Source organism: Cervus elaphus, chromosome 9, assembly GCF_910594005.1.
Source record: "Cervus elaphus chromosome 9, mCerEla1.1, whole genome shotgun sequence".
NCBI classification, from domain to species: Eukaryota; Metazoa; Chordata; class Mammalia; order Artiodactyla; family Cervidae; genus Cervus; species Cervus elaphus.
In genome coordinates this window covers 107,258,304-107,330,392 of record NC_057823.1, presented here as the reverse complement: position 1 = coordinate 107,330,392, position 72,089 = coordinate 107,258,304, and the positions used below count along the sequence as shown (strand labels likewise).

Sequence of the window (72,089 nt, the reverse complement as noted above, 5' to 3'; positions counted from 1 at the left end):
GAGTTTGGAAGTTTACCTTCTTCTGCAATTTTCTGGAAGAGTTTGAGTAAGGTAGGTGTTAGCTCTTCTCTAAATTTTTGGTAGAATTCAGCTGTGAAGCCATCTGGTCCTGGGCTTTTGTTTGCTGGAAGATTTTTGATTACAGTTTCGATTTCCTTGCCTGTGATGGGTCTGTTAAGATCTTCTATTTCTTCCTGGTTCAGTTTTGGAAAGTTATACTTTTCTAAGAATTTGTCCATTTCATCCAAGTTGTCCATTTTATTGGCATAGAGCTGCTGGTAGTAGTCTCTTATGATCCTTTGTATTTCAGTGTTGTCTGTTGTGATCTCTCCATTTTCATTTCTAATTTTGTTAATTTGGTTCTTCTCTCTTTGTTTCTTAATGAGTCTTGCTAATGGTTTGTCAATTTTGTTTATTTTTTCAAAAAACCAGCTTTTAGCTTTGTTGATTTTTGCTATGGTCTCTTTAGTTTCTATTGCATTTATTTCTGCCTTAATTTTTAAGATTTCTTTCCTTCTGCTAACCCTGGGGTTCTTCATTTCTTCCTTCTCTAATTGCTTTAGGTGTAGAGTTAGGTTATTTATTTGGCTTTTTTCTTGTTTCTTGATGTAAGCCTGTAATGCTATGAACCTTCCCCTTAGCACTGCTTTTACAGTGTCCCATAGGTTTTGGGTTGTTGTGTTTTCATTTTCATTCATTTCTATACATATTTTGATTTCTTTTTTGATTTCTTCTATGATTTGTTGGTTATTCAGAAGCGTGTTATTTAGCCTCCATATATTTGAATTTTTAACAATTTTTTTCCTGTAATTGAGATCTAATCTTACTGCACTGTGGTCAGAAAAGATGACTGGAATGATTTCAATTTTTTTGAATTTTCCAAGACTAGATTTATGGCCCAGGATGTGATCTATTCTGGAGAAGGTTCCGTGTGCACTTGAGAAAAAGGTGAAGTTGATTGTTTTGGGGTGAAATGTCCTATAGATATCAATCAGGTCTAGCTGGTCCATTGTGTCATTTAAAGTTTGTGTTTCCTTGTTAATTTTCTGTTTAGTTGATCTATCCATAGTTGTGAGTGGGGTATTAAAGTCTCCCACTATTATTGTGTTACTATGAATTTCCTCTTTCATACTCGTTAGTGTTTGCCGTACATATTGCGGTGCTCCTATGTTGGGTGCATATATATTTATAATTGTTATATCTTCTTCTTGGATTGATCCTTTGATCATTATGTAGTGTCCTTCTTTGTCTCTTTTCACAGCTTTTATTTGAAAGTATATTTTATCTGATATGAGTATTGCGACTCCTGCTTTCTTTTGGTCTCCATTTGCATGAAATATTTTTTTCCAGCCCTTCACTTTTAGTCTGTATGTATCTCTTGTTTTGAGGTGGGTCTCTTGTAGACAGCATATATAGGGGTCTTGTTTTTGTATCCATTCAGCCAATCTTTGTCTTTTGGTTGGGGCATTCAACCCATTTACATTTAAGGTAATTATTGATAGGTGTGGTCCCGTTGCCATTTACTTTGTTGTTTTGGGTTCACGTTTATACAACCTTTCTGCATTTCCTGTCTAGAGAAGATCCTTTAGCATTTGTTGAAGAGCTGGTTTGGTGGTGCTGAATTCTCTCAGCTTTTGCTTATCTGTAAAGCTTTTGAGTTCTCCTTCATATCTGAATGAGATCCTTGCTGGATACAGTAATCTAGGTTGTAGGTTATTCTCTTTCATTACTTTCAGGACGTCCTGCCATTCCCTTCTGGCCTGGAGGGTTTCTATTGATAGGTCAGCTGTTATCCTTATGGGAATCCCTTTGTGTGTTATTTGTTGTTTTTCCCTTGCTGCTTTTAATATTTGTTCTTTGTGTTTGATCTTTGTTAGTTTGATTAATATGTGTCTTGGGGTGTTTCACCTTGGGTTTATCCTGTTTGGGACTCTCTGGGTTTCTTGGACTTGAGTGGCTATTTCCTTCCCCATTTTAGGGAAGTTTTCAGCTATTATCTCCTCGAGTATTTTCTCATGGCCTTTCTTTTTGTCTTCTTCTTCTGGAACTCCTACGATTCGAATGTTGGGGCGTTTCACATTGTCCCAGAGGTCCCTGAGGTTGTCCTCATTTCTTTTGATCCTTTTTTTTTTCCTCTCTGCTTCATTTATTTCCACCATTTTATCTTCTACCTCACTTATCCTATCTTCTGCCTCCGTTATTCTACTCTTGGTTCCCTCCAAAGTGTTTTTGATCTCATTCATTGCATTATTCATTTTTAATTGACTCTTTTTTATTTCTTCTAGGTCTTTATTAAACAATTCTTGTATCTTTTCAATCTTTGTCTCCAGGCTATTTATCTGTAACTCCATTTTGTTTTCAAGATTTTGGATCATTTTTATTATCATTATTCTAAATTCTTTTTCAGGTAGATTCCCTATCTCCTCCTCTTTTGTTTGACTTGGTGGGCATTTTTCATGTTCCTTTACCTGTTGGGTATTTCTTTGCCTTTTCATTTTGTTTAGATTTCTGTGTCTGGAGTGGACTTTCTGTATTCTGGAGGTCTGTGGTTCCTTTTTATTGTGGAGGATTTACCCAGTGGGTGGGGTTAGACGATTGGCTTGTCAAGGTTTCCCGGTTAGGGAAGCTTGCGTCAGTGTACTGGTGCGTGGAACTTGATTTCTTCTTTTTCGAGAGCAATGGAGTGCCCAGTAATGAGTTTTGAGATGGGTCTATGTGTTAGGTGTCACCTTGGGCAGCCTGTATGTTGACATTCGGGGCTATGTTCCTGTGTTGCTGGAGAATTTGCGTGGTATGTCTTGCTCTAAAACTTACTGGCTCTTGGGTGGTGGTTGGTTTCAGTGTAGGTATGGAGGCTTTTGGACGGTCACTTATTGCTTAAAGTTCCATGTAGTCAGGAGTTTTCTGGTGTTCTCAGGTTTTGGGCTTAAGTTTCCTGCCTCTGGATTTCAGTTTTATTCTTCCTGTAGTCTCAGGACTTCTCCAACTATACAGCACCGATAATAAAACTTCTAGGTTAATGGCGAAAAGATTCTCCCCCGTTAGGGACACCCAGAGAGGTTCACAGAGTTACATGAACAGGAGAAAAGGGAGGAGGGAGATAGAGATGAGCAGGAGGAGAAAAAGGGGGACTCACGAGGAGAGAGACAGATCTACGCAGCTGTCTGTTCCCAGAGTGTTCTCCGTATCTCAGACACCTACAAGGATTCACAGAATTGGATTGGGAAGAGAAGGGGAAAGGAGGAAATAGAGGTGTTCTGAGGTAGAAAACAGAGAGTCAAGATTGGGAGAGAATAATCTTCAGTTTAAAGATAGGGCTTCTCTTTTTTTTTTTTTTTTGGTAAGGTTATAGTGTAGTGAAAATGAAAATGAAGAGTAGCAGAGGAGTACTAGAGGACTTTAAAAGAAATAAGAGAAAAAGAAAAATAGAAAATAAAAGAGAAAACGGAAAGGAAAAAAAAGAAGAAAAAAGAAAAAAAAAGAAAAAGAAAAAAAAAACAAAAAAAAACAAAAAAAAAGAAAGAAAAAAAAATTTTTTTTTCCCCTAATTAAAAAAATCGTAAAAATCTATGAAAATGAAAGTTAAGGAGTAATGGGGGAGTAATAGGGAATTTTAAAGGAAAATAAAAGAGAAAAAATAAAAAAGAAAAAATATAATAAGAAAAAAAAAATTTTTTTTTTTTCCTTACTTAGAAAAAAAAAAGTAAAAATATATCTAGGAGTTTCTCTGGAGCTGTTGCGGTCAGTGTGGGTTCGGCTCAGTTTCAGATAGCTCCTCGTTCCAGCTTACACTTCTCGATATCTACAGGGCCCTTCCGGTGAAGTCCGTGTTTTCTACAGGGATTTTAATCTGTTGCACCAGTCCCTTCTGAAGCGGTTCCCTTTGTTTATTTGGCTTCTGTTTGCCGGTCTCTTCAGAGCCTCATTTCCGCCCTGACACAGGCGGGCGGAGGTGGACTCATTCAGGTAGCTAGTTCCGTTGCGCTGCTGGGAGGGGCTGACGCTGCGGGGAGGGGCTGACGCTGCGGGGAGGGGCTGGCGCTGCGGGGCGGGGCTGACGCTGCGGGGAGGGGCTGGCCCTGCGGGGGCGGGGCTGACGCTGCGGGGAGGGGCTGACGCTGTGGGGACGGGCTGGCGCTGCCGGGAGGGGCTGGCCCTGCGGGGGCGGGCTGGCGCTGCCGGGAGGGGCTGACGCTGCTTTCTCCGTCTGCGCTGCTCAGGCTCCCGGCTGTTCTATATGGAGCGCGCCCCGCGCTGCGCTAGGTTCCAGCCCTCGGGTGTTACACAAAAGCGCGGAGCGAAAAGCTGCGCCTGCCCTCTGTGCCTTCCCCGTCAGAGCGGTCCAGGCAGCGAGGGGCTTGATGGGCGCACTATCCCCAGGTGTGGCGCACTCACTCCCTTCCGCGGACCCAGTCTCAGTTTCCGCTGGCGCCAGTCGGGTGCGCGCGCCTTCCGCCCTCCGCGTCCCCAGCCCCAGTCCCCGCCCGCGCCGGTCGGGTGCCTGCGCCCTGTGTCTCGCCGCGACCTTCCCCTCCCCCCTGCCTCCTGCCTCCGGCGGGGCTGGGCCGGTCCGCAGCCTGCGACCTCTTCTTGGGACTTTCTCCGTCCCTTTGTTCTGCGAACGGCCGGCAGTGTGTTCGGGCCGGTTAATTTTCTCTCTCTCTTTTGATCTCCCACAGTTCAAGTTGGCACCTCACAGAAGCTCCCCCCGATTGTCCTCAGGGCACTCAGGCCCGGACCCTACCCCAAGCAAGGCCGCCCAAGACTCCCTTCCCGGGACGGGTCTCCATCCTTAGTTCTTTTGTCTCACTTTTTATCTTTTATATTTTGTCCTACCTCCTTTCGAAGACAATGGTCTGCTTTTCTGGGCGCCTGATGACCTCAGCTAGCGATCAGAAGTTGTTTTGTGAGGTTTGCTCTGCATTCAGTTATTCTTTTGATGAATTTGTAGGAGAGAAAGTGGTCTCCCCGTCCTACTCCTCCGCCATCTTGGCTCCTCCCCCTCTTATTATACTTTTAAAGGGACTAGTTTTTATATTTGTTTATTCTCATTGTTGGATTTAATGCTATTTCATTGTTTTTTTGAACTTTTATATATTAATTTTTCCTTCTACTTTTGGTGACTGTACTGATGTTTTCTTTTCTTTACCTTTTGAGACAAATACATAGATAATTGATTTTGTCATTCCGTCTTTGAAGCATATGCACTAAAAGCTATAAATTTCCCTTTTAACATAAGTTGCATTCTACAAGATTTGATATATTCTATTTGATATATTTAGAATATATCTAGAATATATCTATATATTTAGAATATGTTTGATATATTCTATTTATACACTTCAGCCCAAAATATTTTATAACTTTTATTGATCTCTCCTCTTTAAACAACAGATTTTATACAAATAAACTCCAAATTTGGGGGCATTTGGTGACTTCCTACTTTTTAGATATATCTTTAGCTTTATTTCACTCTAGTCAGAGAATATGCTATTATGTCATTTGAAATTTGTAGAGACATGTCTTATGGTCCAGTGTAGCTCAATTTGTAAATAATTCAAAAGCACTAGAACATTATTTATATTCTGAAGTTTTGGGTACAGTTTCCTAGATATACCAGTAAGTTCCATTTGTAAACCATGTTGTTAAATTATCTATATTCTAGCTAAAGTTTGCATGCCTCTTCAGTCTGTTACTGAGAGGCATAATTGAAATCACCCTCTGTGATTGTCTCTAGTTTGAGGTTACAAATAAAGTTACTGTGAACATTCATATACAGGTTTTGTGTGAACGTAAATTTTTATTTGTCTTGGGAAAATAAATAGGAGTAGGATTGTTAGGTCTTATTTTAAGTGGATGTTTAATCTTATAAGAAATAGAAACCCTTTAATTTCCCAAATTGACTGTGCCACTTTCCAGTCCCACCAGAAACGTATGAATACCAGTGGCTTTTAGTACCTCTTTGCAAGCATTTGGTTTTGTCTCTTTTTTTTCTTTTTGTCTTTATAACTAGAATGTGTAGCATCTCATTGTGATTTTAACTTAGAGTTTAACATCCTCAATAACTAAGGATGTTAAGCATTTATTGTCATGTATATATTGTTTTTGGTGAAGTCTCCTTTCAACTCTTTTGTTCATTTTTAATTGAATGATTTGTGCTCTTATTATTGGGTGTTGTGAGAGATCTTTACATACTCTGGATTCAAGTCCTTTATCAAAAATGTAATTTACAATGTTTCCCATCATTCTATAGCTTCTCTTTTTGTTCTCCTGAGAGTGTCTTTCAAAGAGTAGGAGGTTTCAGTTTTGACAAAGTCTAATATATCAATTTATTCCTTGATAGATTAAGCTTTTGCTACCACAGCTAAGGAATTTGTGCCTAACCTAAGTTCACAAAGACTCTCTTCTATTTTTTCCCTGGTAATTTTAAAATTAAATTCCAGACCTTGTTTTTCAAAGATTGTAGAGATAATTTGAGGCTTCTGGGTGATGTCATCTTCCTCCTCAAGAGACTATACTTCAGCTTCTATTAGGCAATTAGGCTAGAGGCAGACTATTTTAATCTAATTGGGGTTTGAGATAACGCAAATCTTGGTTTCAGTTTTTGCGAGGGCAGGTATGTTCCCTATTCCCCTCAAGTTTAAGCTTTCATGGGTTTCCCTGATAGCTCAGTTGGTAAAGAATCCATCTGCAATGCAGGAGACCCCAGTTCAATTCCTGGGTCGGGAAGATCCCCTGGAGAAGGGATAGGCTACCCTCTCCAGTATTCTTGGGCTTCCCTTGTGGCTCAGCTGGTAAAGAGTCTGCCCACAATGGGAGGACCTGGGTTCTATCCCTAGGTTGAGAAGATCCCCTGGAGAAGGGAAAGACTACCCACTCCAGTATTCTGGCCTGGAGAATTCCATGGACTGTATAGTTCTTGGGGTCTCAAAGAGTCGGACACGACTGAGTGACTTTCACTTTCACTTTAAGCCTTCATAGGGGCTCATTCAAAGTATGGAGTTTTTATCAGCCCTCTTCTCTGATAGGGCTTAAACTCAAATTTTTGTATCATCAGCCTTGTGAGCCTGCCAGAAATTCTGCTTAGTTTTTATTTGTTTCATCCATTGTTGACAATCAGCAAATGGCTCAGGAGAAATGGTCAACTAAACGTCAGGCTCTCCCTGGCTTCGCTTCTCTTTGGCATCACAGCTCCTCAAGCACAGAGAGAAGGTTATTGGAAGCCCTCGGGTGGCTTCAGGCACTTTCCTTATGCAGCTTTCATGATTTTAGTCAATGAGAGGTTTGGTGTGATATATAAGCTAGTCTGACGTAATCAGAAGCAGAATTCCTCACCATCAGGTTTTCACACTGACAATTCTAGATGCATCGTATTAACTCAGTCTCAGACATTAAGTTTCCTTTCTAGCAATTAGCCTGTACTGGAAGCTAAGACATTATAAGCATATAGGTTCGCATAGATGTGGGAAATGACTTTCTTTCCCTATAGAAGCAGAAATGAAGAAGAGGGATTCTCTCTCCAGTGTTTTATCAACTTAGACTGAGAGAAGCTGATAACTTAACCACCTGTGCAAACTTGATATAACAACTTTCTTTGCCTAACTAGCATCAAAACTTTAATTCCTCCTTTATTCGTTTTATATTTATTGCCCCACCCCCTGTGCCCTCTAATGGGTTATGACTAGCAAACGCATGTGTCAAGTAAAATTTAGCATTCTATCCAGGACTTAATAGTGTGGTTCCCTAGGATGACCCAGGATGAAGGAGTTTATCTTCAAAGTGTCAGATGAGAGAGATAAAGTTAACATAGTCAACATTAAATCTTTGATAGCAGCTCAAAAATAACTGAAATATAAGTAATGTCAGATAAAAATGCATATGTGCCGACTTTCAAAATTGAAAGTAAAATCCTTCTGAGGATCCTAAATGGAAATGCTTTAGAGCTTTTCAAGGGCTGCACCAACGGTTAGACCAAGTTGAGTGAGATTATAGGTAAAGCAAACGAAGGTAAGCTTTATACAAAATGTGTATGTTTGTGCTCAGTCACCCAGTTCTGTCTGACTCTTTGTGACCCCCACAGACTGTTGCCTGCCAGGCTCCTCTGTCCATAGAATTTCCCAGGCAGGAATACTGGAGTGGCTTGCCATTTCCTACTCCAGGGGATCTTCCCGACCCAGGGACTGAACCCGAATCTCCTGCATCACAGGCAGATTCTTTACCACTGTGCCTCCTGGGAAGCCCTTTTATACAAAATACAGAAACAGAAAAAGAAAAAGGAGAAAATGGGGGACTCTTAAAAGAAATGTTTAGGTCATAAGGATAAACGAAAGGTTTAGCTTTATAAAAAGCAACTGGACTAAGATAAACAGCTAAAATGAAGATTCATAACGTTAGGATGTTCTGAGCTTTCTAAACTGGACATCTTTAAAAGATAGGTAGCAGATGTCATCTGTGTCCCTTTGCTCCACAAACAGAGGACAGAGTCTGTGGGATTAATCCACAAAGGAAAGGTTAGATTCCCAGCTCTGCTGTTGATTCACGGAGTGGCCTTGGGAAGATCACTTTCCCTAGGCTTCTGCAAAATGGCAGATTTTGAATGAATCATCTTTTAGGATTTTAAAGGCCTGTATGAGTATAATCCAACATTAATTATTGATGTAAGGAAGTATTGGACTTATATTTTCCCTATCATTTCATTCAGTAAAATTTACTGTGGTGGTATTCAGGCTGCTTTTTAAAAAATCATAGAAATATGGATTGTATAACATTTTTTTCCTTTTAATCATCAGTCATTTAATATATACAGATCAAACTGTAAATACGAGTACATACAATTTGTGGAGAACCTGGATTCATAAGCCTAATTGCCCATGGAAGTCATTACTTCAGACTCACACTGAGCTAAGTTTTGTGGATAATTTTACCCCCTGTGTAGTCACTTTTGAATAAGTAGATATTTACCTCACTCAAGGAGAAAAGAGACTTTATCACCAAACAGTTATGCTGAAACTAAAATTTCCTATCAGTTGTTTTAAAAGATACAATGCTAACTCCATCCTTTACCTGGTATCACCTTCACTCTTTTTTTATTATTATATTTCTAGTTTGAAACAAAAATCTAAATAATGAAGCTATTTTTTTATTTTTTAATTGGGGTATAATTGCTTTACACTGTCGTGTTAGTTTCTGCCACACAGCAACATGAATCAGCTATAAGAATACATATGTCCCTTCCCTCTAAACCTCCCTCCCAAGCCCCATCCTGCCCTCTCGGCCGTCACAAGGCGCTGAGTTGGGCTCCCTGTCTATACGGTAGCTCCCCACTAGCTATCTTAAATAGTGACGTTATAACCACTCAAAAGCAACCTATGAAACTGGCCCTAGAAACTTTCATGCTTCTTTCACAGATGTTTTAGTAATTTATCTTAGTTTTAAATTCCAACCCCCTCACTTAAAAGGCAGCTAACACTAGGGTACCCGCCTGCAGTCATCTTAACATTTCACAGACGCAATTTAGTGACATTTAGAGGAGGCAGGAGCCTTTGAAGACAACGCAGGCCAACCCTAACATCACACAGTTAAGGGGTCAGAAACTCCAGACACTTATCCAAGAAAATACAGCCTCATTTCTAACAGAGTCCTACTCTCCCATCTCTCTGCTAATGGCTCCTTGAGTCTAAGTTTATCAAATGTCCATGGAAGTGAAAACCATTTTACCAGTTGTTTAGACAGAGTTACAAAACAAGAAAAACTCAATTCTTACTCTCAAAATTGGAAGTTCCAGGACAACCTATCCCATGTGTTTCTTGTTCATCCGTGTCTCTCAGGACCTGGTGAGTGCTCAAACAGGGTATAGGAAAAGGAGACAAGATAAACTAAACAGGAGCAGGCTCCCCCATTCCAGAGATGAAGGCAGGCAGCGCGGCAGAAGGGAGCTGAGCGGAGCGCTTTGGGGGACACAATGTGACAAAATACACTCTTCAAGGGGAGGCGGAAGCACAGGTCTGAGCATGCATAACCTTTACCAATAAAAGCCATCCAGCTTGCCCCAAGGCTAAGTGGCATTTTTACTCTAGAGAGTTTTTTTTTCCTTCAAATTTTATATACAAAGAGCTAGCATTATTTCTTTAGTCAAGTAGAAGCCTTGGATAATCCATTCGAGTCAGATCACTTCATCTAATTTCACGAAGCCCATATCCTTCACTCTCTGATGGAAGAAAGGGTGGCTCTCACGAGGCTGTGTTTCTAGATTTTTGAACAAACGTGGCAACAGCAACAACCCGCAGAAGTTTCATGGGTGGCTTCACTAGAGCTCCCCGGGTGTGACTGAGGCAAAAGGGAAGAGCTCGTACATGCATGCACCCTGCAGGGTTTAGGAGCAGGTTCAACACCTGGCATTTTAAATGTGCCGTATTTTAAAAACACTCGGATAGGGTTTACTGTGTCCCAAGCCTTGTGCTAAGCAGTTCCCCGAACTGAACTCAGTGACCCCTGAAACAACCCTATCGGGTGGGTGCTGCCCTTGCCTTGTGGTTGCGGAAACCAAGGTGAGAGATTAAGGGACTCCCTCTAGGTCATCAGCTAGTGAACGGCAGAATCAAGACTTGAACCCAGGCAGTCTGGCCCTAGGACTCCTGGAGGCCTTCAAACACAACGTCACGCTTGCTCCTGGGTGTGAGGAATAGGACAGAGACCCAACAGAAATAAGGAACCTCTTCTCTCCGCTTGACCTTCTCCGGGATTCTCTCGGGGAGTAATGGGGCTTGGCCTAAGCTCAGCCCTTCACTCCTATACTCAGCATCTCTTTATCTGAAGCATGACTGTGCTCAGGTGAGGCATGAATTGTCTGTGGGAACCCCATGTTTCACAGGCACGGCATCACCTGTTGAGGGAAATTGTCCCCTTCCTTGCCTGGGAGTGGGCAAGGGACCTGGGGCTCTCCATGGAGGGCCTGGAGAAGACAGGCTGCCAAATGTGGGGAGTGAACATTCAAGAGCTAGGCTGGCAAACGGTCAGCCACACGTGCGGAGGCTGGCTCACTGAGGTGAGGGTCTGAGAAAGAAGAAAGTGCTAGCTCTCCCCTGCTTAGCACAGTTATGTGCTGAGCACTTCACCTGCTTCACCTCATTTCATCCTCCTAACAAAGGAGGTTAAAAACTATTTTCTGCCTTGAAGTAGAAGTCTTAGAGTCTGGGAGTGTTGACTGTTTTGTCCAAGACCTCACAGCTTCTAACAGAGAAGGGGAGTCAGAACGCTCATCTGAGGCCCAGGGCGAGCCTGTCCTAGCCCGCCTTCCCTTGCCCCGCGTTAGGACCGCTGACGGGGCTGGGCTAAGGGCAGACGTGCTGTGGTCTCTGGTGCGATGGTATGGAACTCAGTTTAGGCTCCTTGCCAGGGCTAGCCAGAACCGGAAAGGAAGCAGGAAGCAAGCTGATATGGCTCATAAGCTGTGGCTGAGCGCACAGGAGTCCAGGGGCCAGGGTTTAGGAGTGTGACCAAGGCTACAGTCCATGGCTAGGAATTCCGCTTCCAAGACCAGCTGAACAGGCTTCTTGGAGACCAAAGTTTATTTATTTTAATGCATTTGAGCTCTTCTTGGGCAGACCCTTCAAGGATTCCCTGGTGGCTTAGAGGTTAAAGAGTCTGCCTGGAATGAGGGAGACCTGGTTTCAATCCCTGGGCTGGGAAGATCCCCTGGAGAAGGACATGGCAATCCGCTCCAGTATTCTTGCCTGGAAAAATCCCATGGATGGAGGCGCCTGGCAGGCTACAGTCCATGGGGTCGCAAAGAGTCGGACATGACTGAGCGACTTCACTTCACTTCACTTGGGCAGACCCTGGTGGACCCCAGCAGGGCAGGCACACCGTGCTGGGAAACCTGTTAACGGCACTGAACGTGAAGGGCCCCATACGTAATCAGACACACCACCGCCGCCTGCAGTAGCTTTTACCACTTGGACCATGTGCAACAGAAGGGGCAAGTAGGGATGTAGTGATTTGGTGCTTCAGGTTTGTGGAATAACATTGTTTGTTCATTTCAGGCATCTGCATGGATTTTCTACACCAGGTAATTGCTGTATAATTTGAGGATAGGCATTGGGTCTTGTTCAGGCCCTCACTTCAGGGCTTTTTCTTATGGTAAGAGTGAAAATAAGTGTCAGCTGAACAAATAAATCCTACTATGTTTTGCACACATTGGACTTAAATTATGTAACCAGTAGCAAATCAAACCGGGGCTCCATCACATCAGCTGTTCCGGTCCCTGCGTTTTCTTGCATGTTTTCAGAGAGGGGAAGCTCCGAGCTCACCTTTAACGTCTGCTCCGTGGATGCAGGGGGTCCTCGCTGAGCTGTGTTTCTGCTGCTCGCTGGTAACGGTGAACCCCACGAGAGCACCCTGCGGAGCCGTGCCTGCCTGCGGCACTGCGCGCAGGCTCGGATGCACAGGAAACAGGCCTCTTCTCCCGATTTCTTGAAACCAAACTGAATTTGAGATGCCAAGACTTACTAAAGCAGTTACTTTTGTTAACTATCTGATAAGCCAGAGGCCTTGTTCTTAGACAAAAGTTCTCCAAAAAAATTTTTTTGTCCCCAGGTCAACTTAATTTATGACAAGCTGCTATATATGAGATGGCTTCTCTATGCTATCAGCTGCTTTAGAGGCAAAATTCCTCCTGGAATAACAGCACGCACACCCCAGCAGCTCTCATAGCCCCTCTGTAACTTACCAAGAAAATCCACCCTCCAGCTGCATCAGCTCTTGCCCTGAATAAAACTGGATTTACTTCTAAGAGTTATAGAAATTGAGCAAAGTTAACAAGTATCTGCCATTAAAACTGAATGCTGGAGAAAATGAATGCCCATATGAATGTCCAATTTGTTGCTACAATCTTTTCTAATTCTGGTCTTAAGTAGCCTAGTTCTCAGATTCACATACTAGGGGTAGAGCTCAGTAAATACAGCAGGGAAGAAGGTTTTGCTCTGAGAGATTGTAGCAACTACTTCCTTAATAAATTAACTGAATCTGTTTTCACAGATGTCTCAACTAACAAATTATTCACGAACTTCCTTCTAGCAAGTTAATGAAAAACTAAATGTTATAAATGTTTGCAAGATTTCCTAAACCTAATATAAATTCTTGATACAATGATTAATGAAGCCTCAGTCTAGCTTTATAAATACAACCTATGATTGCCAAAGGTTGTTCTAAATTTTCCAACAGATTAAAAGCAAAGAAAATGTAACACATAAAGACAATATGTTTTCCTTAATGTGACTGCACAAGAACTATTATCAAAGTACTCATAGGATGCCCCCCAAAGATTTCATGGTTTGTTACTGAACTATGTTCAAGCAACTTTATATTTTACCTTTTTTCACATGAACTTCTATGAAAAAAAATAGAGGGGTGAGATGGGGAGGGAGGTGGAAGGGAGGCTCAGGAGAGAGGGGACATATGTGTGTCTACAGCGGATTCATGTTGATGTCGGGCAGAAACCAACACAATACTATAAAATGATTATCCTTCAATTAAAAGTAAATAAATTAAAAAAAACAAAAAGCATATGTCTTTGTGCAGCACTGATCCATGATGTAAAAAAAGCCAGACTAAAACTAAGAAAACCTTATTCAATTCAGTTCAGTTCAGTCGCTCAGTCGTGTCCGACTCTTTGCGACCCCATGAATTGCAGCACGCCAGGCCTCCCTGTCCATCACGAACCCCTGGAGTTGACTCAAACTCATGTCCATCGAGTCAGTGATGCCATCCAGCCATCTCATCCTCTGTCGCCCCCTTCTCCTCCTGCCCCCAATCCCCCCCAGCATCAGGGTCTTTTCCAATGAGTCTACTCTTCGCCTGAGGTGGCCAAAGTACTGGAGTTTCAGCTTCAGCATCAGTCCTTCCAATGAACACCCAGGACTGATCTCCTTTAGGATGGACTGGCTGGATCTCCTTCCAGTCCAAGGGACTCTCAGGAGTCTTCTCCAACACCACAGTTCAGAAGCATCAATTTTTCAGCGCTCAGCTTTCTTCACAGTCCAACTCTCAAATCCATACATGACCACTGGAAAAACCGTAGCCTTGACCAGACAGACCTTTTTTGGCAAAGTAACGTCTCTTCTTTTTAATATGCTGTCTAGGTTGGTCATAACTTTCCTTCCAAGGAGTAAGCATCAAACACATAAAATGTAGCTTTCACTTTGGACAATTGAGTAACTAGGATTAGCAGTTTTAGAGACCCATAAACCAACATAATGAATCAAGAGTTTGGGATTAACATATACACACTACTATATATAAGATAGATAATCAACAAGGACCCACTATACAGCCCAGGGAACTCTACTCGATATTCTGTAATAACCTGTATGGGGAAAGAATCTGAAAAAGAATGGATATATGTATATGTATGACTGAATCACTCTCCTGTTCATCTGCAACTTATAAATCAGCTATACTCCAATCTAAAATAAAAATTGAGTTAAAAAACACGGTATGGCCTAATTTTTTGCCACTGAAAACGTGGTTCTTGGGAGCAATCCGTGTGAGTGACTCATCTTGAGGCAATAACACAGCTGTCTTCCCTAGAGCTGAAGCTGCTCTCATCTCTAAACCCCTTATTTAACAAATGTGCATTTCAGTACCAAGCCCTGGTGGGCCGGAGGTACCTGAACAGGAGGGCGTGGCCCGCACTCACTCCTGGGAGCTCCGCCTTCGGGACGCAGTAACGCAGGCTGACCGCCCCCAGACCTGCAGGGCTGCTGTAGGGCCTGGCGGTGATTGCAGCATCCGCCCTGCGTAGGTCCCACAGGAGCAGTTTCATCTGTGTTACAGACGGGAGGCCCACAGGCACACTTGCCAAGTCACGCTGTTGGCTGTGATGGGAGACGTATCCATTTGGGCCTTGGCTGGAATCTGGTACAGTTACCCCTCTGGGATCATCCATCACATTGGGAGGAGTGCGTGAGATGATCCAAAGCTTTGGGTTTAGACTCCAGAATGGAGACAAGGCTGCCTGAAATATGGTAGTCCAGGAGAGGCTCTGAGATTCGGTGAGATGGAGATACAGGTCACAGAGCTGGGAAGCGATCCTGAACCTTGCGAGTGTAAAGAGCAGATGACAACAGGACGCTGCAGCGCTGCCTGCCAGGAATAGAAACAGCGTTTACCGTGGGCCTGGCCATGCTGTTAGTCCTCTGTATGCACTAATTCCTCAGAACAAAAACCTGTGTGATCGCTTTAATCTCCACTTTGCAGATGAAGAAAGTAAGGCGCAGAGGAGGTAAGAAGCTTTCTCAACTTGGCACACCTAGTAAATGACCATGATGGGATTTGGAACTGGGCGATTTGACCCCCCGAAATTCATGACCTTAACCATTATGCTGCATGACCTCTCTTAAGAGTCAAAAGCTCTAGAAAGACACCTGTCTGCCACTCAGCGCTCTCTCTCTCCTTCACTGATTGTGATGTACACAATGACGGCCGCCATTGATTTCCGTTGCTCTGCACTCTTGCGGGCTTTTATAGATGAATAAGCTTTCTTCTCTTCTTTCTCCTAGGAAAAGCTCACTGCCCTTATCTGGAGGGGGGAAGAAAAGGTTGTTCCTACATTCCACTCACTCACTATTAGCTCTGCCCTAACTGCATATTTCTTGGTATTCTTTTCTAACAATTAGCCTTTTTGACCTTCAAAATCAATACTGTCTTATCCTGAGCAGAGCTTAGAAAATCAAAACAGTAGGCAAGTATGGGGCTGTCATTGTCAATGACAGATGTCCTGACCTTAGCGGCACCGTGGCCACACAAACGGAATTTGCCTGTGCAGAAAGCAAAGGACTTTGCTCTGAGATAAGAGGGCTAGAATTCTTTTGGCTTTTAAGACGTGGAATTGTAATATCACCAATAGGTTCAATGGCAGATGAGTTCCAGGTAACCTGAGGTAAGCATCTCTGTGTTTGAATTTGCTGGTTAGCCAGGTACGGGTCCATCCTGACAGCAGCCATCTAAATCTCCTAGGCTGAGAGTCGTGAAAGAATGGCTCCTAGAAGAATATTAAGGTGCTGTTAAAAAATAAAAATAAGAGTAGAGGTGGGAAGGTACAGACCAACAGCAGGCCAGTATGGGAGCCCAGTCTCCATCCTTCAGCTCGAAAAACAGGCAAGCTTCCTCAGCAGGACAGCTTTATGGAGTGTTCTGGATTTAGCCCATGATTTTCTAGGAAGAAGCTAGACAATATAGAGGAGGGATGAGAAATGACATTTTTGAGCTCTCTAGTACCAAGAACAAGAGATAGGGCTTTGTTTACTCACCTCTCCAGCACTACTTGTGGCTTTACCACGATTTCCTTTGAAAGTTATCACATGAGACTGTATTGTCATTCAGCCTGAATTACTATACTGATACTCTGAGACCCTTAATTATGTTCAGGAAAAGTCAACAGTCATACGGGTTTTTAAAAATGAATATTTTATCAATTCAACAATAAATGTGGATATGGGAAAGCAATTATATTTTTAATTTCATATTGGTCCCATTTCACATTACCAGAAATTGTATCTAGTTGGAAATTAATTCCTGAGATTTGGTGACTCAGAAGTCCCATATTTTTACGTCCTCCCAAGACTTCATGTTAACACTTGTGTCTACATGTTTTAACTGTCCCAGTTGTTATGAGTCTGACTTGATCAGTTACAAAATTTGAGTGTTAACATTGGAAGCAGACTTGGAGAATTTACTGGTTAGAGACCAGAGACCCTGAAAGCTAGGGATAAAATTCAGGTCAGTCATATCAGGGGAAAAATTTGATGTAAACAAACAAGTTTGAGTATCTAGTCATTGTCTAAGATTAGGTCTATCATACTGGTCAAGTGTGAGACCATCCTTTTTCTCATATAGTTTCTGGGTCCTTTTTCTTTGAGAAATGTAGGTTTTCTTATCAAACCCTAGGCTGTTGTTGACTTGTAACTTTACACTGAATAAAGGGAGAACTGATGGACCCCCAGCTGATGGGCCGCGTGCACACTCGTGCAGGCTCTGTGGTTAGAAGTCAGTGAACAGAACACACCCCTATGGTCCATGCCCATCCTTGCGGCCTCTGGACTGTGGGCTGGGACAGCCCGAGGCAGCCTGTCTCCTGTGAGGAATACCTGGGCCTGGTGCATGTCCTTCACATTTGAATCCAGTTGGCCTACCCACTCAGGCTAACCCTCCACAAAGGAAGCATGTTCACAAAGCCTTCTGTATTCTTGGAACACAGTGACAGCTGCTTGCGTACAGCATGTGAGCAGTCAGCGCCGCACTGCCTGAAGGCCCTCTTAGGCCCTGTCCAGGTTTTGCAGAATTATGCAATAGAACAATCATACAACTCTACTTTCTCACCTCTATGAAATTTCTTTTGCTACCATTATTCTTTATCCTGCCATTGGTCTTGAAATAAGAACTGGGACTCTTAAATAGAACTCCTAAAAGAAACTAGCCTTCAAAACTTCATTCCTATATTCTTGCTGTTTTGACTAATGACACAGCTGCTAATAAGATTAGTGACTTCCCTTCTGTTCATTTTCTAGCAGAATTAGTTGCTGCTTTTATACCCTCTGCTGCTAATTTTGCCGGCAAATCTCTGGAGGATTCTAGCCTAATTTTCTGCTACTAGAAGCAGAACTGCCATTCTAGGAGGTCACCTAACATTATTTAATTCCTTTAGGGGATCTCAAAGAATAAAACCTATAGCAGTAATTCAGACACAAGCATCAAATACAAATTAGGACCAATTTTTCAGACAGGCAAATTGATTGTCTTGAACCAGATAATGACAATTTCCCATAATCCTTGTGCCATAGGGTTGTTGTAAGAAGTAAATTATGTGTGTATGTTTATATATTATTAATAATATCATATATAATTTATGTTACTTGGCAATATATTACATTATACTATATTATGTTGTATATTCAAATATAACCTAGCACTGTGCCTGACATACTGAAATGTAATAAATTTTAAGGTTTTAAAAACAAGTCGGAGCAATTTAAGGTTTATAAATATGTCTCTAAGCCATCCTTTGTTTATTTGGAACTTGAAACATGTAGTCTATGGATTATACAAGCAATTTCCAACTTCTCTGCTGTTGATTCCCTTTTCTTCATTTCTCATACTTTGGAAACACTGTCAGAAGAAATTCTGGAAAAGATAGAGGTGAAGCATTTCGCATTTCTCCAGACCAGCACTGCCAACGGAATGAGTGATGTCTTGACATGTATGTCTCCCATCAAGGATAATGAACACTGGGAACAGGCAAGGTCCAGAACATCCCAGGACAGTAGCAGGGAGGTTAGACTTGATCTCCATTTCATCCGAAACCCAAGGAGAGTCCTGAGGAAGGAGGGGCTCAGAGTGAGATACCAAGAACCATTCCAGTAAGAAGGAGAAATTCAAACTATCGAAGGGGATGAAAGTCAAAACCAGAAGACACGGGGCTGGATTGAAGAGAATAGGCTGCCTCGTGGACTTCTGTGTTAAATTTAGATAAACGTCTCTCTAGAGGTGAGGGCCAACGGTGATTTTCATACAGTGGGGTTTCCCTCAAGGCATTAAAGGCACTGATCAGTCTCTGGCAATACTCTCAACCTGATAGTTGAGTAAGAGACACTTGGGCTATTAACGAAACAGTAGATTTTTTTCTGAAGAGAAACACGTATACAGATACAAACACAAACACACACATTTTTCTCCATTCATGAGCATGGAGCCAAAGCTAATTTATGTTGAATGATGTAAGCATTGTGGCAGAAAGGATAAAAGTTCAATAAGGTGATGGCACAACTCACAACTCAACGCTACCAGATGCCACGAAATGACCTGTGATCGACAGAATCGGCTGGGATTGAGAGCACTGCGCGTTAACCAGCCTGCGGACGTAACTGTTTGGGAAGCCTTGTAATTGAAGAAAGCAGCAGTCAATGCTGGCTGGTTACAAGGCTCTATTTAAATTTGTAATTATTTAGAATCGATTGCACATTATGTGGAAAGATACAGGAAGCTTAAGTGGACACCACAACAAAGTAATATTAGCAACAGCATAACCTGCTGAACGCAATAGAAAGTAAAGAAATGGAGGCAGACAAAGCAAAGCCCACTCGGGTTTTGGCTGAAAATTAATGTTGATCACAGAGCAAGCGCCAAACCTGCACATTGTGATCAGCATGGTTTTTTGATACTCTTTTGCCTAAACTCTGCTTTAGTCCTAATGTCATGTATTAAAACCCACTGTAGTCTACTATATTTGCTAATAATAATAAATGCCAAACTTTAGAATTGATTCCCCTTTTCTCCTTAATACTGGGCTTTCCTGGTAGCTCAGTTGGTAAAGAATCTGCCTGCAGTGTGGGAGACCTGGGTTCGATCCCTGGGTTGGGAAGATCCCCTGGAGAAGTGAAAGGCTACCCACTCCAGTATTCTGGAGAATTCCGTGGACTGTAGAGTCCATGGAGTCGCAAAGAGTTGACACGACTGAGCGACTTTCACTTCACTTTCTCCTTAATGAACTAGAGAGGATTCAAGATTATCCTGAGCCCAATGCCACTGCCCCTTCCTAAGATCTCACACACACTCTTGGGTGAGAGAGAGAAGGTGCCTAAGAAATGAGGTCCTTTATGTGACATGAAGGTAAAAACCGGGGGTGGGGGGAGACGAGGAAGGGCACCCCTGCTTTGCCTGCTCGCAGCATTTGCCCTCATTTTCTCCTAAATGCTTGCTGCATCTCCTCTAATCCTGTGGTGCACATTTGTCATTTTTTGACCAACCAGTACCTGAACACTTTCCTCTTTGGGGGGACCCCCAGGGATTAAACCAGGGTATAAACTCAACTCCTCCTTGAAGAGGAAGACACCTAAGAGGCATTTTTCCAGTCTCCCCTGTGGTCAGTGCAGACACAAGACGTAAGCCTGTCCAGTCTGACCAGCCTGCGCTGGACACGATTCCAGAGGTAGCGACGAGTCGAATCTGGGGCTGCCAGGACGCAGTCTGGCAAGGCCACGAGCAGGGCGGCCACGGGCGCTGTGGTCTGGTGGTTCACCCCTGCCCCAGCGTCTGCGGCGCTGGGCGGGGGAGAACCACTGGCCGCCTGTGCCCACTGCAGGGGTGTGGCTCCGAGGAATCCTGCTTGGCGTGCAGCTCATCTCCCCGCTTACGTGGCCTCCAAGCCGCATTCCCAAACTCTCCTGGAGGTTTTCTGATCTATCCAATATCCTTTAATTAAGCAACTTCCTGCTCGAACCAGCCAGCGTTATTTCTGTTGTGTGCTATCACAAATCAAACCTTGACTGAAACAAATGACCTTGGGAAACCCTGTTCTGTGTTGCTTTCAAAAGAGTGGTAAAAAATGAGTTCTTACTGATTATAGAAGGAAGATTAAATTTTTTTTAAATAGATGGGTCAATAACCTCAGATACGCAGATGACACCACCCTTATGGCAGAAAGGGAAGGAGAACTAAAGAGCCTCTTGATGAAAGTGAAAGAGGAAAAAAAAAAAAGAAAGTGAAAGAGGAGAGTGAAAAAGTTGGCTTAAAGCTCAACATTCAGAAAACTAAGATCATGGCATCTGGTCCCATCACTTCATGGGAAATAGATGGGGAAACAGAGGAGACAGTGGCTGACTTTATTTTTCTGGGCTCGAAAATCACTGCAGATGGTGATTGCAGCCATGAAATTAAAAGACACTTACTCCTTGGAAGGAAAGTTATGACCAACCTAGACAGCATATTAAAAAGCAGAGACATTATTTTGCCAACAAAGGCCTGTCTAGTCAAGGCTATGGTTTTTCCAGTGGTCATGTATGGATGTGAGAGTTGGACTATAAAGAAAGCTGAGCGCAGAAGAATTGATGCTTTTGAACTGTGGTGTTGGAGAAGACTCTTAAGAGTCCCTTGGACTGCAAGGAGATCCAACCAGTCCATCCTAGAGGAGATCAGTCCTGGGTGTTCATTGGAGAGACTGATGTTGAAGCTGAAACTCCAGTACTTTGGCCATCTGATACAAAGAGCTGACTCATTTGAAAAGACCCTGATGCTGGGAAAGATTGAGGGCAGGAGGAGAAGGGGACGACAGAGAATGAGATGGTTGGATGGCATCACCGACTCAATGGACATGGGTTTGGGTGGACTCTGGGAATTGGTGATGGACAGGGAGGCCTGGTGTGCTGCAGTCCATGGGGTTGCAAAGAGTTGGACTGAGCGACTGAACTGAACTGAAGGTTAACTGAACATTACTAGTAACTGGCACTGTGGTTTAGGTTTCACTACATACAGTTATTATCATTATAGCTTCACAAATAGAAAAACCAATACTCAGAAAGATTTGCCTGATGTCAGTACACAGGAGTCAGAATTCAAATTCAACCCTAATTCTTTATCCTACAGAAAGGAAACAAGGCTAAGTAACATTAGCACCTTAAATTAAAAAGTGCAAATTTAAATAGAGTTATACCAAAATAATCAGGACATATGGTTTATGGTGATCACATGTTCTGGTAGCAAATGTGAGCTATGGTGGGTGAAAGAAAAGGCTTCTGAACTGGCTTAGTAATTGCTTGAGTAACTCCTGCTTCACCCACACATAAAATGAAAATACCAGAGTTCCCAGTCTTCCCCTGATCTTCTCCAGTTATCTCATCCCAAACCGAAGATAATGAAGAGCAGTTAGTGCTGAGAGAGACACAGGAATGTGTTAAGGAGATAATTGACCCCTGTGTAAAGCCAGCCAGTTAAGATTTTGATTGTCCAGAATGGTGAAAATTGCCTAGGGTACCCTGTGGCTGTCAAAAAAAGTCAATGGCTGCTGCATAATTGACAGAAATAAAATTATCTCTCTGCTATTTGATCTTGCTTTTGACCATTGCTCTAAATGGAGTGTTCGTTTAAGGTTAAAAAATCTAAACAAAGAATGATGTGCTGTTTGTACAGAAAGCAATACAGTTAGTGTAAAAAGCACAAACGTAAGGAATGAATATCTCTGCTGGCCTCCTGTGTCCAGTCCTGAAAAAGCCCTGGCCCCTGGCCTCTGCGCTTAACCAGCTGGCAGACCATGGGCTCAAACGTACGCAGTCGCTCAGTCGTGTCCGACTCCTTGCGACCCCATGGACTCAGCCCGCCAGGCTCCTCTGTCCATGGGATTCTCCAGGCAAGATCTTGGAGTGCGTGCCACGCCCCCCTCCAGGGGATCTTCCCGACCCAGGGGTCCCATTCTACAGGTGGGCTCTTTACCACTGAGCCACCAGGGAAGCCCGCAGGTTCAAATAGTGACAGCAACACTGAAGGGACTTAGCGTCACGTTCTTCTCACACTCACTCTTCCTTCCGCATTCCTCTGTTCTGTCCACCCCCTTCCCCCGCTGCACCCCAAGGGAGCCAGTTTCTTTAGCGTTAGGATTATAGTGCTAGTACTAGCACTAGTGAAAGTCGCTCAGTCATGTCGGACTCCCTGCGACACCATGGACTGTACAGTCCATGGAATTCTCCAGGCCAGAACACTGGAGTGGGTAGCCGTTCCTTTCTCCAAGGGATCTTCCCAACCCAGGGATCAAACGCGGGTCTCCCGCATTGCAGGTGGATTCTTTACCAGCTGAGCCACAAGGGAAGCCTCAACCTTAGAATTATACTTCCTTCTTTTTGCACAAATAAGCAGATTTTCTCATACCCCTTCTTTCTTACATGATGAGGAGCTTATTATATATGTGAAGTATACAAAATGGCACCCTACGCCATTATTCTTGCCTGGAAAATCCCAAGAACAGAGGAGCTTTCAGGGCTACAGTCCATGCGGCCACAGAAAGTCAGACATGATTAAGACTGGCACAATGGAGCACAATGTGTATGTGAAATGTATATTGATATATACATCTGTATGTGTATACATGTATTTGTTGTTGTTCATATGTAGCTCAAATGTGTCTGACTCTTTGCAACCCCGTGAACTGCAGCACACCAGGCTTCCCTGTCCATCACATCTCCAGGAGCTTGCTCAGACTCATGGCCACTGAGTCAGTGATGCCATTAAACTGTCTCATCCTGTCATCCTGTTCTCCTCCTGCCTTCAGTCTTGCCCAGCATCAGGGTCATTTACAGTCAGGAGGCTCTTCGCATCAGGTGGCCAAAGTATTGGATCTTGAACTTCAGCATCAGTCCTTCCAATGAATATTCAGGACTTATTTCCTTTGGAATTGACTGGTTGGATCTCCTTGCAGTCCAAGGGACTCGTAAGAGTCTTCTCCAACACCAAAACTCAAAAGCATCAATTCTTTGGTGCTCAGCCTTCTTTATGGTCCAACTCTCACATCCATACATGACTACTGGAAAAACCATAGCTTTGACTCTACAGACCTTTGTTGGCAAAATAATATCTCTGCTTTTTAAAACACTGTGTATGTTTGTCCAATACTAAAATCAGATTGATTATTCTTTTCAGTCGAAGATGGAGAGGCTCTATACAGTCCGCAAAAAACACCAGGAACTGACTGTGGCTCAGACTATGAACTCCTTATTGACAAATTCAGACTTAAATTGAAGAAAGTAGGGAAAACCAGACTTCCCTTGTGGCTCAGCTGGTAAAGAATCCACCTGCAATGTGGGAGACCTGGGTTCGATCCCTGGGTTCAGAAGATCCCTTGGAGAAGGGAAAGTATTCCCTAGTATTCTGGCCTGGAGAATTCCATGGAGCATATAGTCCATGCGGTCACAAAGAGTCAGACACGACTGAAAACCACTAGGCCATTCAGGCATGACCTAAATCCAATCCCTCACAATTATACAGTGGAAGTGACAAATAGATTCAAGGGACTAGATCTGATAGACAGAGTGCCTGATGAACTATGGATGGAGGTTTCTAACATTGTACAGGAGGCAGTGATCAAGACCATCCCCAAGAAAAAGAAATGCAAAAAGGCAAAATGGTTGTCTGAGGAAGGCTTACATATAGCTGAGAAAAGAAGAGAAGTGAAAGGCAAAAGAAAAAAGGAAAGATATATCCATCTGAATGCAAAGTTCCAAAGAAGAGCAAGGAGAGATAAGAAAGCCTTCCTCAGTGATCAATGCAAAGAAATAGAGGAAAGAATAGAATGGGAAAGACTAGAGATCTCTTCAAGAAAATTAAATACCAAGGGAACATTTCATGCAAAGATGGGCTCAATGAAGGACAGAAATGGTATGGACCTAACAGAAGCAGAAGGTATTAAGAAGACGTGGCAACAATACACAGAAGAACTGTATAAAAAAGATCTTAATAACTATGATGGTGTGATCACTCACCTAGAGCCGGACATCCTAGAATGTGAAGTCAAGTGAAGTCAATGTGAAGCATCACTATGAACAAAGCTACTGGAGGTGATGGAATTCCAGCTGAACTATTTCAAATCATAAAAGATGATGCTGTGAAAGTGCTATACTCGATATGCCAGCAGTGGCCAAAAGACTGGAAAAGGTCAGTTTTCATTACAATCCCAAGGAAAGGCAATGCCAAAGAATGCACAAACTACTACACAATTGCACTCATCTCACACACTACCAAAGCAATGTTCAAAATTCCCAAAGCTAGGCTTCAACAGTATGTGAACTGAGAACTTCCAGAAGTTCAAGCTGGATTTCAAAAAGGCAGAGGAATCAGAGATCAAATTGTCAACATCAGATGAATCATAGAAAAACAAGAGAGTTCCAGAAAAACATTTACTTCTGCTTCATTGACTATGCCAAAACCTTGGACTCTGTGGATCACAACAAACTGTGAAAAATTCTTCAAGAGATGAAGACCACCAGACCACCTGACCTGCCTCCTGAGAAATCTGTATGCAGGTCAGGAAGCAACAGTTAGAACCGAACATGGAACAACAGACTGGTTCCAAATAGGATAAGGAGTACGTCAAGGCTGTATATTGTCACCCTGCTTATTTAACTTCTATGCAGAGTACATCATGCAAAATGCCAGGCTGGGTGAAGCACAAGCTGGAATCAAGATTTCCAGGAGAAATATCAATAACCTTAGATATCCAGATGACACCACCCTTATGGCAGAAAGTGAAGAAAAACTAGAGAGCCTGTTGATGGAAGTGAGAGAGGAGAGTAAAAAAGCTGGCTTAAAACTCAGCATTCAAAAAACTAAGATCATGGCATCCAGTCCCATCACTTCATGGCAAATCGATGGGGAAACAGTGGAAACAGTGAGGAGAGGCTTTATTTTCTTGGGCTCCAAAATCACTGCAGATGGTGACTGCAGGCATTAAATTAAAAAAGGCTTGCTCCTTGAAAGAAAAGCTATGACCAACCTAGACAGTATATGAAAAAGCAAAAACATTATTTTGCGACAAATGTCCATCTAGTCAAGGCTATGGTTTTTCCAGTAGTCAAGTATGGATGGGAGACATGGACCATAAAGAAAGCTGAGCACCAAAGAATTGATGCTTTTGAACTGTGGTATTGGAGAGGACTCTTGAGAGTCCTTTGGACAGCAAGGAGATTCAATCAGTGCATCCTAAAGGAAATCAGTCCCAAATATTCATTAAAAGAACTGATGCTGAAGCTGAAGTTCCAATACTTTGGCCACCTGATGGGAAGAACTGACTCATTAGAAAAGACCCTGATGCTGGGAAAGACTGAAGGCAGGAGGAGAAGGGGACGACAGAGGATGAGATGGTTGGATGGCATCACTGACTCAATGGACATGAGTTTGAGTAAGCTTCGAGAGTTGGTGATGGACAGGGAGGCCTGGTGTGCTGCAGTCATGGGGTTGCAAAGAGTCAGACATGACTGAGCGACTGAAGTGAACTGAACTGAACTGAACTGAATTTCAGACTCTTTTTTTGACTATGAGGGCTACTCCATTTCTTCTAAGTGATTCTTACCCGCAGTAGTAGATATAATGGTCATCTGAGTTAAATTCACCCATTCCAGTCCAATTTAGTTCACTGATTCCTAAAATGTCAATGTTCAATCTTGCCATCTCCTGTTTGACCACTTCTAATTTACCTTGATTCAAGGACCTAAAATTCCAGGTTCCTATGCAATATTGCTCTTAATAGCATCGGAGTTTACTTCCATCATCTGCCACATCCACAACTGGGAACTGCTTTTGCTTTGGCTCCGTCTCTTCATTCTTTCTGGAGTTATTTCTCCACTCTTCTCCCTAGCATATTGGGAACCTACTGACCTGAGGAGTTTATGTTTCAGTGTCATATCTTTTTGCCTTTTTACATAGCCAATTATATGCATACATTATATGCATATGCAATAATATGCATCTGCTCATCCCAAACTCTCTACCCCCACCCCATGGCAACCACGAATCTGTTCTCAATGTCTGTGAGAAGTTCGTTTGTCTCATATTTTAGGCCCCACAGATAGGTGATACCATATGGCATTTGTCTTTCTCTTTCCCACAACATTGTCACCTAGTCTGGTCATCTCTAGGTCCAGCCCTGTTGCTGCAGATGGCGTTTTTTCACCCCATTTTTTCTTATGTCTGAGTGGTGTCCTGTTGTATGTCTAACACATCTGCTTCATCCTCTGGTCTGTCACGGGGCACTTCAGTTGTTTCCGTGTTCTGGCTATTGTAAGCACTGCTGCAGTGAACACTGGGGTGCATGTACCTTTTTGAATTTTAGTTTCCTCTGGATATATGCCTAGAAGTAGGATTGAAGGATCATATGGAACTCTAGTTTTTGTGGGATTTCCATACTCTTTTTCCATAGTGGTTGCACCAGTTTATGCTCCCACCAACAGCACGGGAGAGTTCCCTTCCCCCATACTTTCTCCAGCATGTTTGATTTGTAGACTTTTGATGATGGCCATTCTGCCTGCTGTGAGGTGGTACCTCATTGTACGTTTTATTTGCATTTCTCTAATAATTAGCAATATTAAGCATGTTTTTATATGCCTGTTGGCCATCTGTTTGTCTTCTTTTGAGAAATTATTATTTAGGTCTTCAGCTCATTTTTTGATTGGGTTTTTTGTTTTTTGTTATTGAATTATCTAGCTGTTTGTATATTTTATAAATTAACCCCTTGGCAGTCACATCATTTACAAATATTTTCTTCCAGCCCATAGTTTGCCTTTTCATTTTGTTTACGGTTTCCTTCGCTATAAAAATTTTTCTAATTGGATTAGATCCCATTTGTTTATCTCAAAATTCTTATTTTTCAGTGTTTTTATTGTGCATGGGTTTTAATTTTGTCATAGGTCTTTTCAGTATCCATATAGATAATCATGTGATTTTTTTTCTTTAGCACAGTTGAGATAGTATATGATATTCATGTTTTTCCTAATATTTAATAAATCTCGTGTTCCTTGAATAAATTCCACTTGGTTGTGGTATATTTCTTGATGTTGATTCCGCTTGCTAATATTTTTTTAGTATTTTTGCATCAATACCAAGAGGATACAGGTTAGTAGTTTTCTTGTTTGTATTGTTCTTTGCCTTTCTTCTCTTCCACTACTTTTTCTTTAATCATGTTTTTATTTTCTTTTACCTTATTCTCTTATTTATTTTCCTGCCTTTCTTGTATGCCTATTAGATTTTCAGGTCTTTTCTTTCCTTGGGCACCTTATATTCTTGTTATTTATCCTATTTTTTTGTCTTTTTAATCCACTTCTTTCCAGAATTCAATCAACTCTTTGTGTTTCTTTGAGTTTTTATCCTTTTACGTTCCTTTATTATTTTAATTTTTGATTCAAAGGTTGTTTTTTTATACTTTCAAATGCTTGGATGAGTGTTGGAGTGTTGACTTACAAAATTCTTCTGCTTCTGTTTGGAAGTTTGGATTCTGTTTGGAGTGTTGACTTACAAAATTCTTCTGCTTCTCATGGTAGGTAGGTTGTTACTCAGTTGACATACGTAGAAATTTTTTTCCTGATTGTTTTTGAAACAACTTTATATGAATTTGTTGATATTTCTTTTCATTTTTATGGTATTGTAATGTTTTTTAAGATTTCTGACTTAATGGATACATCTTTCAGCAATTTAGCAAGATCCATGTGTTTTTAGGGGTTATTGTGTTCATTTTTTTAGTAGCAGGAGGAAGAAATGTAAGCTATCCAATGTTTTATTTCTCCTTGATCTTATAGGACCCTAAAATTTCTACCTTTTCTTTCATTTCTCTTCACGACCCAATTACAAAGGGTGTTTCTCCTTTCCTTTTCTTTTCTGTCTTCTTAAACAATGTTTTGAACAATGCCCTTTGAATAACTTTCCACAGGGAAAGGACTCCTCTTTCCATGTTATCCTCTGCCTGGATACTGTGATAATATTTTCGTATGGAAGGTGACTTTAGACTTGAAGATGGTAGTTTTAGATGAGCTTTAAGCTTCTCTGCTAGCGTCCCTTTCTTACTTTGCTGAGGCTTTTCTCAGTATGCCTCTGTCTACTACGGAGTCTTGTGGTCATATAGGGGTCAGCAAGTATAAGAGACCCTGCACTGGGATGTGGTGATTTTTCTCTTTTAATTCACAGTCGTTTTTAAAGTCTTGGCATTCTCTGTCTTGAAGTTATGCTGAAGGCATGGTTCTATGCAGATTTGCATATTCTATCTCGTTGCTTTGAATCCTTTGAGGAAGAAATATCAGGAGGCAAGTAGTTAGGCAGCCGTCACTGTCTTCAGCTACCCAGAAGCCCCCAGTAACAGTTGTTTTGAAGTTCTTGCCTGCTAACTTCAATTACATGGATCATCTGTTTACTTCTGTTGATTTTGTTCCTCTTGATTGCTAGTCATATGAACTTGCCTCCTCACATGTCTAGTAATCCTTGAATGCAGATAGGATGTTTTGTACAAAAGACCGATAGAAGTTCCAGTTACTATTTTCCATAAGAAAAAAGTTTTCCCTGTCTTCTTGCTGTGGATGAACTATGTCCTCCCAAAATTCTTATACGGAAGCTCTAACTCCCAATGTGACCATATTTGGACATGGGTCCTTTAAGGAAGTAATTAAGATTAAATGAAATCCCATGAGTGGGACCCTAACCTGTTACGATCAGGGACCTTGTTTACCACCCGCACCCCTCACTGTTCTCACACACTGAGGACAGGCCAGGAGAGGATGCAGCCAAAGGCCCCCATCAGCAAACCGGGAGAAGCTCAACAGACTCAGACTAGCTGAAACCGAGATCTCGGCCTCCCCAAGCCCCAGAGCTGTGACAGATAAAGCTCGGGGCGTATGAACCAACCAGTAGTGTGCTGCAACGGCAGCCCAGGCTGGCTGACGTGTGTGCTAGTAGCTCAGTGGTGTCCGACTCCTTGTGACCCCACGGACTGTAGCCCGCCAGGCTCCTTGGTCCATGGAATTTTCCAACCAAGAATATTGGACTGGGTAGCCATTCCCTTCTCCGGGGGATCTTCCCAACCCCGGGGATCGAACCCGGGTCTCCTGCATTGCCGGCAGATTCTTTACTGTCTGAACAACCAGGAAAGCCCAATATTTATTTATATTTATTTGCGGGATATAGTTCCCTGACCAGAAATTGAACCCTGGTCCCCTGCATTGGGAGCACAGAGTATTAGCCACTGGACTGCCAGGGCAGTCCCCAGGCTGACTAATACACCACTATTAGGCAGAAAAATGTGGGCTAGTCACTTAAATCCAATCAGGAACTGGAGTGGCATAAAATTTTAGTATAATTCAGTTTATTTCTGGCTTAACCACTTTCCTTGTTCATAACTATCCCATAACTATTTTCATTTCAAGCATGGTGATTCTTTGCCTTTTCATCACTGAAAGCCTGCAAAGATACATATCTGCCCTTCAGAAGTTTTAAGCTTACTTTTTTGCTTCCCGTCCCATGCAACTTCAAGATTTCACAAATGTCCAAAATGGGGGACTGGCCGCGTGTTTGAGACTAATCTCTTCTTAATGTGAATTTGTTTCTAGGCTCTGTGAGACCGTGGGAGATTTCAATACAATGGGGAGACTCAGGCATTCATTTGAGGCCATTCAAGTTTCCAGTGCTCCAGAAGATTATAAAAGCTTTGCTGGTTTCTCTTCTTCCAGCAAAGTCCCTCCAGATGGGGTCAAATTCAAGTATCACTGCATCTCTAAGACTAACAAATGCCCCAAGAGAAAAATACTAACAATTTGAGGTCATCTCAGAGTTGTTCCCTCTCTAGAAGGCTGACTCCTTTGGTCTTCCTTGCTTTCACAGCTCTCTAATGATTCGAAAATGGCTTCTGTAATATTTTGTTATTCACGTAAGAGTATTGGCCTATCACATCCTGCTCAGAAGCAGGAGTCCTCCTCCACATATCTCGCACCTTTCCATCTCTGGCCTTCCAAATAAATCTAACAGAAGCGGAAGGAGATGAAGGTGGCACAGTAGAAGGACACAGAGATTACCGCCCTCCACAAGCACATCAAAAAGCATCTACATATGGAGCAACTCTCACCGAGAACAAACTGGAGGCTGGCTGAAAACCTCTTCCAGAACCAAGGCTGCAAAACAAGATCCACACAGAGTCAGGAAGGGAAGGAGGAAATGCGATCAGGTTAGGACCCGCACGTCCAACAGGGGGCACAGGAGAAGAGGGGTTATCACAAACTTACCGATCCTTTCTCAGGGGCGGGGCGGGGGAGGAGTGCCAGCCACGTGTTAGGCGCCCCAGCGCTGGGGTCCAACACCAGAATTGCAAGTCTTCTCACTTGGTTTGAAAACCAATGGAGCGTACCAGAGGGCTAAAAGGAACCGAGACTCAGACGGAAAAGAGAACCCGTGCATGCTTGATTGCTCCTGAAACCAGGTGGAGAAGCAAACTGGAAACAGCCCGGGGCCCTGGCCGGTTCCCTGCGACTGCCCCGGCGTAAAGCCTGGCCGGAACCGGGTGCCAGCTCCGGGTCCTCTTGCTGTGGCTCAACTCTGCACCGGGGTGGAGGCTGGCTGCCGGTGCCAAGGAGCACGCACGCGTGAAGCAGGGCCAGCTCGGAGCATCCCTGAGTCCGAGCAAGAGGAACACGGCAGTCACCGTGAGGCCTGGAGCTGGGGTGGGGCGGGGAACCTGAGGCTCTGGCTGGTCGCGGGACCCCCCAGCGGATCCCCAGCCCCCACTCACCCCTGCGCCAGCCCCTCTCCTGACCCTGCTCTCCACCAGGGTGAAGAGGCCACTGCCTGCCGAGGGGGTTGCATGCAACAGGAAGAAACCAAGTCAGCTGAGCCCCGGCTCTCGGCCTCTGAGCGGAGAAGGGCGGCTGTCACCAGAGAGGGCGCAGAGGCGCTGGGCGGGACGCTGCCCGGGGCCCCCACCGGCTGGCGGGACCATCCCAGCGCACGCCAAGCACACGGTAGACCCGCGCCGGGCACCGGCTGGGACCCTCTGGCCCTGCTGTTGCTCACCATTAGAGCAGAGTGTCCTTGGTGGTGGGGAGGGCACACGCTGGGAGGGAACAGAGCCTGCTCTGACCTGACCCTCAGGCGGTCTGCCCCGGCGCCCTGGCCCTCAGCCCTGCCCGACGGGGTGGCAGTGACCCTGAGCAGGAGGAGCCCCTGCTCACACGGGGCCTGGCTCCGCCCTGCCATCTGCAGCCCTACCGCGCACCAGGGCGACAGCTGCCAGACTCCCTGGGCGAGGAGGCGACCCCTGCTCACCGTGGCTCCAGCTCCCCCAAGCCACTTGGCACAGTGGGGCCGTAGGGACCCTCCCCACCAAGCACCCCTGTGAGACTTGGATCGGTAGCTGCATCACCTAATTTCAGAGAGACAGAGAGCTAAACAAAATGGGAAGACAGAAGACTTTGTTTCAAATGGAAGAACAAGAAGAAAAGCCTAATGAAATAGATAATTTACCAGATAAAGAGCTCTAAATATTACTACCAAAACTGCTAACTGGCCTTGGGGAAAGAACAGATAAACATAAGAATTTTAACAAGGAACTAGAAAATAGTAAAAATGAACTGGCCAGAACTGAAGAATACAAAAAATGAGAAATACACTCAGAGGGAATTGACAACAGACTAGATGACAGAGAGGAATGCACAAGTGATCTAGAAGATAAAATAGTGGAAATTGTGGAATCAGAACAAGAAAAAGAAACACAAACTTAAAGAGATAAGGATGCTTTAGGACTTCCCTGATGCTCCAATAGTTAAGATTTCACCTTCCAACGAAGGAAGTTCAAGTTCAATCCATGTTTGGTTAAACACATGTGGGCTAAGATCCCACACGTCTTGTAGCCATAAAAACAAAACATAAAGCAGAAACAATATTGTAACAAGCTCAATAAAGACTTAAACAAAATTTTTTTTAATTAGTATGTTTTAAGGAACCTCTAGGACAACATCAGGCATACCAACATTCACATTATAGGGGTCTCAGAAGACTAGAGAGAAACGGGCCAAAAAGTATTTGATGAAATTTTGGTTGAAACACTTCCTGAAGCTGAAGAAGGAAACAGATTTTCAGCTCCAGAAAGCACAGAGAGTGTTAAACATGATGAACCCAAAAAACTCCATACCAAGACATATAATAATTAAAATGGCAAAACTTAAAGAGAGAAATTTAAAGCAGTAAGAGAAGAAACAAAGCATCACAAACAAGGGACCCCCCATAAAGTGATCAGCAGACTTTTCTGCAGAAACTTTGTAGGCTGAAAGGGAGTAGAGTGATAATTTACGGTGCGGCTGTATGGAAAACAGTATATAAGTTCCTCAAAAATTAGTAATAAAACTACCATATGATCCAGCAATTCCACTCCTCGGTATATATACAGTGAAAGTGAAGACATTAATTTGAAAAGCTATCTGTACCCCAGTATCATAGCAGTATTACTTAACAATGGCCAAGATATGGGAAACAGCCTTAGTGACCATCAACAGATGGTAGATAAAGAATGTGTGTCCTCTACACACACACTCAGCCACACACAACGGAATATTACTCAGCCATTAAAAAGAAGGACATTTAGCCACTCGCAGCAACTTGGATGAATTTGGAGGATATAATGCTTAGTGAGATAATTCACACAGAGAAAGACAAATACTGTTTGGTATCACTTATATGTAAAATCTAAAAAATATAACCAAACAGAAACAGACTCACAGATATAGCAAACAAACTAGTAGTTACCAGTAGGAAGAGAGTTGGGATAAGAGCAAGATAGAAGTAGGGGATTGAGAGGTAGAAACTACTATGTATAAAACAAATGAACTATGAGACTATATTGGGCAGCACAGGGACTATAGTCAGTATTTCATAATAACCTTAAATGAAGTATAATCTATAAAAATATTGAATCAGTATGTTGTATTGTACACCTGAAACTTATAAAATATATAAATCACCTGGACTTTAATTCTTTTAAAGGAGCTAACAGAATGAAATACATGTTTATTGGGATGGGTGGCTAAGTAAATAAATAAGTAGAGCCAATTTTACCTGCTTCTTGCTCTTCACTGATTCAAGTTTACCACTCTCTTGAGGAAGACAATGTTACTCTGGCAATACAGCAAAAGCACTATGGTCAAGATTCAGGAATATATAGGAATATGTGGCAAGGAAATGTTTCTGAGGCATGAATCAATCAGACCTGGACAGTGTAGACTCCTGCTCTCAGCCTTTGTTTTCGCCAGCTTTTGATTTCAAGTTCTCCTTTATAGCCCCAGCAAGGTATGTAACAGGTGAGACATTTGCTTACTAGATTGCCATCTGTCTTCCCAACTAGACTCTGCAGGGGCAGAGATTTTGTCTTGCCTGCTAGTTCATCCTCGGTATCTAGCACAGTGCCTCACCCACAACAGCTACTCAAATCATTTGCATACATGAATGAGTAAATAAATGATTACCTCGAAGTCTTTCCACAGTCTGGCTTGTTAGCACATTAAGCTGGTTAAATGCATAAAGTAGAAGTAAAACAAGGCTGTGGAAGTTACTGCCATTAACTAACATTCATACACGGTATTACTTTTATGAGCAATCAGTTGTTGTTGTTTACAGGCCGAGTTGTATCTGACTCTTTGTTAACCCATGGACTATAACCCTCCAGGCTCCTCTGTCCCGGGATTTCCCAGGAAGAATACTGGAGTGGGTTGCCATTTCCTTCTCCAGGGAATCATCCCAGACCAGGGATCAAACCTGCATCTCCTGCGGCTTCTGCATTGGCAGGAAGATTCTTTACCACTGAGACACTAGGGAAGCCCAAGCAATCAGTAACTTTGATCTAAAAGAAACAGAATCTCAAGGATATATTCCATTTTACAGTCCAAAATAATAATTATTTATGAGGTTACATTGCCCTAAAACCCTCAAATAAAATAAAATCTTACCCATCAGGTAAGAAGAACTTTGCATAAAATGTACCACAAGCAAAACATCAAAGTGTAGATAACCTTGGAAATACTTTCAACTTCCTGGACTAACTATAATTATTGGCCATTTAGAACTTGGCATAGGAACTTCATCAATAGTTATATTTACACATACCAATGCCAATAAGATTGGCATTACAAATCCAACCAAGGGCAATTTTCAGGAAACTAGAGTTAACCTTGTATATTATTTACTTCATTGTTCTCCTTTGAAGAATATCTTTTCACAAGAGCTTTAGGTTAAATGAATATAATTTTCTTAAAAAGAGCAAGGTTATAGGATACAATCAATTTTTACTAAAAATCTGGGTAAAAATCAATTTTAGGATGTCCTTGGGTGAAAAAGTAATATTAAAAATATTATAATGTGTGAATATACACATTTTATTTATGTGTTGTTGAAAATGTTCAACAGCAGGATAATTGGCCATAGGGGAGGATTCATGTTAGATACTCCAAAAAATCTACTCTGTTACTATTTAATTTTCTAAATCAACACAAATGAAGCGATTGTAGAAGGACCAGAGTAGAGCATGTGGGCTTTGAATTCAAATCTTGCTGTAGTGTTGCCAGTGATGTAACTGACTTTTCTGGGCCTCATCGTCTGAATTTAAGATGGAAGCTATTGAGAGACCTCAGAGCAGTCATCTGCAGTCCAGGAGGATAATAAGGGCTAACTAGTAGATAAAGGTCAGTTTTCATTCCAATCCCAAAGAGGGGCAATGCCAAAGAATGTTCAAACTACCGCACAATAACACTCACTTCACACGCTAGCAAAGTAATGCTAAAAATTCTCCAAGTCAGGCTTCAACACTATGTGAACTGAGAACTGCCAGATATTCAAACTGGCTTTAGAAAAGGCAGAAGAACCAGAGATCAAACTGCCAACATCCGTTGTATCATAGAAAAAGCAAGAGAATTCCAGAAGGACATCTACTTCTGCTTCATTGACTATGCCAAAGCCTTTGACTGTGTGGATCACTACAAACTGTGGAAAATTCTTGAAGAGATGGGAATACCAGACCACCTTACCCATCTCCTAAGAAATCTGTATGCAGGTCAAGAAGCAAAGTTAGAACTGGACGTGGAACAACAGAGTAGTTCCAAATTGGGAAAGGAATACAGCAAGGCTGTATATCGTTACCCTGCTTATTTAACTTCTATGCAGAGTACATCATGAGCAACGCTGGGCTGGATGAAGCACAAGCTGGAATCAACATTGCCGGGAGAAATATCAATAACCTCAGATATGCAGATGACACCACCCTTAAGGTAGAAAGCGAAGAGAAACTAAAGAGCCTCTTGATGAAAGTGAAAGAGGAGAGTGAAAAAGTTGGCTTAAAACCCAGCATTCAAAAGACTAAGATCATGACATCCAGTCCCATCACTTCATGGCAAATAGATGGGGAAACGATGGAAACAGTGGCTGACTTTGTTTACCTTGGGCTCCAAAAGCACTGCAGACGGTGCTTGCAGCCATGGACCTAAAAGACTTTGCTCCTTGAAAGAAAACCTGTGACAAACCTAAACAGCAGAGACATCACTTTTCCCACAAAGGTCCATCTCCTCAAGGCTACAGTTTTTCCAGTGGTCATGTATAGATGTGAGAGTTGGACTGTAAAGAAAGCTGAGCACCAAAGAATTGATGCTTTTGTACTGTGGGTGTTGGAGAAGACTCTTGAGAGTCCCTTGGACTGCAAGGAGATCCAACCTGTTCATCCTAAATGAGATCCGTCCTGGGTGTTCATTGGAAGGACTGATGCTGAGGCTGAAACTCCAATACTTTGGCCACCTGATGAGAAGAGCTGACTCATTTGAAAAGACCCTGACACTGGAAAAGATTGAGGGCAGGAGGAGAAGGGGATGACAGAGGATGAGATGGTTGGATGGCATCACCGACTCAATGGACTTGAGTTTGAGCAAGCTCTGGGAGTTGGTGAAGGACAGGGAACCTGGCGTGCTGCAGTCCATGGGGCTGCAAAGAGTCGGTCACGACTGAGCGACTGAACAGCAAGTAGAAAAAGCAGGAACTGATCTAAGAGAGGACAAGAACTGTGCAGATCCAGCAGAGCATAGGTAGAGGCAATGACACAATGAGGTGAGAAAGAGGCAGAACAATGACAGGATTTTCGTTCCTGTAACCACAGGGTGGGAGATCTAGGGAGCAAAGGACTCTCTGGCCAGGTAGGAAACAAGGTCTCGGTCAAAACTATATACTCTGCCCTACATGAGGTTGCCCTGACGATAGGATCCGTGGTTTAACATGATAACATTACAAAGGAAACAATTCCTTGTAATTGAATGACTGTTCCCTTAAGAATTACCCGGGAGGTAGTTTGAAAGGGGATTAGGTGACAGCCCAAACTTCTTGTTACAACAGAGACTATGATTGTGTAGGAAAGGATCACTCCTGCCTGAGCACGGACAGCATCTGGTGTGGAGGGCCTGCTGCTTCTCGGAGCTGACTTTGGTGAGAGTCAGAGGTGAGACTCAGTCAGGCACTGTGCCGCGAGTCTAATCAGACTGCTGCTGGGAAGGAAACCGCCGAAGTCGGAGCCCTAGGTGGGGAATGGCCTGTGCCCACCCTCGTGGTACCTGCTTGCAGAGGGTTGGTGTACCCAGGCCTCCCCGGAGGGCGCTCCCAGCCTTTCCAAACTTCTCGGAGGATGGCACCTGCCGGGAGGAGGCAGGGCATGGATGATAGCGCCGGTCGCGTAGGAGGTCCTGAGACTTAACCGAGAAAAACATCACAAAAACACTTACCACGTTAGCGGAGCCAGTGCTCGTTTCCTTACAGCCTCTTCTAGCATTTGCACCAGTCACACACTGACTCTCGGGTTCCCTGATCTCAGTGGTGAAGAGCCGCTTACCAGTGCAGGAGACCCAGGCTCGACCCCTGGGTCGGGAAGATGCCCTGGAAAAGGAAGTGGCAACCCCCTCCAGTACCCTTACCTGTGAAATCCCAGGGACAGAGGAGCCTGGCAGCTACAGTCCATGGGGTCGCAAAGAGTCAGGCATGATTGAGCATGCACACACACACGCTCACTTTTACTTGGAGTATTAAAGTTGTTTTCATGTTTTATTTTATGGTTTTATTTCATGCTTTATTTTAAACCTTAGCCCACCCCCCCAGGCCCATATAATGTATTGGGGTTTATATATGGTACCAAAACCAGACAAGTCAACATATTTGCCTGATAAGCTAGTTTCAAGTTTAAACTGTTTACTCAAAATTCAATCCATGTGAATGGATAAAGAAGTTGTGGTGCATATATACAATGAAATATCCCTCAGCCTTTAAAAGGAACAAATTTGAGTCAGTTCTACTGAGGTGAGGAAACCTGAGCCTCTTATTTAGAGTGAATTAAGTCAGAAAGAGAAAAACAAATATCATATATTAATGCATATATATGGAATCCACACAAAATGGCACTGATGGACCTATCTGCAGGGCAGGAATAGAGATGCAGACACAGAAATCAGACTTGTGGAAACAACAGGGGGAGGAGGAGGTGGGATGATTAGAGACGGCAGTGTTGAAACATACCCACTACCGTGAGTAATGCAGACAGCTAGTGGGAAGTCGCTTTATGACACGTGGAACTCAACCCATATTCTGTGACGGCCTGGAGGGCTGGGACGGGGTGCAGGGTTGGGGGAGATTCAAGGGGGGGGAGACGTGTGATATTTATCACTGATTCACATTGTTGTATGGCAGAAACCTAGCAAGTGTTGCTTGTTATGGTTTCTGACAACAGAACATTGTAAAGCAATTATCCTTCAATTAAAAATTTGTTAAATTATCCTTTAAAAAATTCAATCTATAATTTTGGGTGCCTAGACTTTTCACATAAAAGCATTAAAGTAGTGTGGAGATTTTTAGAATAAAGGAAACAAAAAGCACCGAGTTTTCTTTTCCCTCTCTGCCCCAGACAGTGAGAATGGTCTGCTAGTCTGTGTGCGCAGTCTGCGGTTCCTCAAGAATCATGTGTTGTCACGGCTGTCGTTGAATGAGGAGTAAACAGAGGAAGGAAGACCTCCTGAGACATGATGTCTACCAGGGGGATTTCAGATGCAGGGCTCCAGGGATCTCTACTTTTAGAAACTATTCTTATTTTTTCAGCTTAAGGAAACCGTACAAAACTATGTGCTTATGGAATCTCATGGAAACCAAGGAGTTTTTTTTCAGGGGGATCTGGCAGGATTAAAGAGATAATGAGAAAGAGACTAGAGAAAAAGCCTTATGATGAACTCAGTGTACCATGCTTATTGGATCATTTTAAATGGCTATGATCTTTAAAATAAAAGATTGCATTTTATTACACCAGCAGAAAATGTCACTAACCATACAAATGCTTGGTTTAACTGCTTCTGGTCTCAGGATCTCATAATAAAATTAGCTTTCCATTAACAAATAAAATATTATGTCAGACAGGGAAAGATAAACACGGCATGATATCACTTATATGTCGAATCTTAAAAAATATTAAAAATGAATCTATATACAGCAGATTCACAGGCATAGAAACCAAACTCATGGCTATCGAAGGAGAGAGGGGGAGAGACAAATCAGGAGCATGGGATTAACAGATACAAATTACTACACGCACAACAGATAAGCAAGAAGAGCTTAGCGTATAGCACAGGGGATTATATTCAATATTTTTAATAACCTATACTAGAACGTAATCTGCAAAAAGCTGAATCACTATGCTATACACCTGAAACAATCACAGTACTGTAAATTAACGTGTGTGTGTGTGTTAGTGCTCAATCATGTCTGACTCTTTGTGACCCCATGGACGGTAGCCCGCCAGGCTCCTCTGTCCATGGAATTCTCTAGGCAATAATGCTGGAGTGGGTTGCCATTCCCTTCTCCAGGGGATCTTCCCAACCGGATCAAACCCAGGTCTCCCTCATGGCAAGCAGATTCTTTACTGTCTGAGCCTCGAGGGAAGCCCCGTAAATCAACTATACTTCAATTTAAAAAAAAAGAACTAAAATTTTAAATCATTCTAGGCTATATTTTCTCCAAAACCTATTTCAGTTGCTCACTAAAAATCAAGAAAAGGGACAAGGCTGAATCTTGTGGACCGCACCGCGAAGGATTTGTGGGGCTAAATGTCTGCTGTCTCTAATAACCTATAGCTTTTCAGACAAATACAGAATCACTGGGAAGAACTGTTGCTTGCTGTTTTCCTCAGTTAGAACTCTTAGTAATAAGTAACAGAAATACGTATCAAACTGGTGTCAGAAGAAAAGGGAGAGCGAGAAACAGCGGGGGAGGGGAGAGAGGAAATCCACAGGAATCTGTAGGTTTAAGACCAGAGGAGCACAGCTTCCGGCTCAGCTGGGTGCTTGGTTGAGATGATACTATTAGGATTCACTTTTCCTTCATGTTTTAAATCAAATTTTCTCTGTGTTGGCTTGACTCTCAGACAGGCTCTTTCCATCTTCTGCCCCTTATAAGCTCTGTGGAGACATATCCTCCCAGCTTCCAATCAACCAAAAAAAAAAAAAGGAAGGGAGGGAGGGAGGGAGAAAAAGGAGCTTTCTTGTTGTCCCAACAGAAATCCACAAATTGAGTCTTATTGGTCTAGCTAGGATCATGTGACCAGTGACAGCCAGAATGTGGGAGCCTCTTTTTGGCCAGTTTTGGGTCATATCATTCATCACCCCAGGAATGATCTGAACATCCAGGAGGAGTATGTGGGCCAGTGAAGTCTTACCAAACCTGACGTTATTTATTTACAACCACTGTAGCAATATATAGTGAAAGTGAAAGTTGCTCAGTCGTGTCGGACTCCTTGCGACCCCATGGACTATAGAGTTCATGGAATTCTCCAGGCCAGAAAACTGCAGTGGGTAGCCTTTCCCTTCTCCAGGGGATCTTCCCAACCCAGGATCAAACCCAGGTCTCCCACATTGCAGGCGGATACTTTACCAGAACTCATCTCACACACTAGTAAAGTAATGCTCAAAATTCTCCAAGCCAGGCTTCAGCAATATGTGAACCGTGAACTTCTAGATGTTCAAGCTGGTTTTAGAAAAGGCAGAGGAACCAGAGATCAAGTTGCTAACATACGCTAGATTATCGTAAAAGCAAGAGAGTTCCAGAAAAACATCTATTTCTGCTTTATTAACTACGCCAAAGCCTTCGACTGTGTGGATCACAATAAACTGGGAAATTCCGAAAGAGATGGGAATACCAGACCACCTGACCTGCCTCTTGAGAAACCTGTATGCAGGTCAGGAAGCAACAGTTAGAACTGGACATGGAACAACAGACTGGTTCCAAATAGGAAAAGGAGTACATCAAGGCTGTATATTGTCACCCTGCTTATTTAACTTGTATGCAGAGTACATCATGAGAAATGCTGGGCTGGATGAAGCACAAGCTGGAATCAAGACTGCCAGGAGACATATCAATAACCTCAGATATGCAGACGACACCACCCTTATGGCAGAAAGTGAAGAAGAATTAAAGAGCCTCTTGATGAAAGTGAAAGAGGAGAGTGAAAAAGTTGGCTTAAAGCTTAACATTCAGAAAACTAAGATCATGGCATCCGGTCCTGTCACCTCATGGGAAATAGATGGGGAAACAGTGGAAACAGTGTCAGACTTCATTTTTGGGGGCTCCTAAATCACTTCAGATGGTGATTGCAGCCATGAAATTAAAAGATGCTTACTGCTTGGAAGGAAAGTTATGACCAACCTTGACAGCATATTAAAAAGCAGAGACATTACTTGCCAACAAAGGTCTGTCTGGTCAAGGCTATGGTTTTTCCAGTGGTCATGTGTGGATGTGAGAGTTGGACTGTGAAGAAAGCTGAGCACCTAAAAATTGATGCTTTTGAACTGTGGTGTTGGAGAAGACTCTGAGAGTCCCTTGGACTGCAAGGAGACCCAACCAGTCCATCCTAAAGGAGATCAGTCCTGGGTGTTCATTGGAGGGACTGATGTTGAAGCTGAAACTCCAATACTTTGACCACCTGATGCAAAAGTTGACTCATTGGAAAAGACCCTGATGCTGGGAGGGATTGGGGGCAGGAGGAGAAGGGGACGAGAGAGGATGAGATGGCTGGATGGCATCACCGACTCGATGGACATGGGTTTGGGTAAACTGAGGGAGTTGGTGATGGACAGGGAGGCCTGGCCTGCTGCGGTTCACAGGGTCGCAAAGAGTCGGACACGACTGAGTGACTGAACTGAACTGACTATAGCAATATATGTGTTTCTCCTAAGTCCAGGCCTACCTCCCTACCATTCATGTTTCAATTCTGCTTTTGGACAAATTTTTCCTAAGTAGACAGTCAGCTTGTTTTAGGCCAGTGACACACACCTAGCTTTATCTCTTTCTTACGCTTATCACAACATGGTTTGCTATATATTAGAATTTGGCTCTGCAGGGAACACCATGATAATTTGACTTGTTGCAGGAAAGGAAAATGTGTGTCGATAACATCACCGGGAAGATGTGTGTTAGTTTGCTCTGAGGGACAAGTCTGATTCCTCCATGCCTGGGTCTTAATTGGATTTTAAGTTTGCTCTTGCTAAAGGACAGGTGTGGTAAACTTGGGGGCGTAGTACAAGCTTGTCTTTCTGTTATCAACAGACAAGAGGAATAAAGTCGTAGTTTATTTAGTGAACTTGTCAGCTTGAGGGCATACTTCATGGCTCATGGCTCAGATGGCAAGGGTCGGTAAAGTGGCCACATCAGGGAGACAAAGGAGCTTCTTTTTCTCAGCCGTGCTGAGTGCTGTCTCCAGGAGTTTCTCAAGAAAGGACTTTCGCATCGTGTAGCATGGAGAAGAATGTGGCTTTGGAATTAGAGAACTGAAGTGAAGTCCTGGTCCTACATTTGTAGGCCCTGGATAATTTACTTAACTGCCATTTAAGGCTCCATTTCTTCACCTATAATGTGAGACTATCAACATCCATCCCACTGAACCGTCTTAATTCATTCAGGCTGCTACAGCAAAATGCCATGGACAGGCGGCTCACCAACAGCAGGGATTTATTTCTTACGGTTCCGGAGACTGACTGTCCAAGAGCGTGATGCCGGCATGGCTGGAGAGGGCCCTCTTTTGCGTCTGACTTCTCCTTGTATTCCCACGTGGAGGAAGGAATGGAGGAGCTCTGGAGCCTCTTTTATAAGAGGACTGATCTCATTTATGAGGGCTCCACCCTCATGACCTAGTCACCTCTCAGAGCCAGACTTCCTACTAAAACAGGTAGGAATTTCCACATTTGACTTTTGGAGGGATACAAACTTTCAAACAGTAGCACTACCTTACAGGGCCAGTTTGAGGTTCAAATGGAATAAAGGGCTCGTGTTACATTTATTTATCATTTATCCCCATGTCTCTTCTATAAATGAAACACCCACAGGCTGAGTCTTGTTCAACTTTGTGAGTTTCAGTGCCTGACTGTGCCTGGAAGTCAAAGGATACTCAACCAATGTTGCATAAACAGATAAATCTATAGACAAATGATCAAATAGAAGAATCAATGAATGAATGATAGCCATGGGATAGTGAGAAATAGAAAAATACTGTTCAGCACTGGCTCAGAAAAGTTCTGTGATTGAACAATATTTTAACAGTATCTTGAAGCTTAGAATCCCTATGTTTGATGCTGTATGTTGTTTTTCTGCTGGGCTTCTCTTAGTAGAAAATAAGGTCACATATCAAGATTTGGGAAGAATAGCAAATCTCTTAGTGAAGAAACAGCCAGGAAAATTATTGCTCTCCTAGCTCAAAGAAAAACATTAATTAAAAGTAAGACATGGGCAAGAAGTAAAACAGAGAGCTTGTAAGATAATTAACACTTAGTAATCCTCTAAATTTTAGAGGATGGCTGTCTTATTGCAGATACCCTTGGTTATTTACAGTATTTCTGGAGAAAACCTTAGAAATGCCTGGAGGTGACACTTTTACCTTTTTGTAAACATTCTTTCCAACCCCATTTGGAGTCTCTCCACAAATTTATCTGATAGAGCACATACAGCCAGTAACTTTAGGAAAACAGGAATGGATTTAGGTAAACCTGGGGCTGTTCTGCTTATTTACAATGACAGCAACTGGGGTGGGGAGGGACTTTGCTATGAAAAAATATTCCATATGTGTGATTATGTGGTCTCCAGGATTACATACTCTAAAGTTTCTATTTCATCTTCATTTACTCCTTCTTTGTTTAATCATTTGCCATAAGGAAAAATGCTCTCTGATTACTATTTTAAAATCATGGCAAACATTGATATAAGTGTTTGAATGGGTGACTAAATATTGCCAAGGGAGGGGAGGGCTGCAGGATGACTTTGAGAGAGGAGCTGTGTTATATTCTTCTCCTGCTTACACGTATCTGTGTTCTAGTCCTCATAGCTATAACTCCATAGACTATCTCATAGACACATTCTCACATGTTCATCCGGCCACAAGTACAAGCATGAAATAGATTTCCACAAGAACTTCTGCAGTTTGTGTCAAGCAAAAAAGTATATGAAACTAAAAAGAAATCTCTCACTGTGCTCGCATTTGGATTTTCTCTGAAAATCAAAGGTATTGTAAGGAGGGGATGTTTCTCAGCTCTGTGCCAAGGATTTAGGATCTGGAGGCAGAGGGAGAATAGAGACTGATTCTCGGTTTCCCCCCAACTAAAAACATTTTGTGTCAGCTTCCCAGTCCAGAGTACAAGGGAGAAACCAAGATTACAACTACAGTCTCTAAACTGGCAGCAAAGCTATTAATACAAGTCCACTGCGGGGTAAGAGAGGATGTGTATCTTCCCTGCTCCTTCCCATTCATGAGCAGAATCACTGGTTCTGTGGGTTTGCTTGAGAGGACAAGCAGTAATGAACTTGTTACAGAAATAAGCTCAGCAGTCCCTTGGAAGTGGGCAAAGGACAGGAGCTGAGAGTTTACAAACACTCGAAGCAAGTGGCTTTTAAACACGTGAAAATAAACTCGATCTCTCTGATAAAGAAAAGGCAAAATTATAGTGATACACCGTGTTCATATGGCAGATCGAGCAGAACTCAAACGTTCTGTGGTTTACTGCGTGCATGGGGGCAAAAGTGCTATTGTTGGTGGGGATCAAAACTGATAAAATTCTTTGGCAATCTATTTGGAAGTATCTACCAAAGTGTAAAATTAACATAGAAAGATTCATAAGGTGCACACATCTCTAGGACTCTTCTTGCAGATATATTCATGCTCATGTGCAAGACCATATGTACAGTGCCACGGATCTTCCTTTGCGATATGATTTTCTCCCAATAAACCCATCATAACCTAAAATACTGTAGGTTGAAGATGCATTTAATACACCTAACATACTGAACATCACAGCTCAACCTAACCTTCTTAACTGTGCTCAGAACACTTACGTTAGCCTACAGTTGGACAAAATCATCTAACACAAAGCCTATTTTATGATAAACTATTGAAGACTTGGCCCTCACCCCCGGGTTATTCACATTCAGTCCATAGATGTGTAATGTTGGTTCCATCTCCAAAACCACGCGCCTGTCTGCTCCTCCACGTCCCCTCTGCCCTTACCCTGGCGTCAGTCATCACTAGCTGTCACTTGGGCTATCAGGGTACCTTCTACGAGGCCACCATCTTTCAACTCTTGCCTTCCTAGAGGCATTTTTCTACATCAAGGCCATAATGCTTTTAAACGTTAAGTCATAATACAATTAAATTTAGACTCCTTGTAGACCTTTATACCTTTAGACTCCTTTAGGCCTTGTAGGACCTGGGTCCTTCCAGCTCTCCCAAGCTCATCTCCCACCTTAGTCTGTTGCCCTACCTGTGCTCTGGATTCAGATTTTATGTCTCATGACACATCCAGCTCTTTACGGACTGATGCCTTTTGGATTCACAGCATCTTCTCCTGAGAAGCTTCTTTTACGGGTTGTTCACACGGTCACCCTCATGTCATCCTCAGGGAGACTTATTCTACTTTTTCTGAAGTCTTTCCTTCCCTACTTCTTCTCTTTTATGAAGCACAACTTATCTCCTTCATACTCCTATCTTGATTATTGGTCCTTTCCTTTGTTTTTGAACTACATGTAGTAGGAGCCTTGCCCAGCATCTCCAGCACCTGGACTAGTCTCTATCCTTAAAAAGTGCTCATTAGATATTTGATGACTGAACTAATGAATGATGTATTTTTTTAGTATTATCTTGTTTAAAGTACTCCAACATCAAAGTCTTTATGTACTTTCAGCTATATAAAATTTTCCTCTACGTTGGAATGAAAATCTGTAAGATTAGATTTGCCTTCTACCTAGTATATTTCCCTATCACACTTGCTAGGAAATTTCTTGAGTAGCTTATAGGATCAAGACATGAAGACATGGCTAGCATTTCCATTGGCTAAATAATACATGAACATAACCCAAAGATGAAGATACACCAGAATGTACGAGATTGTCACAACAGCGAGATTCATGGCCTTTAAAAATATGTAGAACAAGATGAAACAAATGTTTTCCGTAGATGTTCAGGTGCTCTTTTCTAAAAATAACATACATAACCACAAATCAATGTTTAAAGCCAGATGGTTAATGAAGGCCAGCCAGGAAACTCCCATAATTCACAGTAATGAGGATGGTAATGAGCTCCCATTATAAACCAGACTGCAGCGAGACACACTGTATCTATTTCAAATAACAGTAATTTGATTGTTTCGTATTTTTCAAAGCTCCAAAGCTTAATTTATGGGGAAAAATGTTAGAAAGGCTGATTGATGGAACTAATCATGCCTAATTAGTCAAGTGGAAGGTGGCCTAAATTTTATTAACAAGACCTGTTTGAATGTCAAGATATCATCAGAAAGGAAACAATATTCAAATTCAAATTAAAGTAAAGATCTTTCAAAACATAAAGGAAGTCCCCGTTACTGTGGTTGAAAAGAAATGTTTTTTTCCTCAACTCTGTGATGTCTTTACTTTCCAAACAGGACTCTAGGATAGGTAGGTTCTGTTGATCAGAATACTTTAGGGACTTGGCCACTATACAGAAATGCCAGAGATTAAATGTTATTTTAGAGTCAGAAGCAAACGTGTGCTCACACTTGAAGCTCACCTTGATCCAGATATGCAGTCAGAAACGGCGCTCTCAGTCTCCTAGAGTGACAGGCGGGAGCACCCTGCGCGTGCAGATGGGGTACTGCGATCCCATTGACATGTTTGCCTTGAGTGGCGTGTCCTGCTGGGCCACCTTCCTGTGAAAGGATGGGGTGCTCAGGGTCGGGAACTGAGAAGGCAAGAACTTCAATACCCATAATCATTTCCATCAAATGTAAAGTGGGCTGCTCACACATATATGTCTGCAATACAAGCCATTACAATTGATGTGTCTATTTGATGCTCCGTATTTCTTATGTTATTTTTATTAAACCATTATTGGGTCCTCAGGAATTCTAAGCCACAGTTTTCCCTAAAATGTGACAAGATTTGTAGACATACATGCTTGGACAAATTCTTGTCTTTTTTAACATTTCTGAATCAATCTCAGTTATATTTACTGAGTATTGGAGTTTTGTTTTCTGATCTGCGAGCAAAAGGACAAAATTGAAGGTGTGAGTACTATATTGAAAACTGAAGAATTATGTAAATTTAGCCCTTCTTCCACTCCACTCTCCATATACTGATTCAGTTCAGTTCAGTTGCTCAATCATGTCTGACTCTCTGTGGCCCCATGAATCACAGCATGCCGGGCCTCCCTATCCATCGCCAACTCACAGAGTTTACTCAAACTCATGTCCATTGAGTCGGTGATGCCATCCAGCCATATCATCCTCTGTCGTCCCCTTCTCCTCCTGCCCTCAATCTTTCCCAGCATCAGGGTCTTCTAAAATGAGTCAGTTCTCAACATCAAGTGGCCAAAGTATTGGAGTTTCAGCTTCAGCATCAGTCCTTCCAATGAACACCCAGGACTGCTCTCCTTCAAGATGGACTGGTTGGATCTCCTTGCAGTCCAAGGGACTCTCAAGAGTCTTCTCCAACACCACAGTTCAAAAGCATCAATTATTCGGTGCTCAGCTTTCTTATAGTCCAACTCTCATATTCATACATGACCACTGGAAAAACCATAGCCTTGACTAGATGGACCTTTGCTGGCAAAGTGATGTCTCTGCTTTTTAAGATGCTGTCTAGGTTGGTCATAACTTTTCCCCCAAAGAGTAAATGTCTTTTAATTTCATGGCTGTGGTCACCATCTGCAGTGATTTTGGAGCCCAAAAAGATAAAGTCTGTCAGTGTTTCCGTTGTTTCCCCATCTATTTGCCATGAAGTGATGGGACCAGATGCCATGATCTTAGCTTTTTGAATGTTGAGCTTTAAGTCAACTTTTTCCACTGTCCTCTTTCACTTTCATTGAGAGGCTCTTTAGTTCTTCTTTGCTTTCTGCCATAAGGGTGGTATATGCTGGTATGCCATATGCTGGTAGCCAGGCCTTAACCACCTAGAGAAGAGATTAAAGGTCTCTGGAAAACTATACCAACTCAACAGGAAGTTCCAAAGATGCTGACATCAAAGTTATTGAGTAAATAGCCCAACCAGATCACCCTAAATGAAATTCACAATCTATAAGGCCTGTTAATACACTCAAAGTGGCCAGTGAACTGTTTAAAATACTACAAAGTATGAAAAGATCATATATGTCAAACATGAGCATAATGTATATGCATATATAATTATTTATAAAATATTAAAACATATGAGAAGACAACAATACTATAAAGTATGGTAAGACAAATGTCATCAGATACTGGAAGTCAGCATATAAGTTGAAAGACAGAGACCAAAACAAATAGATTTAAAGCAACTTAGAGACAACAGACTATGCAGGAAAGAGAAAACCTGAAAAATAAGAACAAAACAGCATTAGTATCTACAGAGAGATGAGCGATCATGCAACCAAAAACAAGAACAGGATACTAAAGAAATAAATTGCAAAGAAGAGCGTTTACAAATGAAAAATATTCTAGCTAAAAATGAAAACTCAGAGTTTTCGGGAAGACTCGAGAGAAAATTCAGATAATTGTTGAAGAGTGAGAAGTCAAATGGTGATTATGCAGATAAAAAAATGAAGCAAATGAAAACAATTGTAACTCTAGGTAAAACACAAAGTTGTTCAAGAAAGGAATAGTGAATACTACATGTCTCAGCTAAAAATAGAATTTACATAGTCATAATAATGTGTGACTATGCAATATTACTTTAACCAAAATTACTATATATAAACCTTGGAGAAGGCAATGGCACCCCACTCCAGTACTCTTGCCTGGAAAATCCCATGGACGGAGGAGCCTGGTGGGCTGCAGTCCATGGGGTCACTAAGAGTCGGACACAATTGAGCTACTTCGCTTTCACTTTTCTCTTTCCTGCATTGGAGAAGGAAATGACAACCCACTCCAGTGTTCTTGCCTGGAGAATCCCAGGGATGGGGGAGCCTGGTGGGCTGCCATCTATGGGGTCGCACAGAGTCGGACACTACTGAAGCGACTTAGCAGCAGCAGCAGCACTATATATAAATCTACTGGAAGAAAAGGAAATGGAAAGACTATGCATATGTGGAGAGGGAAGGAAAGAGAGAGGGAGAGATGTGAGTCTGAACTCTATAGTGAGAAGTCCGTGAACAATGTCAGAAACGGGAAAATCAAGAAGTAGCAAGAATGCTACCTAGAGTCACGAAGCTCACTGACCACACAATGAGATGAAAGTGATTAATTCTGGGAGGACAGAAAGTTGACAAGGATTGGTGCAACGCTATATTTCAGAGCAAATCTTGTCAACTACGGGAATCTTTAGATGTTGTATATGATCAACCTTAATAAACATGAAACCTAAAAGGAAAGACCGAAGGCAGAAGGAGAAGAGGGCAACAGAGGATGAGATAGTTGGAGGGCATCGCCGATGCAGTGAACGTGAACTCGGGAAACTCTGGGAGACGGTGAGGGACAGGGAAGTCTGGCGTGCGGCAGTCTGTGGGGTCATGAAGAGTCAGACACGACTTGGCGACTGAACAACAAAAGGGAAAGGGGGAGGAGGCGGTGACGGGCCTCGGGGAACAATTCGTACTCGGGGTGAGGGATGCTCAGCGCATCTCTCTGCCTCCAGCCTGGTCACACTGGGAAGAGAGCAGTTCAATGACCCTGTGGTGAGTGGAGGCACGTGACAGTAGGAGTCACCAGTAGACTGAAGGATTCCTGGCCTCCAGACATGTCTCGTTCGTCAGTTCTACACTCTGCCTCTACATGGAGGGGTGACCTTGGACAAGTCAGCTAAACTCGGCAAGCCCCGACAGCCCAGCTGTTGCTCATTCATTTTGTACTCTTCACCACAGGTAGCAGAGAGATTTCCACAGAACAAGCGCCCATGTGCTTCTTTATAGGTTGTTTCGGACTGCTATTTTCTTTGGGGAAATACTCCCTATATTTAAACAATACGTACAATACATTTTTGTAGAATAATCTGTTTGGAAACTGATAAGACGTGGAGATAGTGCCAAGTAATCATCATCTCATGAAGCTTTTTACATAATAACCCAAATATAGCCAAAACGCTTTTTAAATTTCTCTGTAATCACCTTCAAAAGCCAAAATACTTTTTAAAAAATGTGTTACTAATTTTTGGATTATAAACATCCACACTTTTTACTGAAAACTTTGAAAAATATAGAAACATATACAGAATCAATATTAACCCTGCCACTTAAAAATAATCATAAAAGTTTGGGTATATAACCCAGGTTTTTAAAAATCTGTATATCCCTATACAAGTTTTAAAAATTTGGAAACACTATGTTTTGTAAACTGATTTTTTCAATTAATATTTTATAAATATTTCCCCTTGCCATTAAAATATTATTGTCATTATCATTTTAATGGCTTCATAGTGTTCAACAGATGTACAGCAATTTATTGCCAGGTTTATCTAATGTTTTCCATAGTTTGTTTTTATATGTAACACTGTAATGAATAACCTTGTACATGAATTTTGTGCACTTTTATTACAGTGGAGGTAGAATTTTAATTCCTAGAAGTTATTTTAATTTCCAGAGGTAGAATTTCTGGGAAAAAAAATGAGAATGTGTATTTTTTAAAACTCAATACTACCAAGTTTCTCTTCAATGGACACTTTAACCAGCAGTCCACATTTCATATTTTTGAATGCTCTCAAAATTGACAAAATCTGACCTTTAAAAGTAAACTCCTCACTAGGTATCAGGCTTCCTCCCATAGATTATAAACTCTTTGAGCTTGGAGACCACTTCCTAAAAGTTCATCTTTTATTATATTCTCTGAAACTTCAAGAAAAAGTAGTTTTGTATGTAATACCCAGTGAATAAGGTCAGTCATTAAACTGGGCGATGCTATTTGAGTCAAAGCAATATGACTGTGAAGCAATAGCGCGGACTGTGTGTGTTGCCAACAGGCTTTGAAGCACAGCTACGTCCTCATTCACGAGCGCAGAGGACTCCTGTCACGAAGACAAATGGCAGATACGCGGGTTCATCCATTCTCTCTGATGGATTCTTCCAACTGATGGTTGTTTTCTCAGATTATCCAGAGGTGACACTCATTAAAAGAAATCCCCAAAGAATAGAGCGTACAGATGATGACAGAAGTGCATGCTGGTTAGTGTCGTTTTAGACACTAATGAGACAAAATTGAAGTAAATATATAAACATAGATGAATAAAGTAAACCTCAGTGAACAGCCTCAGGGAAAAATAAGGATTACTTTTGCTGTTGTTTTAAATTCTCCTTTATTGAAAAACAGCCCAATTGGATTCTAAAAGTAGCTTGCAAGAAGAGCTTCCTTCAACTGCTGTCTAAAAGTGCTATTCAAAAATTGTTCTCAAGGCAGAGACGGGTGTTCACAGCGCTGGCACTAGGGCAGGACAAGCAAAGCTTGAGTGACACCTTTCCAGGCCAGGGAGGAGGTGGTCGGAAGTCAGACACAGCTGCCACAGATGACCTACATCAGGTCTCCGTGGAAAAGGCCAATTATCTCCCCAGATTTACTGGAAATAGGGCCCTGCTCCCTAGAAACCTGTGCAGCCTCTGAAATGCCCTGGAGTTTCACCGTGGCAGCCTCTCCAACTAAGGGCATCATTAGTGACTCACCGGGGGCTCTCCCTCTCAACAGGGGAGCACAGAGACTTTCTTCCATTGCTGGTAACTTCTGTCTTTCATCCAACATGACTGCCGCCCTGGTCAAGCCCGCTGAGCGTACTACTGGGAGAACCCAGGATTGCATCTTGGTGGAAAGGAGAGGGCGGCTGTTTTCGTGCCTTCTGCGCCGGCAGAGTGATGCAGCCTGTCCATCCTGAACTATCTCCAAGACAAACATGCAGTTCAGTCGTGTCTGACTCTTTGCGACCCCATTGACTGCAGCACGCCAGGCCTCCCTGTCCATCACCAACTCCTGGAGTTTACTCAAACTCATGTCTGTTGAGTCAGTGATCCCATCCAGCCATCTCATCCTCTGCCATCCACTTCTCTTCCTGCCCCCAATCCCTCCCAGCATCAGGGTCTTTTCCAGTGAGTCAGCTCTTCACATCAGGTGGCCAAAGTATTGGAGTTTCAGCTTCAGCATCAGTCCTTCCAATGAACACTCAGGACTGATCTCCTTTAGGATGGACTGGTTGGATCTCCTTGCAGTCCAAGAGACTTTCAAGAGTCTTCTCCAACGCCACAGTTTGAAAGCATTAATTCTTCGACGCTCAAACATGCAGAGATAGGCTTAAAGGATTTCCCATACCATCTTTAAACCTCTGTGGCTAGTGTTGAGGTCTCTGAATTAACTACAATTTGGTACTGCCATCAAAATTGTGAAGAGAACGAAGTTTCCACCCAGTTATAAAAAAACCCCAAGAGATCCTTCAGTATTTTTTCCAGTTCAGGTGCCACACTAGGCATTTTCCCATTTCTTAGCTCATTTAAATCTGACGGTATTCCGGGGAGGTTTGCTACCTATTCCCACTTTAACAAATGAAGGAAAGGACCTAAAAGATGGGAAGCAATATATCCAAAGTTAACCAACTAGTAAATGGAAAACCCAAAATGTAAGCTTCTGTCTCATTAATTCTTAAACCTCTTTTAATGGTCCCTACCCATTTCTATTTCTTTCTTGGTGTTTCCTCTTTTCTGAGCTCTTCATATTCAAACTGATTTTCAACCCGCTGTCATGTTAGAAGGGATTTAATAATATAATTTTAATATATAGGTAATAATATAATTCTTAGTTTTGGTGGCATTTGAGTAGGAAGAAACCATAGGATGAAATTTCAGTGATGAAATGTTAGGTAAGTGACAGTTTGATACAAGATGTATTTTAAGATTATAGTCTTGGGAAAAGAGGCTGAAGTTTCTAGTGGGACACTTTAAAGTCTCAATTCTGTCAGATCCTGAAGTCAGGGACTATGTGTTTTTGTCCATCTCTGTTACAGTGACATGGACAAAACATGCTTGAAAAATTTCTTCTGAGGAGAATGGTGAAAAACTGCTGGGGTTTCAGGGAAAAATACACCTGAAGGGGATGAGAGCAGAATAAGAATTCTTTTGTATGAATGTCAGTATAATTTGCATCATTTTCCAGTCTCTCAAAGTTATCACTATAAACATAAAACTACATCTATCCCCTTCAACCCTCAACTCATTGACATGAACACTCAGCATAATTGAGTAATGGAAATAAGACATTTTTCTTGTCACTAGTTAAAGAAAATGTGTTATATAGTATTCTTTGAGTATATGCTTTGATGATGCTCAGAGAAATTGTGAGTTAGAAGGAAAATAAAAACTATTTTTTCCCTGAGTTTATATAGAAAAATTGGTAGCTCAAAACTTGTGTTGAATAGGCAATTGAAAAGTCTACAGGGCAGGTATTCAGCGCCCAAAAAAAAGACTTGAGATCTGAGCCAGCAGAGAGCACCGGTTATCATCCTCAACATTCAAAACAAACCTCCACTGAACTTCTAGTATGTATAAAAATATAATCTAGGCAGAGGAAAAATAAAAGGTAGGAGATCTTAAAATCTATTTTGGGTGTCAGACTATGCCTATTCACCCACCTACACGTTAAAAGTGATCAAAGCAAAGTGAATGTCTTTCATAAATGACCTCATTTTATCCTGCATCTCCATGATGTTACATAATTATCCTCACTTATGAAGATTAATCTGTTATATTCTTTCACCTTTTAACTTTCTTTCCTAGCATGGAAATAAAACTAGGGTTTATCACAAATAACTCACTATGTAAATTTTTAAAATCTTTTTATTTTAGGTAATTTTAGGCTTAGAGAAGAGTTGAAAAATAGTACAGATTTCCCACTATTAATTCAACTTCCCTTAATGTTAACACCTTACTTAACCAAAGAGATGCTGTTGGTGGTGGTGGTTTAGTTGCTAAGTCGTGTCTGACTCTTTTGCACCCCATGGACCCCATGGACCCCATGGACTGGAGCCTGGACCCCATGCACCCCATGCACCCTCATGGACCCCATGGACTGTAGCCTGACAGGCTCCTCTGGCCATGGGATTTCCCAGGCAGAAGTACAGAAGTGGGTTGCCATTTCCTTTTCCCAGGGGCCTTCCTCACCCCAAACCTGTGTCTCCTGCAAGTCTTTCCCACTGAGTCACCCAGGAAGCGCAAATGAAGAGAGAGAGTACCGATCTCTAAGCTAAGAAATTACCGTCAGCACAATGCTCTGAAACAAGAAGTGTTGTTCAGATTGCATCAGTTCTCCCACTAGTGTCGTTTTCCGTGTGTCCCAAGGTCTAGTTCAAGATTGCATTTGGTTTGTCATGCATCCTTTGTCCAATCTTTGACAATTCCTTCATCTTTTGTTGTCTTTCATTAAATTTGGGCTTTTGAAGGGTACTGGTCAGTTACCTTGTAGATCGTCCCTAAGGTTTGGGTTTGTTTAATGTTTTCTCATGCTTTGACTGAGTTTATGCATTATTAGAGGGAATATCACAGAAGTGGTGTGGGCATCACTGTGTCATATCAGGAGTAGCTAATCTGGATATGTCTTATTATTACCGAGGTTAATCTTGGTTAAGATTATGTCTGCCCAACTTCCCCACCACAAATCTACTATTTCCCCTTTGTAATTAATAAGTATTTTATATAATAAAATATATTTTGAAATTATTCAAATGTCCCATTTATTCTTAAATTTCACCCACTAAACAACTCACTTTTGAAGAAAAGGCACATGGAATCCATACACAGGAGAACTCTACTAGTGACATCAAAGGCCAGACTAGACTGGTGGCTGTTGTGATTGTCCTAGAGACTCTTAGAAATGCTAAGGCAGAGCATATGAAACAAAAGCACCCAAAACGCATAAGCAGTAAAGCAATTTGCCATTAATACCAAAAAAAAAAAAAGAAACCCTTCTCTTTTCAATAATTCAAGGACAGAGCTAAAATAAAGAGGTAAAATGTGAAGAGAAATAGAAGGAATTCCAGACAGATTCCGTGGTTTTCAGAGGTGCAGTCTTATTTGTATTTCTTAACTCATTTTCAGTAAGTTATATGGTTCACAGATGAAATAAAAATCATATTTCCAGTATTCCTTAGATTAAATTCATAAAGAGCCATGGGCTTTGGGGTTTCTGAGTCTTAAACTTTGGAAGACTATTAAATGCTACTTGTTGTAGAATTATTTTATTAATTTTCCTTCAGCATTCAATTAAAACATTTCAAAATCTATATTCAAGTTACACTGTAAAATATGCCTTCCAAATTATTTCTATACCAACTTTCCTAGCTGTAAGAGGCAAAAAACCTCTTGAATCCTGTCTTTGTAGAATTGATTTGACCCTCCAATAGTTCCAACAGCATTAACTCTAGCATATACAAAGGAATATTACTGTTATATGGTTTATCACACCAGAAAAAAGCAACCTGAAGCTAATTGATGTAAAATACAAAAACACCTATATTATTAATGAAATAATTATGTGTTGTTTTTTTCTGATTCAGTAATAACACCAATGGCCAATATACATTTAGTATTTTTTATGTGCCAGTGACTAATCCAGTTACATGGGTTATCTCATTTAATTGTCACTTCATGAGATGTCAAAAATTATGAAGGATTTGAGATATTTACCCTTTCAGAAATGAACAAAATAGCCTCCATAGTTTTACAGATGCTGGTGGAAGACGTAACACTCTTGGGTCGGAGACAAAGGACTTCATTACCCCCAGAAATAGCAAAAACCAGAGTACCAGCATTTCCCTGGGCCAGTTCCCCAAGCCCCAGTCCCCACAGGACAGCACGACGGATACTCAGCGGGTTACATTATGGAAGAGGAGCCTGAATTTAGGAAATCTGAGTCTTTTAAAATAGACAGCAGGCTACTCTTTGCCCCAGAGGGCGGGACTATCAACTGTCTTTAAAGGGTATTTACTGTACAGACATCCTGGAACAGTTTGTCTAGAACAAAGAAAGGCATTCTGTGCCTATACTTTTGGGACATGTAGAAATGCAGGATACTCATGGGGAATTATCTCACAGCATGATGAAAAATTAAAAAGCAGAGACATTACTTTGCCAACAAAAGTCCATCTAGTCAAAGCTATGGTTTTTCCAGTGGTCAGGTATGGATGTGAGAGTTGGACTATAAAGAAAGCTGAGTGCTGAAGAATTGATGCTTTTGAACTGTGGTGTTGGAGAAGACTCTTGAGAGTCCCTCGGACTGCAAGGAGATCCAACCAGTGCATCCTAAAGGAAATCAGTCCTGAATATTCATTGGAAGGACTGATGCTGAACCTGAAACGCCAATCCTTTGGCCACCTGATGCGAAGAACTGACTCATTTGAAAAGACCCTGATGCTGGGAATGATTGAAGGCAGGAAGAGAAGGGGTTGACAGAGGATGAGACGGTTGGATGGCATCACCGACTCAGTGGAGAATATGAGTTTGAGTAAACTCCAGGAGCTGGTGATGGACAGGGAGGCCTGGCGTGCTGCAGTCCATGGGGTCGCAAAGAGTCAGACACGACTGAGCGACTGAACTGAGCTGAACTGATGATGTAGGTGCTCTCGTCATTCTGCTTACATGTGAAGAACTTGAAGCTTAGAAAGAACTGCACGAATTTAAGGAACCATTCAAAAAGTGGGATTGGAAAAAAAAAAAAGTGGGATTGGGCATAAAGATGCACCCAAGGTAAATTTTCTGGAGGTGTTTCAAAAAATAAATTGTGCTTCCTCTCTGTGATGTCACTCTTAAAAAGTAAATCTTAACTTCCAAATACAATTTCACACCTACTTTGCTCGAGGAAGTACGTCACAATAGAAAACACCTGGAGCCCTGAAGTCAGCTTGTATCAAGCTGGACTTTCAGCTCAATAGTTACTAACCCCTCTGAGGCTGTTTTCTCCTGTGTGAAATAGGAACGCCTTGTAGAGTCATCGTGGCAATTAAGTGAAGTCATGGATGTGAGGTTCCCAGAACCGAATCCTGGCACACATTAAGTGTTCAACAACAGAGAGCGGTAACGATGCCTTGTGAGGTGGTTGTAAGCAAAGTCCTCTTCACCTCTGTTGCTCTCAAAATTGGGAGAATCCAGCCATCACATCAGGAGATGCAAACAGCAGCCTCCTCGGTAGGGCACGCAGCCTGTTGCCTGCACAGGTTGCCTTCAGGGGCCTTGGAGACACCGCTCTCCAGGGGACGTTCGTGACTGGCATGCTGGCCTCAGCCTAGGCTCCAGACAGGCATGCGTGGTGCCCTTGGAAAGCCCCGGGCGCACAGGGGGCAGAGTCCACGTTGGCTAAGTCATCGTGTCCGTCCGCACCGCGCTGCAGGACAGGAGCCCGCGATCGCGGCCCTCCCCGCGGCCAACCTCGAGTTCCCTGACTGCCGAAAGAGCCCAGTCTCCGAGAGCCGGGGGTTTACTAAGTTTAATGTGGATGAACTTGAAAGCATGGTGACAGCAAGGCAGCTCATCCCAGACAGCTGTGGGGTCAAACACCCCCTGATCGCGGCCTCTGGACGAACGACGGCCCTGCACTCGTGAGAGCCGCGGGGCTGACCCTCCTTAATCATGCCCACCAAGGCATCCTACATCCTGTCAAAAAAGAAAAAAATCAGATTTTTAAGTCCTGTTTTTCCATAAAAAAGCTTTTTCAGGCATTGGAGATGTGTCATATTGAATGTAACTTTTTTTTGTTGAAAGATTAAATTTAAACTTGGGGTGAAAACTCTTTAAGCTGTCAAAGCATTAGCTTTCAGCATTAGAATGGATGTTGTTCTTTTAAAAGGTCTCCTAATATTTCTTTAATGACTCGGAGCAGGAAAGCTTGTCATTTCCCCTAAACTGATGTGAATAAAATACCGAGTCAGAGTTGGGCGGAGCTCAGTAATCTACATTTTCCATAATGTGTGCCCTATTGATCAGCTCACAAGGCCCCGTGACTACATAGGGAGCTGGGCTGTGCCAGAGACAGCTCTGTTGATCTTTTATCCATTCACGTGCAGAGGTATTGGAAGATGAAATTGCATTTTACATTCACTTGAAAGTTATGCCACAGCTATTAGATAAAAGCAAGAATAATTGCTTGCTCAGTGGGCAGGCTGCTACAGAGGAGGAAACACACTCATCACACAGTGGTGTTTTCAGCTTTGGCAGATGGAACATCACATTCTTTGGTGAGTTCCTCCACCCTGTAAAATTTAATGATTTCCTCTCCCTGTGGATTGCTGAACAAATTATTGTCCACAATAGTTTGATGTAGATTTGCTTTCAAAAGTCTCTCAACTTTAACTAATAGTTGCAATCCAAATTAACAATAACCAGGAAAGTATGGAAATTACGGGTGTCTTCTGGTAGTTCACTCCAAACTAAGCTTGTTATCTGCATGAAATACAACCATGCCTCCGTGAATAATTCTCAAAATGTTGAATTTAAAATGAGCGCTGGGTAGGATAAACAGTGGTTGAATAATACTTAAACTCCACCATCTGGTATTCCAGTATTTTAGTGTGAGCTGAATTTCTTTTATTAGGTGTTTATTTGTGATTCTTTCAGTATGGATTCTTTTCTTATGCAGAGCAAGCTCCACAAATTGGAGAGTGGTAAGAGTTATGATACAGGACAATTTTCCTTTATAGTAATTCTCTTAAAGAGAAACACAGTCTGAGAATCTCAACCATTTCCCAAAAGGTAAACTAAAAGAACTTTGCCTTAATTCAGAGCCCTTATTTGTCAGACTCCTTCAGTTTGGTGAGTGTAGATGGAGGGAGAGAGTTGTTCAGGTACTAGGAAAAAAAACAGCGTATGGTAAAAAATTAATGATGAGAAACAAAGATGCAACATGATTAGTAGTAGGAGACACAGGGCAGGATAAAAAAATATATATGTAGTAATAATCTTTGGGGGAAAATAAGATAAAGAATTTTTGAAAAATAGAATGGGTATCATGAAAGGAAGATTTAATGGGCTTATTTTGCTGGAAAAAAAAATCAATCAATGTTATTGCCCCAAAAATGTTACACTAAACTATTCCAGTGACTTAAGGTGAAATTTGCAAGAGAATAATTTTTCTCCTTTCTGATGTGAGAAATGCAATAAAAAGGTACACAAAGGATGCAGAAAGCCATAATAATGACGTTTACATAGCTCCTTGCTGTTTACCAAAACACTTTCCCGCACATTCTCCCCTTTGACAGACATGGAGCTCTGTACAAGCCGGGTAAGAACCGCTCTTATCATCACCTTTCTACGCTTCACCAACAGGCTCACCTGAGGAGCGACCGTATCTTGAAGTCAGTTTTATTTTTCAAAGCCATCAACTTTGTTATATTTCTAATTAGCACGAACCAAAGTGGGATATTCTGGGTGTGTTCCAAGTAGTATTCTGGTGTGCTTGAAATGCACCTTCCTTCTAACTCCAAGTTCAGTTCTTACCGACACGGCACCAGCTAAGGAGACCTGAGTCTGCGCCAGCTGAAGAAGCCGCTGTGAAGTAGTCCCTCAGCTTCTCTAAGCAGCGTCTCCTAACCTGACATGGATAGAGCGCTTCACGTTTTACAAAGCCCTTTTGTATCCATTATCTCCCTCAGTGGTCACAGCAACTGTGTGAAGCAAATATTTCTCCTTTTTAAACTAGTGTGTTAGTCACTCAGTCATGTCTGACTCTTTGTGACCTCATAGACTATAACCTGCCAGGCTCCTCCGTCCATGGGATTTTCCAGGCAAGAATGCTGGAGTGGGTTGCCATTTCCTTCTCCAGGGGATCTTCCCAACCTAGGGACTGAACCTGGGTCTCCCACACGGCAGGCAGATTCTTTATCTTCTGAGCCACCAGGGAAGCCCTGGTTACTTCTATCATGATTGCAATAGCTGCAAGATTTTTAAACCAGAGTAAATTTAAATTCGCAGTTGGTAATTGGTCCGCCCTGCAGCATGCCGACAACAAATGTTAGAGATAGGTCTCCACTCAAGGTCTCCAGCTGTGAGAACTGGGGTGGGGGTGGTTGCTCGCTAAGACCTCTTCCACTTCTATCTTCCCTCCGTTCAAAGACTGCCTGGGAGAATCTATTGTTGTTTACATATCAACAGTATTTTACCAGTAAGTTGTATAATGTCTAGAATAAAAAAGAAAGAAAAATCTAGATGTGAAACTACTTCCTGACACCTCCTGTCTATATGTGTTGGGAAGAATAAAAAATGAACCAAAGCCTTTCTCTGCCTTCAGAGTGCATGCTCTGGTTTGGGGCATAATATATAAATATCCACTGCCAGAAAGGCACCAGCGCGCTCTGAGAGTCAGGCTGGGCAGGTGACCTTTAATCTTAAGCCACAGGATGGGCTTCCACACTCAGGGACTAAAGCAGTGAAACAGAAGAAGCATGACCCCGAAAGATCTCACGTGCCGTCTACACTACTAGCATCTCTTCTCCTCCAGGACGGTGTTAGAATGTCTCTTCTCATAAATGATAATGATAATAATAATATTGTCGTCTTTCTCATTACTCAGGGTCAGTATAGCCCTTCTAGCAAAATTAAGTTAGGCAAAATTCATTCAGTACCTGAAATATGATGCGCATGTATTCAAATCCAGAAAGGATCACAAACACAGAGAATACGTAGACTTCAGGCACTAGCTATGCTTCCCGGGGGTGAGGGTGGGAGGAAGGGAGAGTCGGAAGTTTGGGATCAACATGTGTGCACTGCTGTGTTTAAAGTGGGTGACCAGCAGGGCCCCGCTGCGTAGCGCAGGGGACTCTGCTCAGAGTTATGCGACAGTCCGCACGGGCGAGGAGCTGGGGGAGAGCTGACACACGTGTGTGAGTGGCCGAGTCGCTCGGCTGGGCTCCTGGAGCCAGCACAGCGCTGTCAATAAGCTATACCCCAACATAAAACAGAAAGGTAAAAAATAAAAGCAAATTAAAAGACATCTTTGTCTTCAAAGTAATCTCTTCTGTTTTGTTAAGTCTTTATCAAGATCTGCCAAAAAGTCATTCAAGTGACCCGTTCAAATTTTTCTTCCTCTTAACTTTTAAAAGTACTAAAGTGAATCATTGGAATGAATAAAAGGCAAAATAGCAGAATGGAAAAAGAATAGAAACAAAAGATCAAGGCTGTTGGTCCCTAAAGAAGTGAGATCTGACAAAATTTTCTGTTACCCATAATTGTGTGGTGTTACTAAGTTGTACCTTGTGAAGCATTTTCTCAAAGCCAAAACAATCTGCTCATTCCTACTGAGCTTGCAACAATGTACATGGTGCATATTTTCTCCATGAAACGAGTAAGAGAGACGTCCCAGCAGACCTTGAAAGATACTGAAAACTGAACGCCGGGTAGTGGACTGCTCTGACAGCCGATAGTAAGTAATACATGTGCATCAGTTCCAAACGCTCGTTTCATTTAAATTGCAGCCCTGCATCAAACATCAGGCAACAGTGTAAGATGAAGGAGGACCCAAGCAAGAAGGAAATTATAATAATGGAGCTTGCAATACAATTTCATTTCAAATAACATCTTTCATATAAACTGGTATCCAAAGTGCTTTACCAAGTAAAATAGTACAAGAAAGTGGCCAGCATGTGGTATAAATTACAGAAAACAGTGGTGCGAGGGTATTATATGTGGAGCAAATTAAAGCATTCCATCATAAAGCCAAGAGCAGCGGGGCAGAGCGTGAAGAGGTACCCCAAGGTGCGTGATTTTAGAGGAGGTGTCAGAAACATGAACATTGATAAGAAAGCCGCTTTTCTCCCCCACTTGCATTTTTAAAATGAGGTATTAATACTCACCGTTCTCTTTTCCTAATACCATTCTCTCTTTGTGGAATGCTTTCAGCTGTGGATTTGATACAGCTGAATTTGTGGATGTTTAGCTTGACTATGGCAATGAACCAGAAAGAAGGAGGGCTTCGGTGTGAAGAATCAAAGAACCCCCAAAATGGACTGATTGTCTATAAGTGGCAAATCTACGGTGGCAGAAACCCTCTCCCAGGGGTTTGTAGCAGGGTCTAAGTGCTTCGAGGCTCTTATCTTTTCTCCCAAATAAGTCTGAATATGTTTACTGGAAAACATTAACTACCATAACTCAAATCACATGTCTGTACCTGATTGCATAGCGTCTGGCTTGTCATCCTAGTTTTTGAGAAATTAAAAAGAATTTTGCTTATCATCAACAGATGAAGCTTCAGAGGAATGCCAGCCCTGAACTTTCTTTCCTCTGGGTCTTTGCCCTCTGCTCATTCTTGTCCATTTGGAAAGCTTTTCACCTTTCCCCCAAGGATTCATTCTGTTTTCCATGGCCTAACTTCAGGGACAGCTCCTTCAGGAAGCCTCCTCTGACCTTTCGTCCCTGTCTTTTCCAAGCTGCTCTGACATTTCACCTGATTTCTCTCTTCCCACTGTTTACCCTTCAGTGAGTTAGAGGGTACTCGCTGCTACTCATCTGGTAGAACTCTGTAAAGACGCAGGCCCAGAACCGGGTCTGTTGGCGGGCAAGGCACCATGACCGTCACCCCACGGGTTAAAAGATTGCCCAGTCACGGACCTAAAAAAATAACCAGCAATTTCTCAACCGTCATAGAAAGGCTCATGCCTAGGATCCTAGGATAACAAGTTTCTCTTCCTGGAATGAAGGGATGTTTACCTTCCTGCAGGTCTCTGAGTGTCAGAGTGTGTGACCTTTGAAGCTGTTTGCTCAGTGACCTGCGGACTCCCGATCCAGACTTGGCTTCAGCGAGGGGCAGAGCCTCGCAGCGGCCCTGGGGGCCACGGGGTGGGGCTGACCTTGGCTTCCCCAGCCTTTGCCAGCTCAGCACTTCCCAGGCGCTGGAAGGCTGCGCCTTTCTCCTTCTGTGTATTGCTTGTTCTTATCTCTTTTTTAATTTTAAAAACAATGTAACATCTTTCAAGAACATTTGAAAAAAATAATGGGAAAAACAATAATCCCAGTCCCGGACTGCATAGTGAGGAGAGTCTGTGAGTTCTGTCTCTGTATTCTGTGTGTTTACTAAAGGAGTTCAAGTTTCCTAACTTCTTTTCTTAAAACTATGGTGTGTACGTACACACACACACACACACACACACACACACACACACACACACACACACTATCTTAATCTTTTTTCTGTTAAGAACTCTCTGTTCCTCATTCTCTTAGTTTCCTGGACACAGAAATGACCACACAGGACACGTCCTCCCTTCAAGCCTTTGTCCATGAGTGTATAGTTTCAGAGTTGCATCATTGTGTACAGTTTTCTACTCTCCCTCTGACATTTACTTAAAACCACAAGCACTAATTCAGTGTTGCAGCATAGCCTTTGTAATTCAGGGTAGAGAGTTTGGGTGTCAAACAGACCTGGGGGCATATCTTACCTCTGTCATTTAGTAATTGTATTACCTTGGGTGATAAACCTCTCTGAGAATCACTTTGGCCCTAAAATAGGGTTGACAGTATCTGCCTTGTACTGTCAGGAGAAAGAAATGTGTTCTGGGATGCAAAGTCTTAATGCTAGACCTCTATTAAATGTCCAATAAATTTTGACTAAAAATAACCTTCAGAAAATAGAAATGTTTAAGTGGTATAGTATCCCATCAAATAGAAAATGAATGTTGTTTTTGAACTATAACCACTTTAACACATGATCAAATCCTTATTGTGTGCCCATAGTCTCTTTAAATTCCAATTTCACATTTGGTAACATAAATGGATATCAAATCATCGTGTTGTACATCTTAAACTTGCACAAAATTTTATGTCAAATACAGGTCAGTGAAGCTGGAAAAGTAATTCCCGTTTCAGCCACTTGAGTGTGATGCTCACCCCTTGTCCAAGTGCAGTGGCCTCTCTAGCGACAACTTTCATGTGGGAACGTGTTCATGTCAGTGCACCCCTCTGCGCCCCTCCCCTCCATCATGCTGGGTACACACCGCTCCTAACAGACATATTCGCCTGCTGGCATTTATGTTTTACATTGAGAATATTCATGGGCTGATCCCTAGGTGTCCTCATGTGATAGTCACCATTGCATGTGATATGAAGTAGTTTCAGAATGTTTGCATAACAGAGAAATAAGCGGCTAGGCACCCAGTAGATGAATAGGAAGGTTTTTCAGAGATCAAACATGTGTTAATGAGGAAATTGTCAAACTTCACAAGTTCTGTTTGAATCCTCCTGCTATTTGGGAAATGAGGGAAACAGGAAGAGTGAATTTGGCTGATCACTGTAGAGAGGGGAGCTTTGGTCGGAAAGTTATTTCTTTTTAATTACTAATGCTCTGTAAATAAATAAAGAGCCCTGATTTATATGTAAATTTTTTATATTGAGATCTATAAATATGGTTGGTCTTTGTGGCAATTAAACAACGAGCAGTGAAACTTTACCAGGTTAGGCTTTGTTTTGTTCTGTTTTGGAGAGAGGAGTGTTATGGTTGGGGTGATACACTGGGCAAAGAGCTTAAGTGTCATCTCCAGAATCCACTTTTGCAAGTTTGAGTGGAAAGGAGCTGGTGAGAGGGTATTAGATGGTTCACAGGGTGTCGGTGGGGCCACCGAATCCAACTAGAAATCTGAGCATCCACAAACAGTAGCCAATCGCTCCTCTTCTGAGCAGAAATACCAGACACTAGCACTTGGCCCTTGAGATGCTCAGAACAGATTCCAGAAACATTGCCACTCCCCAGCCCCCAGAACTGGATCCTCCCACCTGCTGGCTTGCCAAAAGACTGATATTCCAAGGTGTACCTGCCTCCTCGCCTGCTCCCTCCAGCTCTGGCTAGAGGAAGCTAGATCATGCCTGCCCCCTAATGCAGGGAGTCTGGGAGTGCAGGTTTGCCCGTTTCCTCTGGGGAAGGTGAGACACAGGAAATTATCATAATATGAAGGAAGTGCTTAAACGTGGCAGGGAGCTTAAGTGAGGAGTATACATCACAGGCCCAGTCATTTGAGCATTCTGTATGTACTGACTGCAGATTTCTGTCCCTGGAGAGAAATTCCCTGCTGCCAAGCAGTTTTCAGCTCTCTGGAGATGGACTCCACATCCCTCAGATCCCAGGATGGTTCAGACCCTTTACTGCCACAAACAAAACTTGCCATTTGTGAAACATGCACCCTGCTTCCTCCCCTCACCGGCATGCTCAGCTTTCATGTAGGACATCGTGGTGATGAAGATAAAACTGATTTTAAAAAGTGTGTGTGTGTAGATGTAATGGACATCACACGTTGCCATGTAGTGACTTACGACCTCACCTCTGGTTTATGGTGTATCCAGTGGTTGGATAACTGTGGGTGGATAGTGAAAGTCGCTCAGTCGTGTCTGACTCTTTGCGACCCCAGGGACTCTATAGTCCATGGAATTCTCCAGGCCAGAATACTGGCGTGGGTACCTTTCCACTCTCCAGATGATCTTCCCAACCCAGGGATTGAACCAGGTCTCTCGCATTGCAAGCAGATTCTTTACCAGCTGAGCCAGCAGGGAAGCCCATGGTTGGACAATACAATATCTTTCCAGTTATATGTAATTGTAGCAAAAGAAAAAGGAGTAAATTGTTTCTTAGAAATGTGATGACATAAAAGGGAAACAGGGTGGATGAGTAAGACAACTAAAAACTGCCTTATAATACAAGAAAATGTATAATCCCACCTTTATTAGGCAAGTGATCCTCAGGCAGAATGCTAATTAGTCACTCTAATTGGATAAATAGTGACTGACATGGTCAGTGTTTCCAAATAATAACTACAGAGTAGTTATATGGGAGGAAAACAAATCTGTCCTTCACTAATATATTTAGAAACTTTATCAATCTTTGACATTTGTAGCTAAGAAGGATTCAATCGGTTTTGTTAAGTTTAATTGTAGGCCAAATGATTAGTGTATGTAGAGAATTAATGAAGATATGTCAATATGATATGAACAACAAGAGATGAATAACTGATTTTACTAATGATGAGTTTCTCACTGAACCATCTGTATGTCCTGAAAATGCTCTAATACTGTTTGATATATTTTATAATGTCTTTTAAAATTATAAATATAGTATGTTTATTAGAGAAAATTTAGAAATATAGATAAGCAAAAAAGGGGGGTATCCAGAAAACTTCTCATCTTGTGATTTTATTTGCTTTGTTGTTGTTGAGTCACTAAGTCATGTCTGACTCTCTGCGACCCCATGGACTGCAGCACGCCAGGCCTCCCTGTCCATCACCAACTCCCGGAGTTTACTCAAACTCACATGCATTGAGTTGGTGATGCCATCCAACCATCTCATCCTCTGTCGTCCCCTTCTCCTCCTGCCTTCAATCTTTCCCAGCATCAGGGTCTTTTCCAATGAGTCAGCTCTTCCCATGAGGTGGCCAAAGTATTGGAGTTTCAGCTTCAGCATCAGTCCTTCCAATGAACACCCAGGACTGATTTCCTTCAGGATGGACTGGTTGGATCTCCTTGCAGTCCAAGGGACTCTCAAGAGTCTTCTCCAACACCACAGTTCAAAAGCATCAATTCTTCAGTGCTCAGCTTTCTGTATAGTCCAACTCTCACATCCATACATGACCACTGGAAAAACCACAGCCTTGACTAGACCAACCTTTGTGGGCAAAGTGATGTCTCTGCTTTTTAATATGCTGTCTAGGTGTCACAGCTTTTCTTCCAAGGAGCATCTTTGAATTTCATGGCTACAGAGACCATCCACGGAGATTTTGGAGCCCAAGAAAAGAAATTCTATCACTGTTTCCCCTGTGAAAAATTCTATCACAGTTTCCACTGTTTCCCCATCTATTTCCCATGAAGGGATTGGACTGGATGCCATGATCTTCGTTTTCTGAATGCTGAGTTTTAAGCCAACTTTTTCACTCTCCTCTTTCACCTTCATCAAGAGGCTCCTTAGTTCTTTTTCACTTTCTGCCATTAGAGTGGTGTCATCTGCATATCTGAGGTTGTTGGTATCTGCTTAAGCTATCATAACAAAATAGCAAAGAGTGGGTGACTTAAACAACAGATATTTTCTCGTAGTTCTAGGAGCTGAAAGTCCCAGATCAAGGTGCTGGCCAGTGTAGTTCCCGGCGAGATCGCTCTTCCTGACTTGCGAATGGCTGCTCCTCTCTGAGTCCTCACGTGGTGAGCAGAGAGAGCCGGCGAGCTCTCTGATGCTTCCTCTCACCATCCCGGAGGCTTGCCCTGTGACCTCATCCTACTTTACCTCCCAAAGTTCTCATCTCCAAATATTATCACACTGAGGTTAAGCTTTCAACATATGTAAGGTGGGGGGACACATCACAATTCAGAATATAATTACGGTTGAATATTTAAATTCTGGGGGTTTTTTTCCGTAAGAACAAAAAACTTTGTAGAAAATGAAAATGATTTGTAAGTCTCTGCTTGTCATTTAATACTATTCTGAGAATATCTCCCCTTTTGTGTAATTATATAATTAAATATATAAAAATATTTCAAATATCTTCAAATGTTATTTTGTGGCATTAAGGTTAATAGTAACATAAAATTCTACTTTATGTATATATTCTAATTAGTTTCTCAATTCACCTACTGACATTTATTTTTTATAATGTGAAAATATTTTAAATACTGCTATAAAGAATATTCTTATAATCATTTCTATGTTGTATGCCTATAATTATTCCAGGTAGTATAATTTCTGGGGCAAAGGTTTGTAATAACTTTGCCAAATTTCACTTGAGAAAGTTTATTCCAAATATATTCTCCACTAACAATATAAGGAAAGCCTGTTTTTGATGTTTTCATCTTTAACCAGTATTAACACAGAGAATCATCATTTTAAAGACTTTGCCAGAGATATGACAGTGTTGTTTTCCTTTTTTATTTTTTTATAAAAGGTTTTAATCAACCTTTTCTCTTAGAGGTTCTGTCTATCATTAGAAAGGTCTTCCCCACTTCAAACTTAGTTTTCACAAGTATTTTAATGTTACACTTTAAAAATCTTATTGTGTGTACATTTCCATTTTAAATACATCTTGAATTCATTTGAGTTTAAAATACTTTTTTGAATGATTAGCATGTTGTCCCAGTGTTTTCTGAAATTGAGTACAATTATGCATAAAATTTTGTTATGTCCTACAGAAAGGAAAAATTTTAATTAGTGATATATAAAACTAGGCCTCACTTTAAAGGGTCATTCACTATAAAATAGTCCTTTTATGGGTTGGACTCTGAGGATCAAGTTACTATGAAGGTCATATGGATTGACACTAGCCAGCTGTTGGTAATGTCATTTTTTAAAACATTATGTGAATATTACCTATGATAATTCCCTGAATAGCAATCCTGAAAATTAAATCCCCTCATATACAATTTGGCTCCAGCATGGGAGGTTGTGTATAATTTTCTCTGCAAGCCTACCTCATTCTAATCTTAAAATCAGCGACACAAGGCTACAAGCATAGTTAGTTTTGAGTGTCAAATTAATCTTTGTTATTTCTTGACATTTACAGCAAAGATATTGTTGCTATTATAATTCTTTAAACAAAAATAGCTATCTAATAAAATCTTTAAGTGCTTTTTCCAGTTCACTTAGAATTTCAAACTGCCACTAGATGGGGTCATTAAGTCTTACCAAACTGGGCCCAATATAATGTAATGATCTTGAAGCAAAAAATGTGTAATGTTTTAGCACTCCAATGCAGGTAATTACTAACTCATCTCCAGACAACCATGATTTTAGCTGAATTGGAGTGAATGCAAAACTTACTTCTTTTATAAAAAGTTATGCTAGTAAATGTTACAAGTTGGCTTTAAAATCTTTCTTCCCAAGATGAACATACAAAAACCACTAACATGGGTATATATATATTCACAATAACCGGCTGAAAAACTTAATACATGAGATAATCCCATTCACAGTAGGTACGAAGACTGCAAAGTACTCAGGAATATTGATAAGAACAGATGTGCAAGGCCTTTACACAGAAAATCATCAAGCATTATTAAACAGCATTAAAAAGCCCTTAAAAATGATGTGATATACAATGTTCATGGATGGAGAAACTAAATAAGATAAAGATGTCAGTTTCTGCAGATTGCTCTACGTATTATCAATATATACAGTTTCAATCAAAACACTAACACAATTGCTTGTGTAAGTTAATAAACTGATACAAAATCTGCATATTATAACACATGACCTGATACACAGTCTGTTCAATTTGAAGAAGAACCATATGGGGGGAACTTGCCTTACATGACTAATGGAACAAAATAGAAGTCCAATTTTTAAAAAATCCATGGCGGCATCTAGAAATCAAAGAAGAGAAAATTCATATTGGAAAATATTAAATCTAAATAAAACAAAAATTTTACTTTACATGAGTGAGATAAATTCCAGGACAACTAAGAACCTAGGATAAGGAAGATTCTTTTTAAAATAAGATACAAAAAGCACAAGACAAAATGTGGTAAGTTTTCCCACATTAACTTCTGTGCATTGAAAGATAGCGCGAAGAAAGAGGAAAGAAAGCCCTGAACTATTTGCAAGGCATACACAAATGCATATATTCTTCTTACAGATAAATTTTTAAATAACAATCCTATGTAAGTATGACAACTTACAGAGTAGGAAACCTGAAGGGCCAATTAACTTAGGAAAAGATGTTTAAATTCTCTGTTATTGTGGTTTCATTGCTAAGTTGTGTCCAACTCTTTGCAACTCCATTGACTATAGCCCACCAGGCTCCTCTGTCCATGGGATTTCTCAGACAAAGTACTGGAGTGGGTTGTCATTACCTCCTCCAGGGAATCTTTCCAACCCAGGGATCAAACTCGGGTCACTGTCGTTAAGGAAATGCAATTAAAACTACAGAAAGTCATTTGTCAAACTGGTGAAAGTTTAAAAATCTGTTAGCTGTAAGTTTTGTGATAATGTATAGAAACCGTACTTCCTATGCATTCCATTTACATCCTGGTAGGATGTAAGTTGGTCATCATTTTCTAGGACAACTTGTGAATATCAAGTAAATGTCAAGATTCTCATCTCCTACTACCCAGCAGTTTAACTTCAAAATAAATATTATAAAAGCAACCTATTTCATAAAAACAAAAATTTAGAAAAAACTAAACATACTATTGGTAGGTGAATGGATAAATAAGTGTGGTTTTTATTGTGTTACATTATTTAACAGTTTACATAAAGTTTAGCAATGTGACAAACAAGTTGTTTATGGATAGTTATTTATTTATAAAACTATAAAGAAATTCAGAGCAATAAGTATGAAGCTCATGATCGTGTTATTTCTAGGGAGGGTGGAAAGGGAGACACAAGGAACGTCGACTGTTTCATTCCATTTATAAGAAAAAATTAAAACAAATAGGGAAAATGTTGAGATTTGATAAGACGGGTAACAAATACATGGGTATTGTTCATTTATATATTTAAAATATATCATAATATAAAGAAAGCATTTTCCTTCAACATTCAAGTTTTATTTTTAAGGAAATAAGAAAAGGATTCTGACACGTCAGTTCAGCTGTCTTACAGTTAGAGTTGTTTTTCAATGCGAGCTTATTTTTGTGGTGATGGTGATGCAGTGTGAGGAATCTAAGTCCCCTGATGGGGGTCGGTTTGGGGGAGGGGTCAAACCCCTGCCCCTGCATTGGAAGTCCACATTCTCAATCACTGGACCTCCAGGAAAGTCCTTCTTTGTTTTTTGTTTTTTAATGATTACTTCTAGCACTTTCTCATAAGAACTAGAATTTTCTTTCATTTTGGTTTTCCTTTTTGAGAGGCAGTAACATATCTTTATATTTCTAGAGGCATGCAACCTATTAAAATTTTGTTTCCAGAGCCCTGTAATATCATTGGAAGTTTTTTCCCCATTATATTTTCTGTTATCTGCTTTGTTATAGAGCCACTCATCTTACACCTACTCTGCTGCTGCTGCTGCTGCTGAGTCGCTTCAGTCGTGTCCGACTCTGTGCGACCCCACAGACGGCAGCCCACCAGGCTCCCCCGTCCCTGGGACCTACTCTAGCCCAATCAAAAAAAGAGCCAAGATAAAGAAATTATAATTGTATCCTTTGTACAAAAAACATACAGTTCTGCCGACCAGGTTCCTCCATCTCACGCTTCATTCTTTCTCACACCACTACCTGCCATTTTAATGTAATACCTTTTGAGCCCCATTTACAAATAATCATATGAAATTATACACTGAGTGAGTAGAAAAAAAATTTAACCACAGTTCATCAGGAACTTGGATCAGATGGCAAGAGCTATGTCTCTCACATTGTCATCAGTTTTCACCAAACAAAATTAGTTAGTGTGTAAGAAGCACTTTTTAAAATTTTTTAATTGGTGGAAAATTGCTTTACAATGTTGTATGGATTTCTGCCATACAACAATGCAAATCAGCCACAATCCTATGCATCCCACAGGCTTTGAGTTTGTGTCTTTTCATTGTCATTGGTTTCTAGGTACTTTTTGAATTCCTCTGATTTTCTCAGTGGCCCCTTGGCTGTTTAGAAATGTATTGTTACCCTACACGTGTTTGTGTTTTTTATAGTTTTCCCCCCTGTAATTGATATCTGATCTTACAGCTTTATAGTCAGAAAAACTGCTTGGTACAATTTCAATTTTCTTAAATTTACCAAGGCTTGATTTATGACCCAAGATGTGATCTATCCTGAGAATATTCCTTGTGCACTTAAGAAAATAAAGTGTCTCTGGATGGAATGTCCTAGAGATATCAATTAGGTCTATTTCCTCCAGTGTGTCATTTAAAGCTTGTGTTTCCTTTTTAATTTTCTGTCTGGATGATCTGTTCATTGGTGTCCGTGGGAGTATTAAAGTCTTCCCCTATTACTGCGTTACTGTCAATTTCCCCTTTTACAGTTGTTAGCATTTGCCTTACGTACTGAGGTCCTTCTATGTTAGGTTCACATATGTTATAATTCTATCTTCTTCTTGGATTGAGCCCTTGATCGTTAGGTAGTGTTTTTCCTCGTCTTTTGCTATGGTCTTTAAGTCTGTCTCATCCGATATGAGTGTTGCTTCTCCGGCTTCCTGGTTTCCATTTGCATGGAATGACTTCTTCCAGCTCCTCACTTTCGGTCAGGATGTGTCCCTAAGTCTGAAATGGGTCTCTGGTAGACAGCATATATAGAGGTCTTGTTTTTGTATACATTCAGCCAGTCTATATTTTTTGGTTGGGGCACTTAATAATTTACATTTAAAGATAATTTTTGATAGTAAATATCAACAACCTCAGATACACAGATGATACCCCTCTAATGGCAGAAAGTGAAGAGGAAC

The 72,089-nt window shown here is 41.8% G+C and overlaps 1 long non-coding RNA gene and 1 pseudogene across 1 annotated transcript; one reads left to right on the top strand and one right to left on the bottom strand.

The window, feature by feature from the left end:
• Nucleotides 1-36,876: 36,876 nt before the first annotated feature.
• On the bottom strand, nucleotides 36,877-62,016 carry LOC122700680. Its single transcript, XR_006342862.1, has 3 exons — nucleotides 61,609-62,016; nucleotides 46,409-46,547; nucleotides 36,877-37,230 (listed from the first exon to the last, which is right to left on the bottom strand). It is a non-coding gene; the product is annotated as an uncharacterized LOC122700680 (long non-coding RNA).
• On the top strand, nucleotides 56,889-57,010 carry LOC122701154 (annotated as a pseudogene).
• Nucleotides 62,017-72,089: the final 10,073 nt, after the last annotated feature.